This window comes from Oncorhynchus gorbuscha, linkage group LG20 (assembly GCF_021184085.1).
Source record: "Oncorhynchus gorbuscha isolate QuinsamMale2020 ecotype Even-year linkage group LG20, OgorEven_v1.0, whole genome shotgun sequence".
Taxonomy (NCBI): Eukaryota; Metazoa; Chordata; class Actinopteri; order Salmoniformes; family Salmonidae; genus Oncorhynchus; species Oncorhynchus gorbuscha.
Window position 1 is genome coordinate 4,542,604 of NC_060192.1, and position 70,990 is coordinate 4,613,593.

Here is a 70,990-nt window from a genome sequence, read left to right on the forward strand (position 1 = left end):
TCTTGCCTTTTGCATACAATGTATATAGACTCTTAAAAAAAAGAATCTACTGTGTTATTGACTTGTTTATTGTTTACTCCATGTGTAACTCTGTGTTGTTGTCTGTTCACACTGCTATGCTTTATCTTGGCCAGGTCGCAGTTGTAAATGAGAACTTGTTCTCAACAGGCCTACCTGTTCGGAAAAATATTTTTGAATTTCGCACGCTGCCTTTTCAGCGGAATGTTAGCGGAACGCCTGCCCTAGAAAGGTTCAATCTGATTGAAAATCTATGGCAAGACCTGAAAATGGTTGTCTAGCAATGATCAACAACCAATTTGACAGAGCTAGAAGAATTACGAAAAAGGATCGTGGAAATGTTGCACAATCCAGGTGTAGAATGCTCTGAGAGACTTACCCAGAAAGACTCACAGCTGTAATCGTGGCCAAGGTGAATCTAACATTTATTGACCTAGTGGGCTGAATACTTATCTAATCAGGATATACTAGTGTTTTATTTTTCATGAATGTTTTACACATTTTAGAAATGTTCTTCCATATTGACAGAGTATTTCGTGTAGATCTTTGACAACAACAAAAAATCGCAATGAAATACATTTTAATCCCACTTTGAAACACAACAAAATGCGGAAAAAGTCAAAAGGTGTGAAAACTTTCTGAAGGCCCTGTATTTACATTTGAAGTACATTCTGTAATATATGTTGGAATGTATACATTATTTGTATCCTTAAAAACATTTTTAATAGGTTTTGTAAGTAAACAACAAATACAATAGACATATAGCCCCCCCCCCACCACACACACACACACACACACACACAGAATTCCAGTCAAGTCTACTCAGAGTCCCAGCATTGATACAGTAGTTGATGTTCCTCTCTCTGTTTGTGGTTGGAAGGGTCCCGTTTATGACTTGCCAACAACAAATTGCCAATTGACTCATTCATCCCCTCTCCTCTCCCCAGTAAACTACTCCCCAGGTCTTTGCTGTAAATGAGAATGTGTTCTCAGTCAATTTACCTGGTAAAATAAGGGTTAAAAAAAAGAAAAAAAGGAGTCACACACAGATCTAAACCGATTTCACATATGAAACTGGATCTGAGATGAGAAACCTCACTGAGATCCATAACTGTCTCAAACCCTGATCCAGTTTCTGGCCTTATCTTCCGATAGTCAGTCACATAGTTGAGATCTAGATTGAAGTGGCTGACCCAAATTTAGGCCTGATGTTGCGGTCCAAATTCTAATCCAGGTTACGTCAAATTCAGGTGGGGATGCTCATGGTCTTCCCCTTGAAGATCGTGGAATAAATGTGGATTATTTTGTACTTTTGTTCCGGATTAAGATTCAGGTGGAGATGCTCAGAGTCATGAAGTGGAGTTTGGATCCGGTTGATTTGGACATGAGGAGGAAGAGGAATGGGTCCAGGCAGGCATGCAGACAGCACAGACACACTGCCACATTGAAGTAGCCGTAGAAGCTGTCCTCTTCGCCTGCCAACAGACGCACATAATGCAGGAAGTGGAGGGTCCCGGCGGGGCCGAAACATGCCACAAAAATCACAAACACCAGCGAGCTAGCCTTGACATACAGCGTCCAGTCGTGGTGTGAGTGGTTGAGTTCTCGGACTATCCGTGCATAACACACAGCCGTGATCACCAGCGGGACTAGTAGACCCAGAAATGTCAGGCCCAGCTTGTAGTAGAGCAGAGGAGCATGGGAGCTGTAGTCCAGTGGAAGAACATCATGGCAAGTAGTGAGGCCTAGCTGACGGAGGTGGTAGCTCTGCCGGACCAGGAGCTCGGGTATGACAGCAGCCCCAAACACCGCCCAAACAACCACGCTGGCCCAGGCGGTATAGGCCCTCTTGGGGAGGCTCTTGTAGAGAAACGGGCGCACCACGGCCAGGTAGCGTTTGACGCTAATACAGGCTAGCGTGTGTGCCGAGCAGTAGAGGTTGCCGTAGAAACAGGCTGTGACGATGCAGCAGGCAGTCTCGCCGAACACCCAGTGGTTGCCGTGGAGATGGTAGTGGGCCTTGAAGAAGAGGGAGAGGAGGAGGAAGAGGTCGGAGATGGCCAGGCTGCAGTAGAGGATGGCCGACGACACCCTCCTGACTTCGGTGGCCACGGAGGACAAGATGGCGATGTTGGCCGGGATCCCCACGACAATGGCCAGCATGTAAAAACTGGGGATGACCCACCTGCTCAGGGGGCCGGCGAGGTACGCCGCTGTGTCATTGCTTAGCAACCACAGCGCCGGAGGGGTAGGAGCAGAGGCAGTGGGGGGGGCAGAATAATGGGGTGGTTGTTGTGTCTGTGTCTGTTGGCAGGCATTAGGGAGAGAGACAGACTTTAACTGTATGATTTTTCCTTTAAATGTTTTGGGAATTACAGTGATGTTGCACTTGGATTTCTTGGCCCTTTTCCCTGGGGAAGTAGATGAAGGGGGGGAGACATTAGGATTTGGTACCATAGCAACTCACACGGAAACTACAGGCTATTCAAAACAGCGTTTGTTGTTTGTTTTTCACGTCCGTATTCATTTATTTGGTTAACGGCGTTCATTTCCATAGGGATACTTAACATGTGACAGTAAATAATTGAAAGAGAGAAATATGCAGGAAACAAAAACACTGTGCATTTGTTTTTCTAATATCCTAAAGCTTACAGTCAATTTCGTAAAGTTAAGGCATTTTGACAGGTGATGACTTAGTTGAATAACTATGGAAATGGGAAGAGCAGCTAACATGGAATGGCCTCCGCTGTTAGTCAAAGGAGTGGTATTCAAAGTAACATGCGGGAACACATGACAAGCGTGTGAGTCAGGAGAGATAAAGAAACCTCTATCTGTACAAGGTAGATTCATCAAATCGTACACAATGCTTTAGCGATTCACATAACTACTGTGTAAAGATGTGCAAGTTACTGCAACAACAAAAAAGAGAAGGATTTCATAAGTGCTAAACATTCATTCAATCCTGCTAAAAAAAACTTCTTATAAATCAAACTTGATGAAATCCCACAGTTGGAAACAACAACAAAAGGGAACAAGCATCTGTACTAAAACATTCCCTAAATTATTAGATGAGCATTTTAGTTTCCACGTCTTTCAAGAATGATTACTTTTTGATCAAATGTTGTCAATAACATGTGGTTGTCTTTACCTTTGTATTGGAAGGTCACATCCAGCAAAAGAAAAGTAACCAATACAAATAGCAAAAGTTTCCCCATTGCTACTTGTCCGGATAGACAGTCCTTTGAAATAATCAACTCTAGCGATCGACAATATGGGCAGATCGTTCCTGATGTCCGGGCAGGTCACATCTCTGTCAAGAAGTCTCTCTGTACTTATATCAAGATTTTCTCAGTGAGTTAAACCAGAGAGAGGAAGGCGGAGCAATGGGCTGTAAAGAAAAGTATTTGGCTGAGCTATGTCATCCTGGCAGCACACGAAAAACCTGCCACAACCTGTTTGAGCCTAAAGACATTGCATTTCTAACATACAGTACCAGTCAAACGTTTGAATACACCTACTCCTTATATCATTTTTCTTTATTCTTACTATTCTTTTCTACATTGTCGAATAATAGTGAAATAATAGTGAAGAAATCATAACTAGGAAATAACACATGGAATAATGTAGTAACTGAAAAAAGTAGCCACCCTTTGCCTTGATGACAGCTTTGCACACGCTTGACATTCTCTCAACCAGCTTCACCTGGAATGCTTTTCCAACAGTCTTAAAGGAATTTCTACATATACTGAGAACTTGTTCGCTGCTTTTCCTTCACCCTGCGGTCCAACTCATCCCAAACCATCTCAATTGGGTTGAGGTCGGATGATTGTGGAGGCCAGGTCATCTGATGCAGCACTCCATCACTCTCCTTCTTGGCCAAATAGCCCTTACACAGTCTGAAGGTGTGTTTTGGATCATTGTTCTGTTGAAAAACAAATGATAGTCTTAATAAACGCAAACCAGATGGGATGGCGTATCGCTGCAGAATGCTGTGGTAGCCATGCTGGTTAAGTGTGCCTTGAATTCTAAATAAATCACAGACAGTGTCACCAGCAAATCACTCCCACACCATCACACCTCCTCCTCCATGCTTCATGGTGTGAACCACACATGCGGAAATCATTTGTTCACCTACTCTGCGTCTCACAAAGACACAGAGATTGGAAGCAGAAATCTCAAATTTGTACTCATCACACCAAAGTACAGATTTCCACCGGTCTAATGTCCATTGCTAGTGTTTCTTGGCCCAAGCAAGTCTCTTCTTCTTATTGGTGTCCTTTAGTAGTGGTTTCTTTGCAGCAATGGACCATGAATGCCTGATTCACGCAGTCCCCTCTGAACAGTTGTTGTTGAGATCTGTCTTTTACTTGTTTGGGCTGCAATTTCTGAGGCTGGCAACTCTAATGAACAAGGCAAATGGTGGCGACGTTGAAGAATCTCATATATAAAATTGAGATTGATATGTTTGACACTTTTTTGGTTACTTCATGATTCCATATGTGTTATTTCATAGATTTGTCTTCACTATTATTCTACAATGTAGAAAATTGTAAAAAAATAAAGATAAACCCTTGAATGAGTAGGTATGTTCAAACTTTTGACTGGCACTGTACTTTCATTGCAGTAAAGTACTTCAAACATCTTTGGGCTATCAAGTTCATGCTACTGCTGCCAGCCTAATTTTCTGCTGCTGAATAACTAGTCTCGCAAACGCCACCCTTTAGTGGTAACCAGTCAATCATGTGTCCTTTAGAAAACATTATTTTGCCTGGAGTTGTGCCAACCACTCAGTGAAGCTTTATTGATGTGGAATTACACTTTTTTTTTAATAGATCAGATTTTTTTTTTCAATGGTTGTTAACAATCCCGTATCCGGGAGCGTAATCATAATCTCAAACGAATTTGCATGACGCAGCGGACATAAATACTTTTCCTATTCATGAAAATCGCAAATGAAATGAAATAAATATATTCAAACACAAGCATAGCCTTTTGTTAACAACACTGTCATCTCAGATTTTCAAAATATGCGTTACAGCCAACGCTAGACAAGCATTTGTGTAAGTTTATCATGGCATAATGCTATGCTAGGCTCTGCTGGCAGCAGGCAACATTTTCACTAAAATAAGAAAAGCAACCAAATTAAATCATTTACCTTTGAAGAACTTCGGATGCTTTCACTCAGGAGACTCCCAGTTAGACAGCAAATGTTCCTTTTTTCCAAAAATATTATTTTTGTAGGCGAAATAGCTCCCGTTTCTTCATCATGCTTGGCTGAGAAATCGACCGGAAAATGCTGCAACTATAACGCCAAACTTTTTTCAAAATTCGCTCCATAATATCGACAGAAACACGGCAAACGTTGTTTAGGATCCATCCTCAAGGTGTTTTTAACATATATATTCGATAATATATCCGTCGAGGCAATTGGTTTCTCATAAGAAGCGATTGGAAAAATGGCTACCTCAGTATTTTACGCAAGGTTTTCTGCGGGAGACACCATGTGACCACATGCTATATATGGTCCCTATCGGCCATTCTTCAATGGAAATGCCTAAAAAGATGCCACAATGCTGTAGACACCTTGGGGAATACGTGGAAAACGTAAACTCATTCGTAGCTCATTCACAGCCATATAAGGAGTCATTGGCATGAGGCGGTTTTTAAAAAATGCAGCGCTTCTTGGTTGGAATTTTATCTGGGTTTCGCCTGTAACATCAGTTCTGTGGCACTCACAGACAATATATTTGCAGTTTTGGAAACATCAGAGTGGTTTCCTTTCAAAGCCGTCAATTATATGCATAGTCGAGCATCTTTTCGTGACAAAATATCTTGTTTAAAACGGGAACGTTTTTCATCCAAAATGTTTAATAGCCCCCCCTATGCATAACTGGTTTTAAGAGAACTACTCTATTGGCGTACTAATCAAGTTACTTGAGCTATTTAGTCAAACAGGGGGTAACACTCTAGTAAAACTTCCATTTTATGTATGGTCTTATCTTAGTAACACTACTCCTAATACTGAATCATATACAGTGAAATATATGACGAGGTAAAAAGACACACCTTTCTGTCCATGTTTCCTGTTTGTCAGTGAGGCCCTTCAGTGACTTTTTCAGCCAGCACATGTGACTGCAGAGCGAGGAAGGAAATGCCTGTCTGAAGCTGATAAGCCAGTCTGAACAAGAGCCGTTCTGCTCATATTTTTACATGTCTTTACACGTCATCTTCACATATCTTCTGAGGGAACTGTTGCCTACAGAACAAAGTGTTTAGCCAACAAAAAGCCCCCTGCTCTAACTGTAGGAGGCAATTAGACTAAAACTATCATGTTTTTACAGATCACCAAAATAGAAGTCTAGAATAAGCCCGCTGATCTAGAATGTTGTATAAAAAAAATTATTTTGCATTTTTGTTATTTCTCTGTGAGTTTCCATCAGGCCCCAGCAACTCGCAGGTGTGACCCTGTGGCACGTCTTGTTGTTCCTGTGCCTCTGATCCACAGGATGCTAGCTGACAGGAAAGAGATGAGTCTATTCTAATCATGTCTGAATGACCCTACCAGAGAGACCCAAACAACACTGTCCTGTAGACATTTCTGAGATGAAGGATTCTCACATGTTTACAGACAGTGAATAAATACAGTATTTTGGGTGAATACCGTAGGACATGGTGGTGTAATTGATATATGACTGGATTGGGTGAATACTGTAGGACATGGTGGTGTAATTGATATATGACTGAATTGGGTGAATACTGTAGGACATGGTGGTGTAATTGATATATGACTGAATTGGGTGAATACTGTAGGACATGGAGGTGTAATTGATATATGACTGAATTGGGTGAATACTGTAGGACATGGCGGTGTAATTGATATATGACTGGATTGGGTGAATACTGTAGGACATGGTGGTGTAATTGATATATGACTGAATTGGGTGAATACTGTAGGACATGGAGGTGTAATTGATATACTGTCTAATTGGAGGACTACAGTGACCAGGGAGTTTTGCTATTTCCCACTTCGTCAGTTATCTGATGTTGATTTAGGTTTTATTACGTTATTACACAACATGGCACGGATTATGTAGCATTGCTATTCACATCATCAATGCATTGATAGGTTCACTGAGGTTTATAAGTGTCTATTGCATTCATCTTTATATTAATTGGACTGCGTTTTCGTAGAGATATGACTGGGTTTGGCCTGGCTTGATTTTAAGGACACAGCTAAGTTTCTCCGACAGAGGGCAGTGTTGCCCAATTGGCTTTTTATTAAGGCTGGCTACAAACTGATAGCTGTTTCAATGATGCGCCATCCATGTTGGTCACCACTGTGTCTCTTTCAGTGGCAGACATAATTGGTCAATTTGGATGTTTTCCCAGTGCTACCCAATTCCTGGTAGTCTAGCTGGTCATGATGTGCCTGTTATATAAACGTATTTAGATCTGGGCTGCGTCTCAAGACAGGAGAGTTATCCCCCAACTAAAGTATGCTGGGGAGCTAAGCCCTCTGGCATACGTGACAGCTTTAGTGCAGGAACAGGTTCTATCACAGCTGTCCAAGTGTCGGAGCTCTGTAGAGGACAGTGAACAAGGACAGAACCCGAGGGAACTATCTATAGGGAACAGCTTTCTGGAATGGAAGGCAACCCCTGTGCTCTGTGTTGTCTTGGTCAGTTTCCTGCCTTCTCCCTTAGCAAGAATGAGCTGGTGTTGGTGTGGAATCCGTTAGTGGCCTTCTGAGCAATGTGACCCAAACACAGGGTGCTGTTTTAAAGTTCTAGCTGCACCTTCAGTGGAAAGAACAGAATATGACGTAACACACACATGCAAGCGCCACACACAAACTAAAAAACCATGAACTGAATACATAACATTACTGTGATAAATGCAACACATTTTGGGGACAGTTCCACCTCGATGAAAACCCTAAATGTTTCCCTAATAAGTAAAGCATGAGGCGGTCGAATGTGAGAGAGTGTGTATTGCTACTGTAGTGTTAATGTGAGAGAGTGTGTATTGCTACTGTAGTGTTAATGTGAGAGAGTGTGTATTGCTACTGTAGTGTTAAAGTGAGAGTGTGTGTATTGCTACTGTAGTGTTAATGTGAGAGAGTGTATTGCTACTGTAGTGTTAATGTGAGAGAGTGTGTATTGCTACTGTAGTGTTAATGTGAGAGAGTGTGTATTGCTAATGTAGTGTTAAAGTGAGAGTGTGTGTATTGCTACTGTAGTGTTAATGTGAGAGAGTGTGTATTGCTACTGTAGTGTTAATGTGAGAGAGTGTGTATTGCTACTGTAGTGTTAAAGTGAGAGTGTGTGTATTGCTACTGTAGTGTTAATGTGAGTGAGTGTGTATGTGTTCTTGTTTGAACCCGGGGTGTGTGGTTCTGTGTTTTCACTGCCTTCTCACAGTCCCAGGGTAAATGATCCATGCTTTCCCTCTCCCTCCCACACACACTCCTCTTCCATCACCCCATACACTCACACACACACACGTAACCTTTCCCTCAGCCCTCACACAGCACCCCTGAATAGTCCCCCATACAGCCAGGCCTAGCTCAACATGATCTGATAGATGAGGATTACAGGTGCAGGAAACTGCTTCAGCATGTCTCTGTTATTTCAGGTTTTTTAGCAGTTTGTAAAGTGTTAATATTTCAATAATTTCACTTTAAATTGTTCAAGGGTTTCTGTAACATACGTCTTTCGATAAGGGAGCAAGGCGAGACCCAGATGCAGACACAGGAGGCAGATGGTTGGAGTCTTAGATGTTTATTCATCCAGAAAAGGGGGTAGGCAGGAGAATGGTCGTGTACAGGCAAAAAGTCCAAACCAGTTTTGAGTCCAGTAAGTACCGAAGGGCAGGCAGGCAGAATAGTCAGGCAGGCGGGAATGGAGTCCAGAAAACAGGCAAGGGTCAAAACCTGGGAGGACTGGCAAAAGGAGTACAGGAAGAACAAAACACACGCTGGTTGACTTGATAAACATACAAGACGAACTGCCACAGAGAGACAGGAAACACAGGGGTTCATTTCACGGGGGAAAATAAGCGACACCTGGAGGGGGTGGAGACAATAACAAGGACAGGTGAGAGAGATCAGGTTGTGACACTCTCTCTCTCTCTCTCTCTCTCTCTAATTCTGGATAGCCATCTTTGTGAACATCTGCCTTCCTCTATCATTAGAGGAGTGTTCAGGTCAGATTGCTGTAAACCACTCAGGCCCGATGCAGTGCAGACAGTAGCTGTTCAGTACTGTAACTTCAGCAACATTTTAGGATTGGTTGAACTGGCATTTACACCTAATGTCCTGTCTCTAGCTGAAAAATGTCATGTGATCTCCGGGAAATAGGGGAAACCCAAACCCATGAAACAAAGACAAACACACACACGCACGCACACACACACAGAGAAGACAGTCTGTCTGTGCAGAAAGCTCTGTCTGGACACAATAGCATCATAGTTAATCTGCCTCTCTAGACAGGAAGGATATTGACAGATAACACCAGATGGACCCTGGTGCTGCTGTAGGTCAAAGTTTGACTATCCAGCCTCTTCCGTCAAGAACCATGTTTTTCTTACATGTTTAATTTGTAACTGTCTGTCGCCTAGTAACTTTTCCCAGCAGTAGTGGCAGTTATCATGAAAATGTCAGATCTGAGAATCCTTAACCAAACTGGAAGGCAGAACCCACCTACTGTCACTCAACTATAAGCCATCCCTATGAGTTAATTGCAAACCAGATTCCCGGTAGTGTGTCTAGGGTCACAGTTACATTCTGGTACAGTGACTTTATTGCAAATACTGATAAATAAATTAAAAATAGGACAACTATTTTGTGTATGCCACAGACAATGACTATAAGAGGGCAAATATTTTAACATTGTTGTGCATTTCTGGCCAGTTGCCCTCCTACGGCATTTTTGTCATTTCCTTACTACGCTGAGAAATAATCATTTGCTTACATTCTGTTCAATCCGACAGACTGATGTTGAGACTTTCAGTAACTCCACAGCGAAAATAAGATTAGCACGACTTTGTCACACTGAGACAACATTAGACATTCTTATCCGGAGTGCGCACACTGTTATACTGGTCCCCCATGGGAATACGAACCCACAACTCTGGAGTTGCTAGTGCCCTGCTCTACCAACTAAGCCACACGGGAGCCATATGAGACATCTTTTGTATATTACGTACAGAAAGGCCAAGGTTAAGGCTTAGCCTTTACACACCTACTTCAGTAGTGGACTCAATCCTTCACGGTCAGACTGTTACACAACTTTCCAAAGAAAAAAATTAGAAGGAAGGCGAAAGAGAGAGTTGTGGTACTTTGTCATCAAAGGCTTCGTTCCAATGCACTGTACTAGCATACCACTTTAAGGCACCCCCAGTACATCGCTCCATTTTAAGAGCCAGTAGGTCTACTATGGATATTGGAAAATAGCCTCGCCACGCCTCCAAAGCCAAATAGACGTCTGTAAACAACAACAGGGTAACCACTAACCAATGTCTAAGTAAAAGTCACGCAAGCGACTTAGTCACTTATTAACTTTGATATAATCAATGAAGTCATCTGTGGATTAGATGGACTGGATGGAGGGTGGACTCTGACCTGTGGATAAAGCGGAGGTTTATGTTACCCTACAAGGAGAATTTAGTCACATCCAGTGCAGGCTGTGCTGCAGTGCAGTCCGATACAGCATGTCACATAAAAATATATTTGTCACATACAGGGAGACGAGGAAATGCTCTATAGCTCCCTCAACAACGCAGTAACGACAATAACCATAACATTGATAAAAAGAGCAAAACATAGCAAGTAATAAGAGCGGTAGTATGCATAATAATGGACTGTATTATGCAACACTGTATTTACAATATGAAGTGAGAATTGACCTTGGTCACGCAGTTGAATAAATGGTATATCATAGAACAGCAGCATTGACTGTCTGTGTGTACAGCATGGGTGTGAGTTCTGCATGTGTGTGTGAGTTCTTCTGAGTGTGTGTGTGAGTTCTGCGTGTGTGTGTGTGTGTGTGTGTGTGTGTGTGTGTGTGTGTGTGTGTGTGTGTGTGTGTGTGTGTGTGTGTGTGTGTGTGTGTGTGTGTGTGTGTGTGTGTGTGTGTGTGTGTGTGTGTGTGTGTGTGTGTGTGTGTGTGTGTGTGTGTGTGTGTGTGTTTATGAGTGGTTGTGTTTATGAGTGGTTGTGTTTATGAGTGGTTGTGTGTAAGTGTTGGTTGTGTGGGTCGTCAGGACATGATACATTGGCAATTTTGTAGGGCAATATTGCCGAGCAATGCTGCTGGCAACAGAGTGGGGTAATGAGACACTGGAGCAATGATGAGCAATGAGCAACATGGACATGAATAATAGATTTCATATGAATCAAATCAAACTTTATTTGTCACATGCGCCGAGTTACTTACAAGCCCTAAGTAAAAATAAATAAATAAAAGGAACAATTAATTAAACAGCAGCAGTAAAATAACAATAGCAAAGTTATATACAGGGGGTACAGGTACAGAATCAATGTGCGGGGGCACCGGTTAGTCGAGGTAATTGAGGTAATATGTACATGTAGGTAGAGATAAAGTGACTATCCATAGATAATAAACAAAGAGTAGCAGCAGCGTAAAAGAGGGGTCTGGGTAGCCATTTAATTAGATGTTCAGGAGTCTTACTGCTTGGGGGTAGAACCTGTTAAGAAGCATTTTGGACCTAGACTTGGTACCAGTACCGCTTGTCGTGCAGTAGCAGAGAGAACAGTCTATGACTAGGATGGCAGGAGTCTGTGAAAATGTTTAGGGCCTTCTACTGACACCGCCTGGTACACAGGTCCTGGATGGCATGAAGCTTGGCCCCAGTGATGTACTGGGCCGTACGCACTACCCTCTGTAGTGTCTTGTGGTCAGACAGCGAGCAGTTTCCATACCAGGCAGTGATGCAACCAGTCAGGATGCTCTCGATGGTGCGGCTGTATAACCTTTTGAGGATCTGAGGACCCATGCCAAATATTTTCAGTCTCCTGAGGGGGAATAGGCTTTGCGCTGCCCTCTTCATGACTGTCTTAGGGTGTTTGGACCATGATAGTTTGTTGGTGATGTGGACACCAAGGAACTTGAAGCTCTCCACCTGCTCCACTGCAGCCCCATCGATGAAAATGGGGGCATGCTCGGTTCTCCTTTTCCTGTAGTCCACAATCATCTCCATTGTCTCGATCACCGCTGTTGGTGATGAGACCTACCACTGTTGTGTCGTCAGCAAACTTGATGATAGTGTTGGAGTCATGCCTGGCCATGCAGTCATGAGTGAACAGGGAGTACAGGAGGGGACTGAGCACGCACCCCTGAGGGGCCCCCTTGTTGAGGATCAGTGTGGCGGATGTGCTGTTACCTACAGTACTCTTACCACCTGGGGGCGGCCAGTCAGGAAGTCCAGGATCCAGTTGCAGAGGGAGGTGTTTAGTCCCAGGGTCCTTAGCTTATTGATGAGCTTTGAGGGCACTATGGTGTTGAATGCTGAGCTGTAGTCACTGAATAACATGCGCACATAGGCGGTATTGAAGTTGGAGTGGGTCTAGGGTTTCTAGGATAATGGTATTGATGTGAGCCATGACCAGCCTTTCAAAGCATTTCATGGCTACAGACGTGAGTGCTACCGGTCAGGAGTCATTTAAGCAGGTTACCTTCTTAGGCACACTATGGTGGTCTGCTTGAAACATGTTGGTATTACTCAGTCAGGGACAGGTTGAAAATGTCAGTGAAGACATTTGCCAGTTGGTCAGCGCATGCTCGGAGACAGGTCCTGGTAATCTGTCTGGGCCTGCGGCCTTGTGAATGTTGACCTGTTTAAAGGTCTTACTCACATTGGCTATGGAGAGCATGATCACACAGTCTTCCGGAACAGCTGATGCTCTCATGCATGCTTCAATGTTACTTGCCTCGAAGTGAGTATAGATGTATAGATGTAATTTAGCTCATCTGGTAGGCTCATGTCACTGGGCAGCTCGTTGGCTGTGCTCCCCGTTGTAGTCTGTAAAAGTTTGCAAGCCCTGCCACATCTGATGAGCGTCAGAGCCGGTGTAGTACGATTCAATCTTAGTCCTGTATTGATGCTTTTCCTGTTTGATGGTTCGTCGGAGGTCATAGCGGGATTTCTTAGAGTCCTGCACCCTGAAAGCGGCAGCTCTACCCTTTAGCTCAGTGCGGATGTTACCTGTAATGCATGGCTTCTGGTTGGGGTATGTACGTACGGTCACTGTGGGGACGATGTAATCGATGCACTTACTGATGAAGCCAGTGACTGATGCGGTGTACTCCTCAATACTTTCGTAAGAATTCCGGAACATATTCCGATCTGTGCTAGCAAAACAGTCCTCACTAGGAGCGCCGCCTCTGGATGAGTGTTTTCCTGTTTGCTTATGGCCGTATACAGCTCATTGAGTGCGGTCTTAGTGCCAGCATCGATTTGTGGTGGTAAATAGACAATTACGAAAAATACAGATGAAAACTCTCTAAGTAAATAGTTTTATCTACAGCAAGATACTCTACCTCAGTGAGATAGGCGAGCAAAACCTTGAGACTACCTTAGATTTCATGCACCAGCTGTTGTTTACAAATATACATAGACCATCACCCCTTGTCTTACCAGAGGCCGCTGTTCTATCCTGCCGAAAAGCTTAAAAACTGCCAGCTGTATGTTATTCATGTCGTCATTCAGCCACGACTCGGTGAAACATAAGATATTCCCGGTTTTAATGTCCCGTTGGTAGGATATACGTGATTGTAGTTTGTCTCTTTTATTATCGATTGTTTGTACGTTGGCTAATAGGACCCATGGTAATGGTAGACTACCCTCTCTGCGACAGATCCTTACAAGGCACCCGGACCGTCGTCCACGATACCTCCGTCTCTTTCTCCTGTGAATGACGGGGATGAGGGCCTTGTTGGGTGTCTGAAGTAAATCCTTCCCGTCCGTCTCGTTGAAGAAGAAAAAGTCTTCCTCCAGGTGAATCCCTGGTTTCCCAGGTCTAAACTAGTCACTGTCCTGATATTTAGAAGCTCTTTTTGGTCATAAGACACGGTGCCAGAAACATTATGTACAAAATAAGTTACAAATAAAGTGAGAAAACACACAATAGCACAATTGGTCACAGGATCGTGAAACGGCAGCCATTTCCTTCTTTATACAGTAGAGTATACGAAACATTAAGACCACCTTCTCTATGATACAGACTGACCAGGCGAATCCATGTGAAAGATATGATCCCTTATTGATGCCACTTGTTATATCCACTTCAATCAGTGTAGGTGGAGGGGAGGAGACAGGTTAAACAAGGACTTTTAAGCCTTGAGACAGTTGAGACATGGATTGTGTATGTGTGCCATTCAGAGGGTGAATGGGCAAGACAAAATATTCAATTGCCTTTGAACAGGGTACAGTAGTAGGTGGCAGGGCGCACCGGTTTGTGTCAAGAAATGCCACGCTGCTGGATTTTTCACACTCAACAGTTTCCCATGTGTATCAAGAATGGTACACCACCCAAAGGACAACATGGGCCAACATCCCTGTGGAACGCTTTCGACGCCTTGAAAACTCAATTTCCCCATTTATTTAAGAATATCCTATAGCTTTGTGTTGCCTGTTGACTGTCACATCTGTATGGAATTTATCAGCTAACAAACAAGCAACCAACAGGTGTTGCCCCTACCCTGGGGATCCACTCAACCTACTTCCAGGCAAGTCAATGACAACACAGACATTGGAAAACTAGATTTTATGAAGTGTAAATGGTATTCATCAAGCTAGTGCACTAGTAAATCATACAAAAAGCAATATAAAATGCTAAACGAAATGTAGCCTGTTTGTCCCATTGACGTAATATGCATGGGTTGCGGTTAGCATGCTAATCGATAAGAATATGCACCACAGTGGATATTTTTGGCAGCTTAACGTGACAAACTGAACACAGTATGTGTGTATTAACATATCATTATATAATATAGTAGTGGAGAAACATATGAGGCAGGAATGGCCGACATTTTACTCCAACATGGGAGTTGATTTTCTCTCCCTTCAGGTTGCCATGTTTTTCCAAATATTTTGGAACTGCAGCCTGTTCACATGACCAATATCTGTGCTCTGATTGGAGGATTCCTACAAATTGCCCACTAGGTGGAGCTGCCGATCAATATTCCCCAGATAATAAAAAGTTGCTCATTTTCAATAAACGCAACATGTAGTGCTGAATTGTAAGATCCCAGAATTGTTCCATACACACAAAATTTATATCAATTGATGATTTTCTTTATATGAACTGTAACTCAATAAATCATTGAAATTGTTGCATGTTGCGTTACTATTTTTGTTCAGTATAGTTGCCATTGTTTCATGGCCTTTAGGTGTAGATAGTCTCTGAGGCCCTATTCCCACTACGAGAGATGAAGGAGAGTCTGAGGAGCGGAGTGCCGAAAGAGATTTCTACTTTTCACATTAAATCCTTAACTTTCGTTATGGCTGGCAAGGCTAGCTAGCTTGCTAACATGATTGGATTTTTTCTTCAGTATTAACCCTTCTCTGTTCAACACAAACTGAAGAGAGGAAATCAGAAGATTATTGTAAAGATGAAATAGAAATAAATTGGAATTCAATTCAAAATATACATGTTCTTAAATCCTTAGGCCTTCTCTGAAGTGTAGTAAGTGAAGACTAAGGTGTAGGTCTGTGCAGGGAGACAGCTAGGGTTAGCTCTTCAGCAGTCTGATCACATGGGCGGTATTAGCTGTCTCGGATCCTTTTGGAGGAAGCAGAGCATGCAACCCTGGGTGGCCCCTGTGTTGAGGATGGCAGAGGTGTTTCTGCTTACTGTAGCTGAGGAGGAGTTTTACACATTAATCACAGATCAAAAGTGCAGAAAATTCAAATTTTGCTTTAAATTTTACACCATGTTTTTCACTAGTTCAATCATCTAGAAACAGTGTTAATCACGAGTGATTGAATCTGAACACGTCCTGAAGCTGGACAGAACATTCAGGGGACTGTTTCTAAACAACAAGGTCAGTTTACTTTCCCAGGGAAAAGCAGCCTCTGGGAATAGACAGGAAAACAGAGAGGTTTTTAAATGCTTAAGCGAGGTCAACATCAGTACAAATGCATTCCTCTTACAGGATTCACACCAAGCCGATATCAGACCTCAGGATAAGACCCAGATGCAGACAGTTCAAAGTAACAAAAGTGTATTACAAAAACAGGTGGCAGGCAAATGAAAGGTCAAGGACAGGCAGAGGTCAGTAATTCAGAGCAGTCTGAAATGTACAGAACGCCAGGCAGAACGGTCAAAACCAGCAAGACTAGCGTGAAAAACAGGAGTACGGTGAAAACTGCTGGTAGGCTTGACAAGACAAACAGAAAACACTGGTATAAATCCACAGGGGATAATGGGGAAAACGGGCAACACCTGGAGGGGGGTGGAGAGAAGCACAAGACAGGTGAAACAGGACAGGGTGTGAGAGCCGATACATTTTGATTGGTAAAAAGTATAGCCGATTATAAATTCCATTATGAAGTACATTATATAATAATGTGTTGTCCCACAGTGATTTATTCAGTGTTATACAACAGGTGGGTGAATGCTGATTGGTTAAGACTGCATTCCAGTCCGGGTTTATTCCACAAGTTACCACTGGCTAAATCTTTGACGTTAAAAAATACCTATTTACTCTGTTCCATTTGACTGCGCAATCCACTGTTTCATCGGCCCAGCCAGGCAATTTATAAACTTGATATCCACTATAAAAAGCATCTAGACATTATCTCACATTTCTTTTAGACTTACATGTAGTTTTCAACAGTTGAGATTTGTCTAAACCTTGCTCTCTGTATCTCTTACATTTGCAACATTGTTCCAATTTTCAAATTCGATCTCCAGCTGTCCCATCGTAATGAAGAAGTCGGGATGAGACAGACAGGCAGTCAACTTTTCTCAGCCAGTCGAAATCATGAGTCAGCATAATGTTTGGGATATATACAAAGCACTATCAATAGAAAACAGGTCAAACGAAACGAAGTGCAGCTAGTTTGCTGTCTTTCTAGCTTCAGTTGGAAGTGATTGTGTTAGTTGTGTTGTTGGCTAGCTCCTCTGAATAACAGTGTCCTGACGAGAGAGTTGTTACACTCTCAAACACATATATCCCCTGAACGCAGCTCACTCTCCAGATCCTAATCATCTGAATTCTGATCACCTGTTCACACACATCTTATTCATTATCACACCCTATTTAGTTCAGTTCTTTGCACCCCATCACTGTGAGATATTGTTTGTTTTGTGACACACTTATATTCGGAGTGCTGGGTTTCCTGGAATTTACCGATGTGGTCCTTTACAATAAACACCTGATGTGCCCTGCGTTTCAAACCAGCTCTCTGTCTCCCTCTAAGAATAAATTAATCAAAATAATGTTTTTAATTGAAATGTCAATCATTATCTGAGTGTGTTGGTAACCCATTGCATTAAAGTGATTACCACTTTTGATTACCACGGTCCCTCGAAGCCGGTGTTTGGGGCCTAACACCCATGCCAATATATCCTCCAAACACCGGCTTCTCTGGCGCTATCACTTAATTATAAATGTGCTCTGCTGTACCACAGAGACTCAGCTGCAATTGTTGTATCTGCTCTTACAGAAAGAGATTCCTTGCCATTCTTACACATCCTCTCTTGCTCACTCTCCCTCTTGACAAACTGGTCCATTATCAAAATCAGATCTGCACAATATAGATGAAATGCATCTTACAGGGGCACAACTTTCACTGGGGGAAATTGCATTTTTGTCCCCCCCTCCCAGTTTTATCATTGGAATGTGATACAAACAAGGAAACGGTGTGCTTTAAGACCATGCGGATTCCTCCAAGCAGTCAGGTAGACAGTTTGGAGTGTTTATCTGACATAAATAAATAAATAAACATATATATGTTTATATATATGTCGCTCCACAAGAGCCGCGGCCCTTGCGGAGCAAGGGAAAACACTACTTCAAGGTCTCAGAGCAAGTGACGTAACCGATTGAAACACTATTTAGCGCACACCGCTAACTAAGCTAGCCGTTTCACATCCGTTACACTCACCCCCCATTTGACCTTCCTCCTTTTTCCCGCAGCAACCAGTAATCCGGGTCAACAGCATCAATGTAACAGTATAATTTTAAACCGTCCCCTCGCCCATACCCGGGCGCGAACCAGGGACCTTCTGCACACATCAACAACAGCCACCCACGAAGCATCGTTACCCATCGCTCCACAAAAGCTGGTATATATATACAGTACCAGTCAAAATTTTGGACTCACCTACTCATTCAAGGGTTTATCTTTATTGACTATTTTCTACATTGTAGAATAATAGTGAAGACATCAAAACTATTAAATAACACATATGGAATCATGTAAGTGTTAAACAGATCAAAATATACTTTATATTTGAGATTCTTCAAAGTATCAACCATTTGCCTTGACAGCTTTGCACATTCTTGGCATTCTCTCAACCAGCTTCATGAGGTAGTCACCTGGAATGCATTTAAATTCACAGGTGTGCCTTGTTAAAAGTTAATTTGTTGAATGTCTTTCCTTCTTAATGCATTTGAGCCAATCATTTGTGTTGTGAAAAGGTATACAGAAGATAGCCCTATTTGGTAGAATATCAAGTTCCTATTATGGCAAGAACAGCTCAAACTGTCCATCATTACTTTAAGACATGAAGGTCAGTCAATCCGGAAAATTTCAAGAACTTTTCAAGTTTCTTTAAGTGGAGTCGCAAAAACCATCAAGTGCTATGATGAAACTGGCTCTAATGAGGACTACCACAGGAAAGGAAGACCCAGAGGATATGTGCATTAGAGTTACCAGCCTCAGAAATCAGAAATGAACTGCACCTCAGATTGTGCTTCGCAGAGTTCAAGTAACAGACACATCTCAACATCAACTGTTCAGAGGAGACTGCGTGAATCAGGCCTTCGTGGTTAAATCGCTGTAAAGAAACCACTGCTAAAGGACACCAATAATAAGAAGAGACTTGCTTGGGCCAAGAAACAAGAGCAATGGACATTAGAACGGTGGAAATCTGTCCTTTGGTGTGATCAGTCCAAATTTGAGATTTTTGGTTCCAACCAGCATGTCTTTGTGAGATGCAGAGTAGGTGAATAGATGATCACTACATGTGTGGTTCCCACCTTGGAGCATGGAGGAGGCGTGATGGTGTGGGGGTGCTTTTGCTGGTGACACTGTCAGTGATTTATTTAGAATTCAAAGCACACTTAACCAGCGTGGCTACCACAGCATTCTGCAGAAATACGCCATCCCATCTGGTTTGCGCTTAATGGGACTACCATTTGTTTTTCAAAACACACCTCCAGGCTGTGTAAGGGCTATTTGACCAAGAAGAAGAGTGATGGGGTGCTGCATTAGATGACCTGGCATCTACAATCACCCGACCTCAACCTAATAGAGATGGTTTGGGATGATTTGGACCGCAGAGTGAAGGAAAAGCAGCCAACAAGTGCTCCGCATATCTGGGAAATCATTCAAGACTGTTGGAAAAGCATTCCAGGTGACTGCCTCATGAAGCTGGTTGAGAGAATGCAAAGCTGTCATCAAGGCAAAGGGTGGCTACTTTTAAGAATATAAAATATATTTTGATTTGTTTAACACTTTTTCGGTTACTAGATGATTCCACATGTGTTATCTCATAGTTTTGATGTCTTCATTATTATTCTACAATGTAGAAAATAGTAAAAATAAAAAATACCCCACAGTAGGTGTGTCCAAACGTTTGACTGGTACTGTATGTCCCCCGACTTCTAAATCCAAAGTTCAGCCCCTGCAGCTTTATATTATCAAAAACAAGCACATACATACTGAACTAAAACACATCAAACTGACAAAATAGCCATCTTCACATATGACCTCAGTGTTTGAAATGAATGAAATTGTTGAAAAATGTTCTTGTCTGCTCTGGCCAAACTTTATGTTGTGGGTCTAGGAAGAAATAACTGGGACTATCGGTGTCAAAAAAGTAACTGTTGTTTTCCAAAAATCCATAGCTAGGTCTATTTAATAACAATGATCCTAACAAGAAAACAGCATCGATCTCCATTCAGTCAAAAATGTCATTCAACATTAAATATCGACCAACGTGAAATGTTTGACATGCAGCTGCATTATTCTTCCGTTCCGATCATTGACCCCAACTGATGACATCAGAAGACATGAACGCGCGTCCTGCTAAAAAAAAAGCTATAATATGCGTCATGGTGGGACAGGCGACTATGAACTATCTGAAAGCGACAGTTTAGTACAGTTTAGTACAGCAACAGTGAGGAGTCAGACTAAACATACAGATTAAAAAACGTTTCCAGTTCTAGCAGAAGCGCTGTAGGCTTTATTAGTAAACCTGTTAATCTTTATGGGACTTCACTGCAGTTCTGAGAGGATGTTTTATAAAACTGTTCTTATCCTGGCTGCCGTGCACGCGGCTTCGTCCGCGGTTTATAACGGTGAGTAGAATTCCCATTATGTGTGATGAAATGTTTGTTTCCTCATAAAGTGTCTCACTTTAACTTAAAAGTATTTCATACAAAACAACGTGTAGGCGACACTTTGTAGACCCTCTTGATATGTAGCCACACATATTATTTTCCAAATGTTCACTCATTCTTCTAGGCTATAACAGGTCGGCGTGGAAGGTGACTTCATTTTTTAGATGTAGCCAACAAATTCATGCACGTTTTTTGTTATTGTAAATCGTCTCCAAACATTTATAGACAGTCAGGCATACATATTCCTAAATATAAATGACCAAGTCATGGCATATTTTGAATAGGCCTATAGACTATTGTAACCAAAAATAAAGGATTATATTAATTCTCTCACACATTGTGTACTTTACTGATATACATTTCATTCATCGGCTGTGATGGATCAAAACAGCTCGAAATGAATTGCCATGGTCAGGACCCCAAAAGTGTTATTTTCGAACACATTTAAGTAGTTGGCCATTTCATTAACATTGTATCCCCTCATATCAAGACATGCCTCATCCTATTTCAAGGAGATCCTATAAAGAAAGCCAAACAGTCTGTTTGAGGCTCTCCACACCACTGAGCTCTATGACTGTATTACAATGTAGAGCGCAGTGCTCCACACCTATCCTCATGCGTGGCTGACTCACATCTCTATGTTGCTTTTCTGCTCAGGCAGCGCCATCGTTAGGACCTTTGCCAGGCGATTAGTCACGGAACGGCCCCTGGTCACAGACGAGCCTATAGATCTGGACCTGCTGGATTACTACCCAAACGAAGACAGAAATGGGCCCGGAGGCAGACTCAACCATGGATCCGCACCGGGACAGAGAGTTGGGTTTATTAACGGGTCCAGACTGGGACAGGTGGAACTGGGCTCGGTCAGGAATGTTACAGGAGTCTGGTCTTACGCTATCTCTGTTACGGCCAACGACTTCCTCACGGGCCGTCTGTCCACCATCTTCATCCCGACGCTTTACACCGTCGTCTTCCTCATCAGCTTGCCCCTCAACACTTTCGCCATGGTGACCTTTGCCCGACAGATCCGTCCCGTGAAGCCGGCGGTGATCTACATGCTGAACCTGGCGGCCGCTGACCTCCTGCTCGCCCTATTGCTGCCCTTCAAGATCGCCTACCACTACGGTGGCAACGACTGGGGCTTCGGCGACGGGATGTGCCGCCTGGTCACCGCCGCCTTCTACTGCAACATGTACTCCTCCGTCCTCCTTATGACCTGTATCAGCGTGGACCGCCTGCTGGCCGTGGCCTACCCCATCAACTCCCTGGCCTGGAGGAGTCCATGTAAAGCAGCCCTGGCCTGCAGCTCCATGTGGGTCCTGGCTGTGGGTGGCTCGCTGCCCCTGGTCCTCTCACAGCAGACGGTCTACTACGACCCACTTGGCATAACCACCTGCCATGACATCCAGGACCTGAAGCTGTTAGAGGGGCGCTACCTCTTCTTCTTCCCCATTCTCTCCTGCACCCTCTACTTCCTGCCGCTGTTCGTCACGGTGACCTGCTACTCCCGGGTGGTGCAAGTGCTCAACAGGGCTCCACACGGTGTCATGGGTAAATAGAAACCAGACTTGTGCACTTCACAAATGATATGCAGCACAGTGACCACCCACTGTCATCATGCAGTTTTACTAATAGGAGCGGTTTCATAGACCAAGTTTTTGGTCTAAAAAATTGGCTATTTGTATTGATTCTCTTTTCCATGTCTTCTGCACAACAACCTTCCCCATAAGAGGATAACAACATTTTCTATTGGAATTTGATCTAGGTCGTTCAAGGCAGAAGGCACGGGCAGTGGTGATGGTGGTCATCGTGCTGGTGGTGTTTGTGATCTGTTTCACGCCCACCAACGCCATCCTTCTGGCTCACTACCTCCAGATTGGTGGGCGGGTGGCGGGGGAGCCGGACGCCACTCACGTGGCCTACCTGGTGTCTCTGTGTGTGGGGAGCATAAGCTGCTGCCTGGACCCACTGGTCTACTACTTTGGCTCGTCCCGGTGCCAGAGGCAGCTTGCGGCGGCTCTGGGGTGCCGGGCGGCCGCAGAGGGAGGGAAGAATCTGGCCTCAACCTCTGGTTCTTCCAGCACCAGCACCAGCACCAGGATAAGTAAGGTGGATGCCTTCCAGGCCAGCCTCAGCAGCCAGTACAAGAAACTCCTGGTCTGATGGATGGAGACACAGAGAGCTGTTTCTGATTCATATTCTAAAGTGAAGAATATATATTTCATTGACTGAAGTGAAGATGATATATTTAGTATGTACACTGAGTATACCAAACATTTGGGAACACCTTCCTAATATTGAGTTGCAATCCCACCCTCTTGCATTTAGAACAGCCTTAATTCATAGGTGTCGACTCCAATGCCTCCCACAGTTGTGTCAAGTTGGCTGGATGTCCTTTGGGTGGCGGGCCATTCTTGATACACACGGGAAACGGTTGAGCATGAACAAATCCAGCAGCATTGCAGTTCCTAACACAAACCGGTGCGCCTGGCACCTACTACCCTGTTCAAAGGCACGTCAATCGTTTGTCTTGCCCATTCCTCTGAAAGGCACACAGACACCGTCCATCTTTTAGTTGTCTCAAGGCTTTGCCTGTCTGCTCCCCTTCAACTACACTGATTGAAGTGGATTTAACAAGTGACATTAATAAGGGATCATAGCTTTCACCTGGTCAGTCAATGTCATGGAAAGAGCAGGTGTTCTTAATGTTTTGTACACTCGGTGTATTTCCCCCTTTTCAGACAGTGTATATATGGTCTTAAAGATAACCATGGAGAAAGCTAGGTGTTTTTCTTATGGATTTGGCTCGTACATTGAATTCAGTCAGACATTCATCTGTAGCCTGTGACTCCTGGGCCTGGTTTAGCTATACCCAACTATATGAAGAAGATACATTTTTTTTTAAACCGTTTATTTAACTAGGCAAGTCAGTTAAGAACAAATTCTTATTTACAAGGACGGCCCAACCAGTGCAAGAAGCTGCGTGTCCGATTGATATGGATCAAAGCTGTTTCTGACCTGAACCCAACCACCAAGAGGGTACATGAGGCTGAGAGAAAAATGAACATTTCCATGTATAAAAATGTAACGCAATGATAATGTATAACATCTTTAAAATGTGTATCTTAAATATATTTCCCGTTGAAGTTGCTATTCTTGAAGTAGGTTTATGGTCCCCAAAGCAGTGTCTGGGATGTTTGATGGTTTGTGATAAGGGAATTACAAAAGGGGTCTTTGTTCAATCATGAATTGTACCATTTCTTAAAAGAACACTGTGGACAATACAAGGAAATGCTTTTATACGCAGGTTTGGTGAGCTCACGTCCACGCCCGTAGTGTAGAATCTGGTTCTGTTCAAATTTACCATATTATATCGCTACAATAACTTCAGCTCAGACTCGTTATTGCAGTACATTTCTAATTGTGCGAATATGTAGTGTGTTTGCAGAAATGGAAAAGCTTTGAGGCAAACTCCAATACACAGCCTAGGAGGGCTAAGGTAGCGTAAAGTAGTGCTGTGAGGCCCCCTATTGGTCTAAATCATACTTACGTCAAGTCAATTTTATTTCACATTACATCCAGCGGGTGGTGCTGCGTAGCTACTTATACTGCACAAAAATATAAAGTAACATGTAGTTTTGGTCCCAAGTTTCATGATCTGAAATAAGATCCCAGAAATATTACATATGCACAAAAAGCTTATTTCCTTAAAATGTTGTTTACATCCCTATTAGTGAGCATTTCTCCTTTGCCAAGATAATCCATCTGCCAGGCGCGGCATATCAAGAAGCTGATTAAACAGCATGATCATTACACAGGTGCACCTTGTGCTGGGGACAATAAAAGGCCACTCTATAATGTGCCATTTTGTCACAGATGTCAGATGTTTTGAGGGAGCGTGCAATTGGCGTGCTGACTGCAGGAATGTCCACCAGAGCTATTGCCAGAGAATTTAATGTTCATTTCTCTACCATATGCCGCCTCCAACTTCATCTCACAACCACAGATGTGTAATCACACCAGCCCAGGAGCTCCACATCCGGCTTCTTCACCTGAGGGATCGTCTGAGACCAGCCACCCACAACTGATGAAACTGAGGAGTATTTATGTCTGTAATAAAGCCCTTTTGGGGGGGAAAACTCATTCTGATTGGCTGGGCCTGGCTCCCCAGTGGGTGGGCCTATGCCCTCCCAGGCCTACCCACGGTTGCACCCCTGCCCGTTCATGTGAAATCCATAGATTAGGACCTAATTAATTTATTTCAATTGACTGATTTCCTTATATGAACCTTAACTCAGTAACATTTTTTAAATTGTTGCATGATGCATATATTTGTTCAGTATATAGTTCAAACAAGTACTCAGCTTGCTAATAGAACGTATTTGGTTTGAATAAATTAAACATTGCTGAATTTGAGTGGTCTTAGGTGCCATAAAGACATTACAAAAAAAACAATGGTAAATATTTATAATAAAGCATCCTTTCAGTTTAAAAATGTCTATTAGGAGGAAGGATTTCAAATAATGGACGCATTGCGATTTGCTGAAATATTGAGCAATACATTTTAACGCACACACACACACACACATATACACACTCAAACATGTCGATAATTTCAGGTAGTTGACCAAATGAGTTCTACAATAAACAATACTTTTTTTTCTATTATGACCTTAAGACAAAAGGTCAGATAACATTGCTACTTCCCGTTCTCTCCTCTGTCCCCCATCACCACCAATCCTATCCATTCCATTCCTCCTTTCCACCTGAAGGAAGACAAACAGAGCAGGAGAAAAGCACCTGAGAGCCCTCAAGAAACCAGCCTTCTGCATTAAAGGACACGTTTGATTGGCCAAACAGAGATGCTACTAACTAAGTAAAAAAAAAGACCAAACCTTTGGAACTTCCACTGAGGACACTGAACCTTATGCAACACACACCCCTCTCTCTCATTCATCTCATAAACCTTTGTTATGTGTTGCAACTGGGAACATAAAGAAGGAGAAGAAAATGGCGGAGGATAATCTATGTCTTATTCTTTAACCTTGAGGAAATATTCTTGATGCACTTTTCTTTTCCACTGGGAGGTTAACCCGCTATTTACTAGCCTACCTACTAATCTACTACCATGCTGTGCTGAGATGTCATTTTCCTTAGGCCGATGCAGGTGGTATTGAAGTTGCCCCTTCGCACAGCTCTAGGATCAGCTTATACCAAGGTTCCCCAACTAGTGGCCAGCTGGACACATTTGGCCCACAGGTGGTTTTATAATATAATATAATATATGCCATTTAGCAGACGCTTTTATCCAAAGCGACTTACAGTCATGTGTGCATACATTCTACGTATGGGTGGTCCCGGGAATCGAACCCACTACCCTGGCGTTACAAGCGCCATGCTCTACCAACTGAGTTTTCTGAGCAAAAAATAAATATTCATTGTCGGACATATTTGTTTATACAAACACCAGAAAATCAGCTCCCAAGTTATTTTAATTTGGGAAATCTGTTACCAAGTATTTCCACGCACAATTGATAGACCGTGGTCTTATACAAACGTCAGCAAGGTTTGAAATGATGTTTGGGCTTGGTTAATTTGCAGTCTACAAATTAGTTGTAATTATTTTCCAGCCCCAGACCATCCGCTCAACTTGAAGCCTTTGTGTAAAAACACCAAAACTGACCTTAGATCAGTGTCTGAGGGCGAGATCCTACTGGAGCCAGTCAGCCTGAGGAGACAGGTTTTTTCTCTTCCCACCTGTTATGTGAGGGCGGGATGTGGTACTTCCTCTTTCGTTCACTTTAACGTCGTGCGGACAGAAGGAATCCACAAACAAACGCGCCGTCGGCATTCAACACTCTTCAGACATCGCAGATAGATTGCTGCTGGATCCTTTTGTGGAAGTTAACATGAGTTTTAAGCCACATTGTTTGAAACTGATATTTTTATTGGCCTGTGCCGGGCACTGTATGTCTCAGGAAACTGGTAAGAGAGCTTTCCCCTCGTCTAGTTATTGGTGTGGTTTTTGTTCGTTGTGATATTCTTTAATGTGTTTATGGTAGAAATATTGAGTCAGATCCCCTCTCTGATTCCTAAATGAATACGTTTGTGAAATACTTATTGTCTTAAGGTTTGTAAGAACGACACCGATTGCAGGTGATTGCATTCGTTTTGGAACCGGTGTCCCCACCTGCCAGCACCCCCTCCCTCCTTAGATGTCCTTAATTTTGTGGCTAGAATCAAATACTTTCTGTAGAACAAACTTCATGTCAGGGCAGGCTACCGAAATAAAAAATGAATCTAGGTGTGTAATATTAAACATGAAGGGAGTAACGTAAACTCGTACATCGTCTTGGTCCGTACCATTGCCCTTATTTTAGCGCCCCAAAAACGTAATACTTCCAGATGAACCGTAATGTAAATACCATTGTAAAGCACAATTTCTCCCTTTTCCAACAGAATCAATTATATGACCTGAACGCTGCTCTTTTCTGCATAATTCAATCAGGCAATGAGCCCGTCGGATCTTTAAAAAAAATGGCGGGTGGGGAAGCAAAACTAATGCGTGATGGTGAGAAGGAGAGATGTCGCGTGGGACAATTGCTTTTTTTCACTTGATCTGTCCAACTTAACACCTTATTGCCTTAAATGTAAATAAAACACTATAAAGAGTTTATATAATGTGTCATTACATACCTATTTGAAGGTTTGTGTTGAATTTGAATCAGGTTTTTAGGACTGTGCTAAAGTGATCTTTGAAGTAAACAGCGGCTTTGAGAATGATGATCGCAATGATGGTGAAAAAAATGACTAGGTATCTCCCCTTACCCCGTCACTATCCATTTCTTGTTTTTACAGGATGATAGAAGTGCTACAGCTGGTGGAGAGAGATTGTAAGACAGAAATAGTTGCTTTGTGCGTACTGTACGTTACGACATGACACGTCAAGATGTAACGGAGGGTCCGTTTTTTTTCAACTTTTCTCCAATACTATAGATCCATTAACATGTCGATCAACGCTTGAATAGAAACCTAGTTCACACCCCCGATTTTGACGTCACAGTAAGATTCTGTTTCCCTATGCAAAAGTGAACATTTTCTCTGCCTTCCCAATGAAAACTAATTAGAAAATTCAAACATTTTATTGAATGGAGAAGAGATGTTGTATCACAGAACAATGAGATATATTTCACTGGATGTATAACTGTGACTTCTGATTGGCGTTTCCACTCACTACCAAATATGGTGATGAATGGGGTGGCCAATAGTGTGAGAAGATGGAGTAAGATGGATTCTTTTTTTTTTGTTCTGACAACCGCCTTGGAATCCTACTGTTCAATTTGAGAAGGGCGCTCCTCCCTCCCCGCTTTCGCCCGATGACATGACTGGCCTTTGTCCAGTGTAACATGAGTCCCTCATCAATTAGTATGGTCACATGGTGCTTTCAAGACAACTGGGAACTTGGGGGGAAAAAACGTGGTCAAACATGACGGCAGTGATCTTCAAGTCGGAGCTCTAGAAAGATGCCCAAATTTCCCAGTTTCGCGGTTATTTTGAACGGGGCAGTTGCATGCGTCAATCAATGGTTGCGTGCCACGTCATCGGCTGACATTATAGCAATCTGTATGTGGTTAGCTGATATGTAGAATACTTATCCAGGCGTTGTAAGATCTGGCAATGGGTGAGCAACACTCGGGGCAGAGGAACGCGCCCAAAATGTCATCTCACATACTAATGACAGACTTTTGACGGTCAAGATTTAAGAGAAAATGACCACCTGGAGTCTTATTAGTTGACTTCATATAATTTGTCTTTATGTTGGCTCTAGAATTTCAAGTAATAGTTGAAGCATGAACCTGACAGATAATTAAATCACATGTCTATATTGTATTCAAATGGCATACTTTTTAACCCCATTGTCAGAATTCCTTAATAGCCCTGTTCCCACTCGCCTTGTTCCTCTTCTCTTTCTCAGAGCAGATCGATGCTGATGTTATCAACCGAGGCTTCACGGGGACCGAGTCACCGGAAGGAGTGTGGGTCTCCCAGACGGCCCACATGGTCCTGGACAGTCGTCTGACCACGGTGTTCCTCCCCATCGTCTACATCGTGGTGTTTGCTGTGGGGCTCCCCACCAACGCCATGGCCATCTGGGTCTTCCTGTTCAGGACCAAGAAGAAGCACCCTGCCGCCATCTACATGGCCAACCTGGCTCTGTCCGACCTGCTCTTTGTCATCTGGACTCCCCTGAAGATCGCCTACCACTTCAACGGTAACGACTGGATCTATGGTGAGGGGTTGTGTAAAGTCCTGGTGGGCTTCTTCTACGGGAACATGTACTGCTCCATCCTCTTCATCACCTGTCTGAGTGTCCAGCGCTACTGGGCCATCGTCAAACCACTCTCCCAGAATAGGAGAAATAACGAGGTAGCCATCGGCGTCTCTGTCGCAGTCTGGGTGGGGGTCTGGCTGATGACCACCCCTCTCTACCTCTATGACCAGACGGTCACAGTGACCAACCTCAACATCATCACATGCCACGACGTCACCCGACCCAGCCAGAATAGCATGGCCGCAGGCTACTTCCTGACCATGGGAATCCTGGGATTTGTAGTTCCCACCGTGGTGTGCGTGGTGGCCTACATTCTGATGCTCAAGTCCCTGAGGAACTCCATGACAGATGCCAGCATCACTAAGAATCGGCGCAAGGCGGTGGTGCTAATCATCACGGTGTTGGTCATGTTCCTGGTCTGTTTCACCCCCAGTAACATCATGCTGCTGGTGCACTACTCCCTCCTGCTGGCCGGAGGCGTGAACAACGGCTACGGCTTCTACATCTCTACCCTGTGTCTGGCCGCCCTCAACAGCTGCCTGGATCCATTCATCTACTACTTCATCTCAGAGGAGTTCAGGCAGCATGTGAAAAACACCCTGAGATGCCGCAGCGAGAGGACGGTGGAGAGGATGAGGGTCTCGTTCAACGCTCTGAAGTACTCCAAAAAGAGTAGCACCTACACTTCAGACTCTGGGAAAACGCAGAGCAGCTCCTGTTAAGGGGAGGGTGGGGGGTTTGTCATGTGGAGATAGTTGGCTGTACTGATGTTTTTCAAAGAACTGGATGGGTGAAAGGGAATACCGGGTTGATGTCGATTTACCATGTTTCTTTCACCTGACATCTGTTGTCATCAGTATCAATGGAGACGAAGCCTGAGACTACTTCATATATTATGTGCTTATTACATTGCCTTCTCTCATCATACATTTTTTTTTGGTTTTGTGCAGATTTTGTTGGTTTTATGTAGAGGACAAAATTGCTAAGTGTGAAGTGGCATTGTTATTATTCTGTGTTTCTGATCCATTCCCCACATTTAAATAGTCTGATGTCCATTACGTTTGTTCCAGCACAGCAGCTCTCTAAAACTGTAAACGTAGTTCTCAGTGCCATATAGCACTGACCCTTCACTTCTGGTAATGTGCACTGTACTTTATTAAATGAGCCATACTTGACCTAAATCATGCATCGATGATCTTTGTAGCACCTATGCGTCCTTGTAAATGCACATCTGATTGACTCAGGTGACATGTATAAATTGTTTTATTTATTGTTCTTATATAAAAAAAAATATAGTGTATACATTTTTCTTTTTCTGCATGTTGCGATGAAGCATGTCATGTCTTTATTTTTTTATTAAAAAATTAAATTCTACGGCCTTGGTTTTCAGTCAGCCGAGTGGCGTTCAGCATTGGTTCCTTCTGGGGTGAGATTACTTGCATGAACAAATAGAAAGGAGAAGAACTGATCATTATCTGGAATGGGGGGGGTGGGCTGCGCTGCGCTGCGATTTCCATTTTCTTGGAAGGGAGCAGTTTGGGGGTGGGAACTATGTTGCCTGTGCTGCACAGCTCTATTGGTCTGTTTAATAAAGGACTTAAAGGTCCAGTGCTTTTTTGTTGTTGTGATTTTTCATGATTTGCTGCAGAACCCTCATACCCCTACATCCTGCGGCTATGATGCACGGTATAGTTTTGTCCGTGACTTTAGCCTACACCCTGAGATATGTTGCAGAAATGGCACTCTTCAACTTGGTTGACTCAAATCCTATTTAATCAGAATAAAGAAAGGGTGGAATGGGTTTACTTCAATGTGGAAAAATTACACATCTAAAAAGAATTGCCTCAAGTGACATAGTCTAGGCATACATGAAATGGTGAATACTTTGTTTATGCAGCAATGCCCAGGAGAACCAATACCAGATCGGCATAGTTCTGATTTATATAGAAATGGGTAACCTGGGATGGTTGTAACCCTTCACCGTTTCTCAGCGATCGTTTATGGTAGTGTATTCAGAACTCGTTACAAACAACCTACATCTGTCCTTTACAAATTGGTGTGGTCATAGATGTAAATACAACTGCAAATGCATGGTGTCTTAAATACAAGGAGTGACGTGATACAACTAAACCAGACCAATGGGGTGAATTGTAACAGAATTTAAAAGTGCAAATGTGTCTTAAATTGTAAACCAGACCAGTAACATAATTTAAAAGTGCAAATGCATGGTGTCTTAAATACAATGGTGATCTTAAATACAGAATTTAAAAGTGCAAATGCATGGTGTCTTAAATACAATGAGTGACGTGATACAACTAAACCAGACCAATGGGGTGAATTGTAACATAATTTAAAAGTGCAAATGCATGGTGACATGGAGTGACGTGATACAACTAAACCAGACCAATGGGGTGAATTGTATTGCAAAATGTCTTAAATTTGAGGCCAATGGGGTGAAGTAACATAATTTAAAAGTGCAAATGCATGGTGTCTTAAATACAATGAGTGAGTGATTAAACCAGACCAATGGGGTTTGTTTGCAAATGCATGGTGAAATAATGACATGATACAACTAAACCAGACCATAGTTCACATATGACATGCAACTAAATGGCTTTTCTCAGTTTACTTTTGTTTGGCAAACAGCTAAAGTTCTCAACCAAACAGCAAGACTAAACTAAACACCTGAACCTGTGTGTTTGCGTGCGTGGCTGTGTGTGACAATGCTGGACATGTTCACTAAATCAAAGAGTCACAGTTGTGACAGTGGTATGTATGGCTGTCCTGGGGTACAGGCTTGGTGGGCCCATAATTTGATTTCCCAGCAACACCCAGACCTCCTTGGACTCGTGCACACAATGCAGAAGTGTTCTTCATTGGAAGAATCTGAATTTTCTGGTTCAATCTGCTTTGTTTTGGCTTTTTTCTTAGGCAGGACAGTTTTTTTATGTGTTTCAGTGTGGTTTGTCTTGACTTGCTTCTTTCCCGGAGTTTTTTTAGGCAATTACAACTTGTGCCTTCTGAGCGCTTGGCCTTTTATGCTCTTCCTCCAGTGCCTGCTTGACGGTTGTGTCCATCAAAAATCACAGTTTTTCTCCTCTTCCTACCACTTGTTGCAATTTTCTTGGTCCCTGCTTTTGAGAAGGGGTGTAAGATCAACTGGGTTGAAATCAAAAGAGTCATCTTTGCAGAATCTGTACAGCGTCACGTAACATATGCGCTACAATTTTGCAACTGACCTGATTGCCCCCCCCCCGCTCTGCTTTTGACGCTTTGTCCAAAGTGTGGAGAGGTCTGTCTTTCTTTTCCATTATCCAGGAATGCTGAAAGTAAAATAAAACGTACCAAAAACATTCAGTTTTCTCACAAGTTGTTACAACTAACCCTGACCCTTGCAGCCATTAGATAGCTTAAATGTTTTTAATCTAAATGTTATCTTTAGCTAATTTGAATCAAATATATCTACCCAGACTGGTTATAATCCTGATATAAGTTTGGTTAACAGAACTAAAAAGCAGTTTATATGCCATCACGAAAACACATTTACCTCGAAATCAGATTTCTGTCAATATAATCTGCAGTTTATCACAGAGACTTACTTTTTCACATGAGGCTTCAATACTAAACTGAGCACGTGAACAGTATGATTCTACCTCGCTCCCGATTGGAGTAATTGCAAGTGTTACAACCATCCCCGGTCTCCCCTATACATCCCTATTAGATTTACATTGAATAAACTGCGATTAGTCTGCGATCCTTAGATATGACCAAACAGGTAAGAGTCGTGTAAAGTATCGCTCTACTCAGCTACGTGATTACCTTCCCTGTTTAGACTCGAGATGTTGTCAACGCCAAAGGAAACTACTTGTATGCTTAGTGAAGGACTATAGATTTGTAAGCAGCATACAAATATGGTGTTTCATACATTGTAATCTTTCCTATTGGTTTACTGATTCCTAATAAAAGCACTATGCTCGAGGTAGGTGGAAACTCACAGACACTCGAAACCATGTGACGTGCGTGCAGAGAGAGGGCGCACAGTGTTTGATTCCGTCAGTCTCTAGTGGTTATTAGGGTGTGTCCTGTTTAGGGCAGAGAGAGAGAGAGTTAGCGAAAGAAAGGTATATTGGACATCGGAGTGAAGTTAACAACCAGTTCCATCGCGGTAGGACTAGATACACAGACCATTCATTCTGTACAAAGTTAACGGAGAATGGCCTCCTCTCGGATACTTTTCTGTTTATTGTTGCTCGGTTGCGCGTGTGCAACAAATCCGTCTCAAGGTAAGATTTACCTTTTGTAAAGTATCTATCTCGTGTCTTTTTTCAGTAGACCTGTAAAAACCTTGTGTTTTAACTTGGCGTACTCGTCGGTTCCAACCTGTGGTTAACCTCCTTTTTTCAGAGTATCATCAGTTCTTTATTCAAATGTTTTCTCGTGTGCCCGGAATCTGTATAGTTTGTTTTTACCGGTTTAGTATGGGTCGCCTAGAGATGGAACGACCCTATCTATATATTTGAGATCTTAAGAAGACTGCGAAAATCGACTTATTGCCTTATCATGTTTGACATTTAAGTACTTGTTTTTTTGTTGTTGACAATATAGAATCTCTGTCATTCAAATCATTGCGTAACTTAATGATTTGTGTATGTTGTTTAGCCATGCTTTTTTTTTTTCTTCTTACAGTAACGTATTGTATGTTGGGGCTCACCCGTTCACCAAAACCGTTCAACATTATAGGTCTTTGTCAGTGATGTTTCTCTCCTGTGCTTCATCAAAAGGTAAAGGACGAGGGTTCATCGGGGTGGTTGACCCTCAGGATGCCGACCGTGTTACAGTGTCCAAGGCGACCGCAGACACGCTACGGAGCAGTCTGACCACGGTGTTCCTCCCCATCGTCTACATCGTGGTGTTTGTTGTGGGGCTCCCCACCAACGCCATGGCCATCTGGGTCTTCCTGTTCAGGACCAAGAAGAAGCACCCTTCCGCCATCTACATGGCCAACCTGGCTCTGTCCGACCTGCTCTTTGTCATCTGGACTCCCCTGAAGATCGCCTACCACCTCAACGGCAACGACTGGATCTATGGTGAGGGGTTGTGTAAAGTCCTGGTGGGCTTCTTCTACGGGAACATGTACTGCTCCATCCTCTTCATCACCTGTCTGAGTGTCCAGCGCTACTGGGGTGTGGCCCATCCTCTATCTCAGCAGAGGAAGAACAACAAAGTGGCGGTCGCTGTCTCCGTCTCTATCTGGGCCTTCATCTGGCTCACCACCACCCCTCTGTACCTGTACAACCACACGGCCAAGCTCAAGGACCCCAACATCACCACCTGCCATGACGTCAACATCATCCATGATCTGGAGGACCCCTTCCCTGACGTAGCGCTCCCCTACTTCTACTTCGTCCTCATGGCCGGCATCGTGTTCCTGGTCCCCTCGCTGGTAATCATCACGGCCTACATCCTCCTCCTGAGCGCTCTCGGGAACGCCATGACAGACGGGAGCGCCGGGAAGAACCGCCGGAAAGCCGTGGTGCTGATCGTGACCGTGCTGGTCACCTTCCTGGTGTGTTTCATCCCCAGTAACATCATGCTGGTCGTCCACTACTCCCTCCTCAAAGACGGGGTGGTCAACAACGGCTACGGCTTCTACATCACCACTCTGTGTCTGGCCAGCCTCAACTGCTGCCTGGATCCCTTCATCTACTACTTTGTGTCGGAGGACTTCAGGGACCATGTGAAGAACACACTGCTGTGTAGGAGCAGCAGGACGGTGGAGAGGATGAGGGTCTCCTTCAGCTCCATGAAGTACTCCAGGAAGAGCAAGGCCTACATGTCTGAGTCTGGGAACACACAGAGCAGTACCTGCTAGTAATGGATGACTTTGGACAGACACTGGCAGAGGGTCGTTGAAAAGACGATTCCTCTCTTGTATGAATGTGGACTGTGATGCACTGGAACTGACTACGCGCCTTGTAAAAATGTAGAGACCTAAAAAGGGTCTCTCCTGTAACTGTTGTGAAATAGAATAATTTACAAGAAAGGGATCATGATTGTGTGTTATTGTGTGGGACAGACTGTGCGTTCTCACAGGACCAGGACATGGAGTCCAGAAGAGGAGAAAATGGGTCTCGGCACAGTAAGCGAACCACCCAAAAGAGGAACTCTATTACTTATCTGTCTAACAGTGTGTCCGGAAGAGTTTTAGTAAGTTTTAAGTTAGGACTTTGGCCAACGCTGAGTCACCTTACACAGACTACTAGTGAAAATGGCTGAATATATGCATATATATCCTGGACTTGTTACTCCTTTTGTGATTTTCATATGAATGACGTTAGAGGGCAAATGTGAAAGATGTAAATATCTAGTTAGATATTGTCTTAATGTGACGATCAAGAGGTCAAACAACGATTCATATCGGACATGTTATTGCCTAGCACATGGGAAACAACATGTCTGATGAAATCCCCAGTTAGAGACTTTTACATTGTGCTAAAGTTAAATGTCATGCAGTTAGGTGTAAAGTATTGAGTACTATGGTGATAAATTACCCATATTTTAGAGGGGCAGTGGTGGGGCCAAACTGTCTTTAAGTCTATAATCTACATGTGTTCTATGCCTTTCATACCGTGTATTTGCCTCAGTGAGATCATATAGGCTGTAGGCCAGACATATTAACACTGTGCATTTTTACTTTTTGCCATTTGTTTTAAGCCATTCAAAGTTGTTTTTAAGTTTGTTTGTTTTGTTTCTTAAATAAACGTTTGACCTACAATAAACTCACGGTGTTAGCTAGTTTCTATAGTTCTTGTTCTTTTAATGTGTAACTTTGCCTCTGTTGCGTAATCCTTACCACATTCCATTGCCCTGGTGCTCATGAAAGTAGGTAGACTGACTCACTCCTCTCACATGGTGGAAAATGACGTTACAACGAGTCATTGTCTGTGATTCTGGTCTTCATTCACAGGTTGGAATTTGTGAAATGTGTCCTGGTGACTTTGTCTGACTATTTTGAGGACAGGTGTTTCTGTGGACCAGTTAACAGCACCCCCCCCCAATGAAGGTCAATGCAACAGCACAACTGTGAAACTACAGGGATTTTTCAGGTTCTCATCTATTACAAAGTCTTTCTGTCTCAGTCATTCGGAGGTTGTCTAGGCTGGGGAGGGTTTCAGAGCGAGATGGGACATGCTTCCATGGTGTCAGAGATTTTCCCCACAGATAACTGGTCTCGAGGAGCCTCTTGAGGGCAGGCAGGAACAACCTCTGATTACTGGTTCGCTGCGATACACTCCTCACTTCCCCTTAATAGGTAGATATATTTTCTGAGTGTTGGAGAGAGGAGTATTTTGATGGAGGATATTTCAATTATAGAGTAAACTTTGCAACGTTGCGCTGTGGAAACAGGTCTTGCATTGTAGAGTTTGCGTAAACTAAATGTAGTCTACTGGAAAATATAAGGAGCGAGGGAGATGACCATGTTCAGCCCACCCAGTTCACTCCCTAGCTCTGTGTTTATACAGACACCCTAATCTGTCCTGGTATAACTAGACACTACAATATACACTCTTCATAGCTTAAATTCTTTAGGGATCTGTGTGTCAGAATGCTGCGTGATATTGCGGACTACGAGGTGCAGAAGGTACAGAAGGGATGTTTCTGCAGGGATGACCGGAGACAGCCAATTGGCACTTGCCCCACGAGCATGCTTGGTGGGTGAACACCAGCCCAGCCGTAATCCTAAAGGGCCGCTAGTGTGGCGATCAACCAACTCCCTCACATCTGACTCCAGTGACCAATCCGGAGCCGGAGAGTCTTGTCCACCCTCCCACCCTGCATCCCCGAAGGAAATGCAGGAGAGGACTACGTAGGAAGACGGCAACACCTGAACTCCCCGCAACATACGCAGAGCAAGAATCGGTAATTAACTTGTCCACTGCCACATGTGCATCTGCCCTAGGTAAGGGACTATCATTTGTCTGAACATCACAGGCCAATGACTTTGATACAGTTGTAGACGTTTAAAAGTTTTCCCACCGTTTTTGAGATTGACCCAGTTTTTTTTGTAATGGGGTTTCTCCCTATGCACCTGCCAATGTTAATCCATTGCACTATAAACTATAGACCCACTTTATGAGGAAAAGCAGATTTTTACCAAAAAGAACAAGGTATTCTACAATATGTCCAAAGCAGAGAAAGAATCTCTTGTGGAACTCATAAATGACTCCAGTATCGTTATCAAACCTGCCAACGAAGGAGGTGCGGTGGGGATACAAAATGCAGCAGACCATGAAAAGGTCATTCTGAGACAACTCCGTGATGAGGAATTTGACTAAAGACTCTCTAAGGACCCTACGAATCAATTCAAGTCTCTGATCCATGGTAAATTGTCTGTATTATTTTTGAATGGAGTGGAAACGACAAAGACAGAATATGAAAGTTGACTGCCCAACCACACCTGTCATATACGCTCTCTCCAAAATTCACAACAGCATGACACCACCTATACCAGGCAGGCCCATTGTGAGTAGTAACGGATCTCTGACAGACAATATCTCTACCTTTTGTAGACCATCTTGTGAAACCCTGGGGCCAACTCCCTCCCCACGTATACTAGAGACTTGATTTGATTCATCTTTTGAAATCTGTGGACCGTATAGCTGAAAATTCTATTCTGTGTACTTTTGATGTTACCGGTCTATATACTAACATCGCTCACCAGGGCGTCCTAGAGGCCCTCGTGTTCTACCTCATTGAACGTCCCTTAACGCTCTACCCAGCATCAACTGCATTGTGGACTTGGCTGAACTGGTACTAACCTCCAACTAGTTTCTCTTCAGAGGAGACTTCTTCCTCCAGACGAAAGGGACAGCGATGGGGAGCACTATGGCTCCTAATTATGCTAGCCTATATCTAGGAATTTTTGAAAAACAGGCCGTGCTGAATCTAAACCTTAACCCTTTTCTCTCCGATATTCTCCTAATTCTGAGATCTTTGGATGCCATTTTCGTGATCTATACAGGGACCCAGGGAGAACTTTTGGAATTCCATGCCTATCTAAATACTAGGAATGAACACCTTCGTTTCACCATTAACTATGACCTATCACAAAACAGTTGTCTTGATGTGATGGTTATGGAGGATAAAACCTCCCTCTCTTACAGATCTCTATCGGAAACCTACGGACAGGAATACCTTCCTTAGAGGTGACAGCTTTCATCCACGTCCACTTATTAAAAGTCAATTCAGTCGCATCAGAAGAATATGCAGCTCTGATGCTTCTTACCAAGTGCAACATAGCTTCAACGTGTAAATCATCTAGGAAGATGTCGGCATCGAGTAATTGTCTCTGGTCTCACAACTCAATCGCTGGTTGAAAACTGTTTTCTGCCCATCCCAAAAGATAGAATTTGTAGATAATTGGCTCTCCTTCTGGGATTCACCCACAAACAGGACCAAGCCTGGTCTGCTGAGGAGTGACGGACTCCATCCTAGCTGGAGGGGTTCTCTCATCTTATCTACTAACATAGACAGAGCTCTAACTCCTCTAGCTCCACAATGAAATAGGGTGCAGGCCAGACAGCAGGCAGACTTTCAAGCTACTGTCTACAGGCCTCCTGGGCCATATACAGCGTTCCTCATTGAGTTCCCTGAATTCCTATCGGACCTTGTAGTCATAGCAGATAATATTCTAATTTTTGGTGACTTTAATATTCACATGGAAAATTCCACAGACCCACTCCAAAAGGCTTTCGGAGCCATCATCGACTCAGTGGGTTTTGTCCAACATGTCTCTGGACCTACTCACTGTCACAGTCATACTCTGGACCTAGTTTTGTCCCATGGAATAAATGTTGTGGATCTTAATGTTTTTCCTCATACCACCATTTTATTACGTTTGCAATTGCAACAAATAATCTGCTCAGACACCAACCAAGGAGCATCAAAAGTCGTGCTATAAATTCACAGACAACACAAAGATTCCTTGATGCCCTTCCAGACTCTCTCTGCCTACCCAAGGATGTCAGAGGACAAAAATCAGTTAACCACCTAACTGAGGAACTCAATTTAACCTTGCGCAATACCCTATAAACGAAAAACGTTTCTCATAAGAAACTAGCTCCCTGGTATACAGAAAATACCCGAGCTCTGAAAATTCCAGAAAATTGGAACGGAAATGGCGCCACACCAAACTGGAAGTCTTCCGACTAGCTTGGAAAGACAGTACTGTGCAGTATCGAAGAGCCCTCACTGCTGCTCAATCATCCTATTTTTCCAACTTAATTGAGGAAAATAAGAACAATCCAAAATGTATTTTTGATACTGTCACAAAGCTACTAAAAAGCAGCAGTAATAAATTCATGATCTTCGTTGAGGAAAATATAATTATTATTAGAAAGCAAATTACGGACTCCTCTTTAAATCTGCGTATTCCTTCAACGCTCAGTTGTCCTGAGTCTGCACAACTCTGCCAGGACCTAGGATCAAGAGAGACACTCAAGTGTTTTAGTACTATATCTCTTGACACAATGATGAAAATAATCACGGCCTCTCAAACTTCAAGCTGCATACTGGACCTTATTTCAACTAAACTACTGAAAGAGCTGCTTCCTGTGCTTGGCCCTCCTATGTTGAACATAATAAATGTCTCTATCCACAGGATGTGTACCAAACTCACTCAAATTGGCAGTAATAAAGCCTCTCTTGAAAAAGCCAAACCTTCACCCAGAAAACATAAACTATCAGCCTATATCAAATATTCCATACCTCTCAAAAATGTTCCTTCCTGAAGACAAACAATGTATACAAAATGCTTCAGTCTGGTTTTAGACCCCATCATAGCACTGAGACTGAACTTGTGAAGGTGGTAAATGACCTTTTAATGGCATCACACCGAGGCTCTGCATCTGTCCTCGTGCTCCTAGACCTTAGTGCTGCTTTTGATACCATCGATCACCACATTTCTTTGGAGAGATTGGAAACCCAAATTGGTCTACACGGACAAGTTCTGGCCTGGTTTAGATCTTATCTGTCGGAAAGATATCAGTTTGTCTCTGTGAATGGCTTGTCCTCTGACAAATCAACTGTAAACGTTGGTGTTCCTCAAGGTTCCGTTTTAGGACCACTATTGTTTTCACCATATATTTTACCACTTGGGGATGTCATTCGAAAACGTAATGTTAACTTTCACTGCTATGCGGATGACACACTGCTGTACATTTCAATGAAACATGGTGAAGTCCCAGAATTGCCCTCGCCAGAAGCCTGTGTTTCAGACATAAGGAAGTGGATGGCTGCAAACTTTCTACTTTTTGTTTTACCCCTTTTTCTCCCCAATTTCGCGGTATCGGAATTGTTAGTAGCTACTATCTTGTCTCATTGCTACAACTCCCGTACGGGCTCGGGAGAGACGAAGGTTGAAAGTCATGCATCCTCTGATACACAACCCAACCAAGCCGCACTGCTTCTTAACACAGCGCGCATCCAACCTGGAAGCCAGCCGCACCAATGTGTCAGAAACACTGTGCACCTGGCAACCTTGGTTAGTGCGCATTGCGCCCGGCCCACCACAGGAGTCACTGGTGCATGATGAGACAAGGATATCCTTACCGGCCAAACCCTCCCTGATGACGCTAGGCCAATTGTGCGTCGCCCCACGGACAGAGCCTGGGCGCGAACCCAGAGTCTCTGGTGGCACAGCAGTACAGTGCCCTTAACCACTGTGCCACCCGGGATGCCCTAAACTTCCTACTTTTAAACTCGGACAAAACAGAGATGCTTGTTCTAGGTCCCAAGAAACAAAGAGATCTTCTGTTGAATCTGACAATTAATCGTAAATGTACAGTCGTCTCAAATAAAACTGTGAAGGACCTCGGCGTTACTCTGGACCCTGATCTCTTTTTTGACAAACATATCAAGACTTTTTTCCATCTACGTAACATTGCAAAAATCATTAACTTTCTGTCCAAAAATGATGCAGAAAATGTATCCATGCTTTTGTTACTTCTGGGTTAGACTACTGCAATGCTCTACTACTTCCGGCTACCCGGATACAGAACTAACTAGAATCCTGACTAGAACCAAACAATTTGATCATATTACTTCAGTGCTAGCCTCCCTACACTGACTTCCTGTCAAGGCAAGGGCTGATTTCAAGGTTTTACTGCTAACCTACAAAGCATTACATGGGCTTGCTCCTACCTATCACTCTGATTTGGTCCTGCCGTACATACCTACACGTACGCAGGCCTCCTAATTGTCCCTAGAATTTCTAAGCAAACAGCTGGAGGCAGGGGTTTCTCCTATAGAGCTCCATTTTCATGGAATGGTCTGCCTACCCATGTGAGAGACACAAACTCGGTCTCAACCTTTAAGTCTTTACTGAAGACTCATCTCTTCAGTGGGTCATATGATTGAGTGTAGTCTGGCCCAGGAGTGTGAAGGTGAACGGAAAGGCTCTGGAGCAACTAACCGCCCTTGCTGTCTCTGCCTGGCCGGTGGTTCCCCTCTTTCCACTGGGATTCTCTGCCTCTAACCCTATTACAGGGTCTGAGTCACTGGCTTACTGGTGCTCTTTCATGTCGTCCCTAGGAGGGGTGCGTCACTTGAGTGGGTTGAGTCACTAATGTGATCTTCCTGTCTGGGTTGGCGCCCCCCCCCCTTGGGTTGTGCCGTGGCGGAGATATTTGTGGGCTATACTCGGCCTTGTCTCAGGATGGTAAGTTGATGGTTGAAGATATCCCTCTAGTGGTGTGGGGGCTGTGCATTGGCAAAGTGGGTGGGGTTATATCCTTCCTGTTTGGCCCTGTCCGGGGGTATCATCGGATGGGGCCACAGTGTCTCCTGACCCCTCCTGTCTCAGCCTCAAGTATTTATGCTGCAGTAGTTTGTGTCGGGGGGCTAGGATCAGTTTGCTAAATCTGGAGTACTACTCTTGTCTTATCCGGTGTCCTGTGTGAATTTAAGTATGCTCTCTCTAATTATCTCTTTCTCTATTTCTTTCTCTCTCTTGGAGGACCTGAGCCCTAGGACCATGCCTCAGGACTACCTGGCATGATGACTCCTTGCTGTCCCCAGTCCACCTGGCCGTGCTGCTTCTCCAGTTTCAACTGTTCTGCCTGCAGATATGGAATCCTGGCCTGTTCACCAGATGTGCTACCTGTCCCAGACCTATTATTTGACCATGCTGGTAATTTATGAACATTTGAACATCTTGGCCACGTTCTGTTATAATCTCCACCTGGCACAGCCAGAAGAGGACTGGCCACCCCTCATAGCCTGGTTCCTCTCTAGGTGTCTTCCTAGATTTTGGCCTTTCTAGGGAGTTTTTCTTCGCCAACGTGCTTCAACACCTGCATTGCTTGCTGTTTGGGGTTTTAGGCTGGGTTTCTGTACAGCATTTTGAGATATCAGCTGATATACGAAGGGCTAGAAAAGAAATATGATTTGATTTGATCTTACCAGAAACAGACCACAGACCTTACACAAAGGTTTAAGGAAAGGGGGCACAAAGACAATTGGGTAAAACATGCCAATCATCGTTTTGAAGGACTAACACAGTTGGAAGGCTTTCAACCAAAAGTTAAAGAAAAAGCAGAACATGTCCCCTGTTGGGGAAGGCATTTAAGGAAGCACTGGTACAATATTGATACTGACCTACAATTGAAACTCGTCTTTTTTTGTATTTTCACCCCTTTTCTCTCCCCAATTGGTAGTTAGTCTTGTCTCATCGCTGCAACTCCCGTACGGACCCGGGAGAGGCGAAGTGTCATGCAGGTGAAAGAGGACCCAAAAGCGACTTGGCGAAAACAGAGTCTTTAATCCAGTAAAGTAAATACAATCAAAAAACACAACTTTCACTCGAAATGACGAGGACAAACTGGAGACTCGATCTTGAACAGCAGGTGAACAGCAGGTTGCCTCGGGAAGGCACTTGAACCAAACAGACTCAGACACCTGCTCACCACGCAGCATCTGAGGAAAACACGACACGACAGGGCGATACACAAACACAGCACGGTGAATTCTAGACAAGGAACCGACAGGGCAGAAACGAATAACAAGGAGAGAAATAGGGACTCCAATCAGGGAAAAGGATCGGGAACAGGTGTGGGAAGACTAAATGATTGATTAGGGGAATAGGAACAGCTGGGAGCAGGAACGGAACGACAGAGAGAAGAGAGAGCGGGAGAGTGAGAGAGGGAGGGGGAGAGAGAGGGATAGAAAGAGGGAAAGAACCTAACAAGACCAGCAGAGGGAAACGAACAGAAGGAGAAGAACAGGGACAAGGCATGATAATCAATGACAAAACATGACAGTACCCCCCACTCACCGAGCGCCTCCTGGCGCACTCGAGAGGAATCCTGGCGGCAACGGAGGAAATCATCAATGAGTGAACGGTCCAGCACGTCCCGAGACGGAACCCAACTCCTCTCCTCAGGACCGTAACCCTCCCAATCCACTAAGTATTGGTGACCCCGTCCCCGAGAACGCATGTCCATGATCTTATGTACCTTGTAAATAGGTGCGCTCTCGACAAGGACGGGAGGGGGGAGGGAAGACGAACGGGAGTGCGAAGAAAGGGCTTGACACAGGAGACATGGAAGACAGGATGGACGCGACGAAGATGTCGCGGAAGAAGCAGTCGCACAGCGACAGGATTGACGACCTGGGAGACACGGAACGGACCAATGAACCGCGGAGTCAACTTACGAGAAGCTGTTAAGAGGAAGGTTGCGAGTGGAAAGCCACACTCTCTGGCCGCAACAATACCTTGGACTCTTAATCCTGCGTTTATTGGCGGCTCTCACAGTCTGTGCCCTGTAACGGCAAAGTGCAGACCTCACCCTCCTCCAGGTGCGCTCACAACGTTGGACAAACGCTTGAGCGGAGGGAACGCTGGACTCGGCAAGCTGGGATGAGAACAGAGGAGGCTGGTAACCCAGACTACTCTGAAACGGAGATGTAGCAGACGAAGGAAGCGAATTGTGAGCGTATTCTGCCCAGGGGAGCTGTTCTGCCCAAGACGCAGGGTTTCTGAAAGAAAGGCTCGTAGTATGCGACCAATCGTCTGATTGGCCCTCTCTGCTTGACCGTTAGACTGGGGATGAAACCCGGAAGAGAGACTGACGGACGCACCAATCAAACGACAGAACTCCCTCCAAAACTGTGACGTGAATTGTGGGCCTCTGTCTGAAACGGCGTCTAACGGGAGGCCATGAATTCTGAATACATTCTCGATAATGATTTGTGCCGTCTCCTTAGCGGAAGGAAGTTTAGCGAGGGGAATGAAATGTGCCGCCTTAGAGAACCTATCGACAACCGTAAGAATCACATCTTCCCCGCAGACAAAGGCAGACCGGTAATGAAGTCTAGGGCGATGTGAGACCATGGTCGAGAAGGAATCGGTCTGAGACGACCGGCAGGAGGAGAGTTACCCGACTTAGTCTGCGCGCAGTCCGAACAAGCAGCCACGAAACGGCGCGTGTCACGCTCCTGAGTCGGCCACCAAAAGCGCTGGCGAATAGACGCAAGAGTGCCTCGAACACCGGGATGACCAGCTAACTTGGCAGAGTGAGCCCACTGAAGAACAGCCAGACGAGTGGAAACAGGAACGAAAAGGAGGTTACTAGGACAAGCGCGGGCGACGCAGTGTGCGTGAGTGCTTGCTTAACCTGTCTTTCAATTCCCCAGACTGTTAACCCGACAACACGCCCATAAGGAAGAATCCCCTCGGGATCAGTAGAAGCCACAGAAGAACTAAACAGACGGGATAAGGCATCAGGCTTGGTGTTCTTGCTTAAGAAATCACAAACTCGAAACGAGCGAAAAACAACGCCCAACGAGCTTGACGGGCATTAAGTCGTTTGGCAGAACGGATGTACTCAAGGTTCTTATGGTCTGTCCAAACGACAGTCGCCCCTCCAACCACTGTCGCCATTCGCCTACTGTTACCCACATCATAGTTGCGCTCAGATGGGACAGGCGATGAGAAAAATAAGCGCAAGGATGAACCTTATCGTCAGACTGGAAGCGCTGGGATAGAATGGCTCCCACGCCTACCTCTGAAGCGTCAACCTCGACAATGAATTGTCTAGTGACGTCAGGAGTAACGAGGATAGGAGCGGACGTAAAACGTTCTTTTAGAAGATCAAAAGCTCCTGGGCGGAACCGGACCACTTAAAACACGTCTTGACAGAAGTAAGAGCTGTGAGAGGGGCAGCAACTTGACCGAAATTACGAATGAAACGCCGATAGAAATTAGCGAAACCTAAAAAGCGCTGCAACTCGACACGTGACCTTGGAACGGGCCAATCACTGACAGCTTGGACCTTAGCGGAATCCATCTGAATGCCTCCGAGAAAAGTAACGGAGGAGACATGAAAAGAGCACTTCTCAGCCTTTACGTAGAGACAATTCTCTAAAAGGCGCTGTAGAACACGTCGAACGTGCTGAACATGAATCTCGAGTGACGGAGAAAAAATCAGGATATCAAGATAGACAAAAACAAAGATGTTCAGCATGTCTCTCAGAACATCATTAACTAATGCCTGAAAAACAGCTGGCGCATTGGCGAGACCAAACGGCAGAACCCGGTACTCAAAATGCCCTAACGGAGTGTTAAACGCCGTTTTCCACTCGTCCCCCTCTCTGATGCGCACGAGATGGTAAGCGTTACGAAGGTCCAACTTAGTAAAGCACCTGGCTCCCTTTCGAAGGGATGACATAAGGGGAAGCGGATAACGATTCTTAACCGTTATGTCATTCAGCCCTCGATAATCCACGCAGGGCGCAGAGTACCGTCCTTCTTCTTAACAAAAAGAACCCCGCCCGGCGGAGAGGAAGAAGGCACTATGGTACCGGCGTCAAGAGACACAGACAAATAATCCTCGAGAGCCTCGGGAGCCGACAGAGAGTATAGTCTACCCCGAGGAGGAGTGGTCCCCGGAAGGAGATCAATACTACAATCATACGACCGGTGAGGAGGAAGGGAGTTGGCTCGGGACCGACTGAAGACCGTGCGCAGATCATGATATTCCTCCGGCACTCCTGTCAAATCGCCAGGTTCCTCCTGAGAAGTAGGGACAGAAGAAACGGGAGGGATGGCAGACATTAAACACTTCACATGACAAGAAACGTTCCAGGATAGGATAGAATTACTAGACCAATTAATAGAAGGATTATGACATACTAGCCAGGGATGACCCAAAACAACAGGTGTAAACGGTGAACGAAAAATCAAAAAAAGAAATAGTCTCACTGTGGTTACCAGATACTGTGAGGGTTAAAGGTAGTGTCTCAAATCTGATACTGGGAAGATGACTACCATCTAAGGCGAACATGGGCGTAGGCTTCTCTAACTCTCTGAAAGGAATGTCATGTTTCCGAACCCATGCTTGATCCATGAAACAACCCTCAGCCCCAGAGTCTATCAAGGCACTACATGTAGCACCGAACCGGTCCAGCGTAGATGGACCGACAAAGTAGTACAGGATTTTGATGGAGAGAAAGTTGTGCTCACCTGTAGCCCTCCGCTTACAGATGAGCTCTGGCTTTTACTGGACATGAATTAACAAAATGTCCAGCAACTCCGCAATAGAGGCACAGGCGGTTGGTGATCCTCCGTTCCCTCTCCTTAGTCGAGATGCGAATCCCTCCCAGCTGCATGGGCTCAGTCTCTGAGCCAGAGGAGGGAGATGGTTGCGATGCGGAGCAGGGAAACACCGTTGATGCGAGCTCTCTTCCACGAGCCCGGTGACGAAGATCTACCCGTGTTCTATGCGGATGGCGAGAGCAATCAAAGAGTCCACATCTGAAACACTGCGTGGAGTCCCTCCAGAAAACGAGCGAGCTGGGTTCCACTCACTAGAGGCAGCAAGAGTGCGAAACTCAATAGAATAATTTATGGACCGTTCACCTTGGCATAGGGAAGCCAGGGCCCTAGAAGCCTCCCTACCAAAAACTGAACGGTCAAAAACCCGAATCATCTCCTCTTTAAAGTTCTGGTACTTGTTAGAGCAATCAGCCCTTGCCTCCCAGATAGCTGTGCCCCATTCTCGAGCCCGGCCAGTAAGGAGTGAAATGACGTAAGCAACCCGAGCTCTCTCTCTAGAGTATGTGTTGGGTTGGAGAGAGAACACAATCTCACACTGCGTGAGAAAGGAGCGGCACTCAGTGGGCTGCCCGGAGTAGCAAGGTGGGTTATTAACCCTAGGTTCTGGAGGCTCGGCAGGCCAGGAAGTAACAGGTGGCACGAGACGAAGACTCTGGAACTGTCCAGAGAGGTCGGAAACCTGAGCGGCCAGGTTCTCCACGGCATGGCGAGCAGCAGACAATTCCTGCTCGTGTCTGCCGAGCATGGCTCCTTGGATCTCGACGGCAGTGTAACGAGCGTCTGAAGTCGCTGGGTCCATTCCTTGGTCGGTTCCTTCTGTCATGCAGGTGAAAGAGGACCCAAAAGCGACTTGGCAAAAACAGAGTCTTTAATCCAGTAAAGTAAATACAATCAAAAAACACAACTTTCACTCGAAATGACGAGGACAAACTGGAGACTCGATCTTGAACAGCAGGTGAACAGCAGGTTGCCTCGGGAAGGCACTTGAACCAAACAGACTCAGACACCTGCTCACCACGCAGCATCTGAGGAAAACACGACACGACAGGGCGATACACAAACACAGCACGGTGAATTCTAGACAAGGAACCGACAGGGCAGAAACGAATAACAAGGAGAGAAATAGGGACTCCAATCAGGGAAAAGGATCGGGAACAGGTGTGGGAAGACTAAATGATTGATTAGGGGAATAGGAACAGCTGGGAGCAGGAACGGAACGACAGAGAGAAGAGAGAGCGGGAGAGTGAGAGAGGGAGGGGGAGAGAGAGGGATAGAAAGAGGGAAAGAACCTAACAAGACCAGCAGAGGGAAACGAACAGAAGGAGAAGAACAGGGACAAGGCATGATAATCAATGACAAAACATGACACGAAGGTCGTGCGTCCTCCGAAACACAACCCAACCAAGCCGCTCTGCTTCTTGACACAATGCCCATCCAACCCGGAAGCCACCTGCACCAATGTGTCGGAGGAAACTCCGTACATCTGGCGACCGTGTCAGCGTGAACTGTGCCCAGCCCACCACAGGAGTCGCTGATGCGCGATGAGACAAGGATAACCCTGCCTGGCCAAACTCTCCCCTAACCCGGACGACACTGGGCCAATTGTGCACAGCCTGTACTTGAACCCAGAATCTCGAGTGGCACAGCTAGATATTGCTCCACTCGGGAGGCAATGAAACCCATCTTTAAATATCCCCCACGTATGGTCTTTTAACAGAACCCCAAACATGAGAGACATTGTGGTCAAATCTGATTATCCACCAGAGAAAAGGGTAACTTTCTTAGACAAAGTTTGGGAGGTTAATTACAAATGTGGCTCAATGCAGCTTCACATACAAATGTAACTCATTTACCCACCACCACACAGGATGTAAGATCTGATTACCTGCATTTCCACCAATGTTATTTAAATGTTAATATCCTTGTCTGTCTCACACAGGGAAAACCCGTAGAAGCCTTAAGACACGGACCAGTGAGCACCGTGACACTATACGGACAGGTGAGACAAAACCCTGTTGCTGTTCCTTTTGTACAGGCTGGACATCCTATTAGCTCTCTGAGATACATTGGAATAGAAATGGTCAAGATGTCACACAGGGGAGGGGTTCGTTGAGAGGAAACTTCTTCAAATGGAATCTTTCTGGTTCCACAGGCTCAACACACTGTCTCCTCTTGGCCTTAATGAGGAGTTTGACTTGAAACCGTTTTTTATCGTTTCAAAATGTCCAATTTTTTTATTTTTTTAAAATACTCATTTGAATATTGTACGTGTGTATATGTTACTGTAAATATTGATCACATTCCTTGTGTATGATCATATATTTAGACACGTTGAATGTTAATATTGTGAACCTATGTTATACATTTTTTTTAACTTCCTGTTTCAGGAAATGATGTCACTGAGTAATGCCTCTGTATATTAGGGCCTTCCACCCCCACCTGGGATATGGATGCCTGATGCAGACCTAAGGGTCGAAATGTTGTTATAAATAAATATCATCTGGGAGTATGAGCAGCATTTTCCTTCCTGGTTTTCTTAGAATGCTGCCCTACCTTAGCTATCCACTGTCTTGCATAATACTATTCTGTATCTTACATTTATGACCATTGAAAAGTGATATTTCCTGCTGATATTTCAATTATAAAGTTAAAATGTTACAACAATGGAGAGTGATAGAAGATAAGGAGGATTGTTTGGTGACGAGACTGGATCCTGTCTTTTATCTGTAGATAATGATTAGACAAGGTGAACCCATTCATGTCCTGTAGTCCAATACAATGACCCAAGTGTTACCATTGTGCTATAGACTCCCCACAGTGGAGGTGTCATAATACCCATAAAACCTAGCGGTCAAACAGGGAAGTGGTTTCAATTTTTTGTTTTACCCCATTCATTTTTTTCCACCGGGGATTTTAGAACCACTTCAAATAAGGGCTGTGTTTCCTGTAAGCTTACCCTGGCATGACGTTTTGATATCCATGTAAATCTTTTTGTTCAGTGCGTGTTCAATATACCAGGAACAGTGTTCTTTGGGTTGTTAATCGGATTCGTTCCGACATTTCTTGATTAGTTTTTTTTTTAAGTATTTGTACGTTTTTGAGGGGTATTATTTGTGTGCTGTTTGACATTAAACTGCGTTGTTATGAGCTAGTGACATAAGCGTTTCGCTGCGCCAACCAATGAATACATCAGAAATGAAATCAATGTTTATATTGATTTCATTTCTGATGTATTCACTGTTTGGTTAAGAGAAAGGCTGTACACAACAAGCTTTGTTGTAAGAGCAGAGCCTGAGCAGAGCATTGTGTTTTCAGGGAGGATAGATTACTCCAGGTTCTTTCAGAGATTATATATTGCTGTGGAGTGTCACCTTCCCCCAGCCTATTGCCACTATTCTCTGTAAGTAAAACATCTGCTTCACACAACTAGGCTACCACAGACAGCAGCACTTCCTGACTCAATTTCCTTCACACAAACAGGCAGGGCCCCTTTTAAAAAGCCTGTCATTATATGCACATAGTATAGTCACAGAGGCCCCTACGAAACCTGATTGAAGAGAGTAGTGAGGGTGGCTAGTACAGAGGTAACATAGGAGTACGGTACACACACGCGCACTATTACTCTAAATGAGACCTCCTTTCCTTTGAAACACAAGGTGGGTTTTATGTAGATCTGTGTCTGCCGATGACTGAGGTTGTCCATTGTAGCGCATGAATATGGCAGTAGACTAACTCAGGTAAAAGTCTCAGGGAGCATTGCGTGTACACAACTCTCTACAAAAGGTAGCATGTCAATGAGACATGCTAGGTATGACGGGAATGGGAGAGGATGTAAGTACAGTGGTAGAAAAAATACCCAATTGTCCTACTTGAGTAATAGGAAAGATTCCTTAATAGAAGAAAAGTCACACGGTGAAATAGTGCTTGAGAAACAGTTGAGGTATTTGGTTTCAAATACACTTGAGTATCACAATTAAATGTAATTGCTAAAATATACTTAAGTATCAAAAGTAAGTGTAAGTCATTTCAAATTCCTTACGTTAAGCAACCCAGACAGCACATTTATGGCTAGCCAGGGGCAGACTCCAACAGCATTTGTGTTTAGTGAGGCAGGTCAGAGGCAGTAGAGATGACCAGGATACGTGTGTGAATTGTACAATTTTGCTGTCCTGCTAAGCATTGAAAATGTAACAAGTACTTTCGGGTGTCAGAGAAAATGTATGGAGTAAAAAGTACTTTATTTTCTTTAGGAATGTAGTGAAGTAAAAGTAAAGTACAGATACCCCCCAAAAACAACTTATGTAGTACTTTGAAGTATTTTAACTTAAGTACTTTACACCACTCGGTTATATAATTAGTACAACCAGCAGATTCTGAAGATCTGTAAAACACCATGAGAAAAGAGAGTACAGCCAGTTCTGTTGTAGCAGCATTTGGACCACTGTTGTGATATAATTACTCTAAGGACGTTGATTTGTTCAATCAGGTTTGTTATGGTAGGGCTGCAGGAAAATCACGCCTCTTCAGTAGATCTCCAGGGAGACGGTTGGGTGTTATTCTGTGTATCAGTCAAATGATCCATGTGCTGAAACCCTTCGTGTTTACATGTCAGACCACTGGATTTGCATCACCAGAGGGGGAGGATTGTTTTACAAGTCACACAGTATCCTCCCAATGATCATTAAATGATTCATTTCCATTTATTGGCAGGTTATGGAACAGTTTGGGACAAGAAGATAGGGATATTTTATGACAGGTGGTTTAACAGAAGGGAGGGGGAAGGTAGGGGACGAGATAGAAAGAGCGAAAAAAAAGAGAGGGGGGGGCAGTAAAATGGCGACTGACAGGTTTTTGCGTCATCCAGATCACGCTGATATCATAAACTTTGTGGAAGAGCGCAGGAAGGGGCCGTCCTGTCCTGAAGGTGACCAGGGGAGATACTACCACATAGTTCTATCAGTAACACTTATGACTCACCTATGTGGTTTCGCTTAACCCGGTCGCACACCCGAGTCTCTGTTTCAGCCAGTCCCTCAAGGGCCGCATTTCTAAAATAGGCACCTCGTGTTGCAACGCTTGAGTTCCGCTCCCCGACACACCAAACCTGTTTGCCAAGTACCGTCCCTCTACGAATAACAACATGGAAAGGCACGGTGTGTCCTGACAAGTCGTGACATGTTTAAACCACGAGTACTATTCGACCTCTCTCGACCTCTCTGCCTGTGGTTGATTCATGGTGATTTAATGTCATGTCCAGTGTGTGTGTTGAATTATTCAACCGTATCTCTCACATTACATTACATATAAATATTTGTTGAATATTGAACTTTATTACTGACACTCCAAAAGGGCAGATGTTCCAATGAGGGGAAGTAACTGTGGTCTGCTTCAGGTTACAGGAATAAACCGGTTAGAAAATGAATTATTGTCTGATCATTTCCTATTTATGGAAGTCCAGGTGTGTCTGTGTCTAATTCATACTGTACTTCTCATTTCTTAACCAGGGTATGACGTCTCAAGTAGTACTTTATGCTTCGCGGGACCTCTGGCGGACTGTTTGTGAAACTGCATGCGGACACTTAGCCCAAGATGTACTGAATATCTCCCCAGTTTTATCATTGGAATGTGATACAAAACGGGGCCAGGGTGTGCTTTAAGACCATGCGGACGCCTCCGAGCGGTCGGGGAGATGGTTTGGAGTGTTGGATCTGACTGGATAAAAATATATAAAAACATTTATAAAAAGAGTTATGTGTCCCCCCCTCCACTAAAACCAAAGTTGCGCCCCTGGTTTTTACACAGTTGCAGCCAACAGTATTTTTCAGTCACAACACTTTACTGGAGTTCTTCTTCTGTTACACACAGGTGTTCGGAGACTGAGATTGCTAATTAAAACAGGTTGGCTTCTCTCTCTTCTGTAAACAAGCTGTAACATACGGCCTTGTTGGAATCATGTTTTTTTTTTAAAGTTTATAGTAATTGTACCTTTTTGTTTTTAGAAAATAATTTCTCGACAATATGAAAGTTAAGTTCGAAGGGTTTCAAAACTGTGACACAAGCGAGGATTAGTAACGTGTCGATAGAGCACACATCGGCTGTGCCGTCGTCAATTAATGGGATGAAAATCCAAGAGGGGGCCCTTTCGGGTGAACGATGGTTAGTGCACACAGAACGGATGATAATTGGAAACGTAGGCACATTTACAGCACTATAAGGATTCCATCTCACTGCGGATGATGACTTTTAAATGACAATCAACATTCACATTTCTTTAATATTTCCAAAATTGTAGACCCTTTCCCAACAATAGTTTGACAATCTGATTAAAACACGGCTGACATTTCACTCTGCTCTCGAACTCTTCACCGACCCTCTGCTCCAATCATCATCAACAGTACAAATATCCTGCAGTTTCCCATATTAATAACCTATTAGAACACAAGCACACTCTCTAGGAATACCAAGTATAATTGATGCTCGGCCAATGACATGCTTGAAAAGAGAAATAGTTGTGTTTGGTTTTTGTTTGTGTTTAGGCCCCAGGCTGAAGATCATGGATCACAGTGAAGGTGTTTTGTCGTGGGAGGGGCAGTGTAGAGGTCTCTGCCAAAGAGATTATAGACAGTGTCTGAAAGAGAGGATGATAAATTAGTATTGGCCCCACGCATCGCTCTGGCGGCCCACTGGACACCGCTAAAAGACTGCCATTCAGCTTTCTGGTTTGTGTGTGTGTGTGTGTGTGTGTGTGTGTGTGTGTGTGTGTGTGTGTGTGTGTGTGTGTGTGTGTGTGTGTGTGTGTGTGTGTGTGTGTGTGTGTGTGTGTGTGTGTGTGTGTGTGTGTGTGTGTGTGTGTGTGTGTGCATTTCCCTTGTGTTACCCTGCTTGAATTGCTGTGCTGCTCTCCTTCAACTGTGTTATTTTCAACAAAACACACATTTTCCAGAAATACTACATGAGTTATTAAAATACCTATAAAACATTTGTGCAGTCTTATGTTTACATGTCTCTCATCTACCAACAGACAGTTATGCTATATCAGGTTATCCAGTCGTAGGATTTACCCCCAAAGAAATGATTCAAAAAGAGTTCAAAACAGAGAAACATAGGAAAATGTCAATAGCAAAAAACTTAGCAAAAATATAAAACTCCAGTCAGCATGGATTTTTAGCGGTATTAGTAAAACACATTTCAAATGCAGGGAAGTCTGACCTGAGAATGCCATGGAAACCAATGAAAAAAACCCACAGAGCAATCCCAAACAAATCAATATCGTACAAAACCAGAGATCTGACAGAGAGCTACAGAGCGCAGTTAGTGTAAAGTCATTACATTTCATGAACACAAAGAAAGATGGAAAAGGTGAAGAGCGAGAGAGAGAGAGAGAGAGAGAGAGAGAGAGAGAGAGAGAGAGAGAGAGAGAGAGAGAGAGCGAGAGAGAGAGCGCGAGAGAGAGAGCGAGAGAGAGAGAGCGAGAGAGAGCGAGAGAGAGAGAGAGAGAGAGAGAGAGAGAGAGAGAGAGAGAGAGAGAGAGAGAGAGAGAGAGAGAGAGAGAGAGAGAGAGAGAGAGAGAGAGAGAGAGAGGTGGACAGAGAGAAAGACAGAAGAGATTGGATGAAATACACACAAAAAGCGGCCAAGGGAGAGGGAGAGGGAGGAGAGAGAAAAAAAAGCAACACTCAAGCTCCTTTATCCTTCCTCCCTTTCAGACCTTCCTCAACGTATTTATTTTTGGAGGGGGTGGGCACCATGTTAGTCCCCCCCAACCAGTCCCAGTGGGAGAAGAACGGGGCAAAGTTTGTCCCGGGCATCCGGTGGTGAGCGTCGTGTTTGGGGGGTCCGCCCCACAGGCCGAAGGGCACCAGGCGGTGCAGAGACCAGGGGAAGTCGTAGCCACAGTGGTCCTCAGTGGACACACAGATGGTGAACACCATGAAGCCCCAAGCGGTCAGGCAGTGGCACTGCAGCAGGAGGGGGTCCACAGTGGTCCAGAAGCCCGAGCTGATCAGCTCCCAGGCGGACACGTACTGGGTAACAAGGCTGAAGGGCTGAAGGTACTGGTGGTGCATAGCGTGGAAGGTGCGGTACAGCCATGGGACTCTGTGGTGTAGAAGATGCCAAAGGTAGAACTGGAAGTCAAAGACCACCATGCACCCCAGGATGCCAAGGAGGAAGCTCATTAGAGTGGGTGCGTCACGGGGGAGTGGGATAGGAGGCCTCCACAGCCACTGGCCCACAGCAGCAGGGAAGATATAGACCAGGTGGTTGTAGGCTGTGAGATACAGGGTGGTCCAGATGTTGTCCCAGGTGACGGGTCTGTCTGGGTGGAGCTTGTAGCTGTTGAGGGCTGGCCAGCTGGGGGCCAGGAGGTCTAGCAGGGTGTAGAGGGTCACCAGGAGAAGGTAGGTGGAGACAGAGATGACCACAGGGAACAGAGGGCTCCGCAGCTCAGCCTGGTGGTGCTGCAGGAGGTAGTTCCACGCCGGCTGGAGGACGGACTGCTCCGGGAGCCCCAGACCCAGGGTCAGATTAGCCACAGTCAGGTGAGACATCCAGGGGAGAGACACACCGCTGAACAAACCGCCTGCACTCACTGTGTCCCAACTAAAGTCTAATAGTCTCAGAGGATTCATTTATTATCTGGGTTGGTTGCAACAGACTCCACAAGAATGGCAAAGAAACTTCCAGCTGTAATGTAATGTTTGTTTTTCTGCAAAAGGCAAATAATCTGGTGCCGTAGTGCCAAATTAGGTTGGCGGTCGATCTTAGCCTCTTATGTAGATCGAGGCGCCACCTCCTCCCCTCCCCTCCCCTCCCCTCCCCCTTCCCCTCCCACATTTCTGACCCAGATCTGAGAGAGCTGCCTCCCGCTGATCCGAAGTGACAAAGACAAAGTCAAGTGTGTTTTCTTTACTCGCATTGAGGAGAAACAATACACTGTGGTCAAAGCCAAACTATGGTGCTCATGTATTAATGCAGAAACTGGTGAACTGTCAAATTTGATCATTTTGGTTAAATCAGTTGATTATTAATGAAAAACAACTTTTAAAAAATACATGTTTTTCTCTTTTTCTTCTTTTCTTTCTCTCTCCCTCTCCTCTTCCTCTCCCTCTCCTCCCCTCTCCCTCTCCCTCTCCTCCCCACCCCTCTCCTCTCCCTCTCCTCTCCTCGTCCTCTCCCTCTCCTCCCCTCTCCCTCTCCCTCTCCTCCCCTCTCCTCTCCCTCTCCTCTTCCTCTCCCTCTCCCTCTCCTCCCCTCTCCCTCTCCTCTCTTCCTCTCTCCCTCTCCTCTTCCTCTCCCTCTCCTCCCCTCTCCCTCTCCTCTCTTCCTCTCTCCCTCTCCCTCTCCTCCCCTCCCTCCCCTCCTCTTCCTCTCCCTCTCCCTCTCCTCCCCTCTCCCTCTCCTCTCTTCCTCTCTCCCTCTCCTCTTCCTCTCCCTCTCCTCCCCTCTCCCTCTCCTCTCTTCCTCTCTCCCTCTCCTCTCTTCCACTCTCCCTCTCCTCCCTTTCTCTTATGGACTTGTTGTTGGAGGTCAACAGTAATAAATCATAGAAAGCTGTCAAAAGTGACTTTTGAGTTCAAAGGCTCCACATTATTCATGTTGAATTACACTTGTGTTGTTGTGTTGGTTCGTCTTGCATCATGCTGGTTGGAATAAGGTCTGATGGTTAGAAGTGAAAAGAGGCAAGTGGAGCGGACCACAGAGATGGTTTCTATGGTGGAGCTCAAGTAAACGACTCTCTAACTCAAAGGAGGCTTTATATTATTATGTTATCTAAACGAACCAAATAAGGCAATGAATTCTGATCCAGTGTTTTGCGATCCTCATGGAACATTAAAGCATCATGGAACACATGTTGACTGCACAGGCTCCCTGAGACCGCTAGAGGGCAGTCAAGTATCATTGGAAGAAAGGCGGTTCTGCTCTGGAACAGAGATGGTAGTTTCTGAAGTTTTACACGTACTTTATTGGAATGTTGATTCTAAAACTTTTCGTTTTGCATAAACATAAACATAAACTCCCTTCTGAGGGCTGCAACGGAAAATCTCCCTAATACATAGGTCTTCATGAACACCTGAAACTGCATCTGAAGTTGAGGTTGAGGTGCGGAGAATATTGTTAGGAAATCAAATTCAATGTGAAGTGATGTTACTCTAAACTGTTGCCTTGCCGTTAGCTGTTCGAAAGACATCTTAGGGACAAAAATCGAACAACAAAACCGTATAATCTAATTCTCCTTCATTTAAATTGTGGCAGCGACTCATTCGTCTCGATCCAATGCGAGAGTAATTTGGTTAGGTTTACATATATCCTTTAATTATGACATCTTAGAGAATTGATGTATACACTGTCTAGGTGGATGAGTACATCAGGAAGTGCATAGAGGATGTTGTTCCCACTGTGACGATTAGAACTTCTCCAAAAATCCGTGGATAGATGGAAGTATTTGCACAAAACTGAAAGTGCAAATGGATGACGCAATCGTCATCGCACTGCACACTGCCCTATCCCATCTGGACAAGAGGAATACCTATGTAAGAGTGCTACTCATCGAACTTCAGCTTAGCCTTCACATCCAAGCTCATCCTTAGCTTGGAGCCCTGGATCTGAACCCCGGCCCTGTGCAACTGGGTCCTGAACTTCCTGACGGGCCGACCCCAGCTGGTGAAGGTAGGAAACAACACCTCCGCTACGCTGATCCTCAACATGGGGGCCCCACAAGGGTGTGTGCTTAGCCCGTTTTGGTGCTGTTGGCGGTAGGTGCACTTGAATAAGAAGCCCTGCGCTACGGTTAGGCAAAGCGTTCCCGTTTTGAACCTCTTCAGCAGACCGGGAGATCTGAGGCTAAATCGAGTGCACCTACTACGCTGGCCAATCGGATAGCTCAAATAACCGTGCCTACAGCTTCCACAACCCCAGCAAAGTTTGATATTAACCTACGTGAGATTTCATAACTTTTAAAACCTTGACCAGAGATTGTCAAAGAATACAGCAAAGAGCTGCTGTTTTTATGAGTGAGTTCATGTCTAAAAAATGTATTCATCACTGTCATCAATGCTTTTTTTCAACACTATTACAAAACATCAAATGTGCTTCTCCCTACTTCCAACTGACTCGGGGAAAAAAGAGATCCAAATCGGAATCACAGGAGGCTGAAGAAATTTGGCTTGGCCCCTAAGATTTTGTTCAAATAAGAATTTGTTCTTAATTAAATGACTTGCCTAGTTAGAAAAAATAAATAACAAAATACTCTCACAAACTTCTACAGAGCGCATCCTGTCGGGCTGTATCACCTCCTGGTACGCAGGGCGGTGCAGGCAGCCCAGCGCATCACTGGGAGCACACTGGGGATCTACAGCAGCCGGTGTCACAGGGAGGCCAAGAAGACCATCAAGGACCTCAGCCACCCGACTCTTGGCCTGTTCACCCCGCTACCTTCTAGAAGGTGGAGACAGTACAGGTGCATCAAAGCTGGGACAGAGAGACTGTTAAATAGTCACCACCAGCCAGCCTCCACCCAGTACCCTGCCCTGAACTTAGTCATTGTTACTAGCCGGTACTCTACCCTGAACCTTAGAGACTGCTGCCCTATATACATAGTCATTAAACACTGGTCACTTTGGTCATGTTTACATACTGTCTTACCCACTTTATATGTACACTGAGTGTACAAAACTCTTTCCATGACATAGACTGGCCAGGGGACTCCAGGTGAAAGCTATGATCCCTTATTGATGTCATTTGTTGAATTAACTTCAATCAGTGTAGATGAAGTTGAGGAGACAGGTTAAAGAAGGATGTTAAAGCCTTGAGACAATTCAGACATAGATTATATACAGTATGTGTGCCATTCAGAGGGTGAATGGTCCAGACAAGATATTTAATTGCCTTTGAAAAAAGGTTGGTATGGTAGTAGGTGCCTGGCTCACCGGTTTGATTGTGTCAAGAACTGCACCGCTGCAGGGTTTCCTGTGTGTATCAAGAACGGTCCACTTCCCAAAGGACATCCAGCCAACTTGACACAACTGTGGGAAGCATTGGAGTCAACACGGGCCAGTATCCCTGTGGAACGAGTTGGACACCTTGCAGAGTCCCATGCCCCGACGAATTGAGGCTGTTCTGAAGGCAAAAGGGGTTGCGACTCAATATTATGAAGGTGTTCCTAATGTTTTGTACACTCAGTGTAAATACTGTAGTCTAGTCAATGCTCATCCTATGTAACTAATGCTGTACACACCTTTTTCTATTCATATACTGTCTATACTATCTATATACACCATCATATATAGAGTATTTACAGTGGTGTAAAGAACTTAAGTAAAAAATACTTTAAAGTACTACTTATCAACATCATGCCAAGCCGACTTGAAGGTGCTGCTTACAGTAGAACAGCTTTCGACAACTACTCCGGGAGCAACGGAGACGAATACTACTCCGGGAGCAACGGAGACAAATACTACTCCGGGAGCAATGGAGACGAATACTACTCCGGGAGCAACGGAGACAAATACTACTCCGGGAGCAACGGAGACAAATACTACTCCGGGAGCAACGGAGACGAATACTACTCCGGGAGCAACGGAGACAAATACTACTCCGGGAGCAACGGAGACAAATACTACTCCGGGAGCAACGGAGACGAATACTACTCCGGGAGCAACGGAGACAAATACTACTCCGGGAGCAACGGAGACTAATACTACTTCGGGAGCAACGGAGACAAATACTACTCCGGGAGCAACGGAGACAAATACTACTCCGGGAGCAACGGAGACAAATACTACTCCGGGAGCAACGGAGACGAATACTACTCCGGGAGCAACGGAGACGAATACTACTCCGGGAGCAACGGAGATGACAACTACTCCGGGAGCAACGGAGACGAATACTACTCCGGGAGCAACGGAGACAAATACTACTCCGGGAGCAACGGAGACAAATACTACTCCGGGAGCAACGGAGACGAATACTACTCCGGGAGCAACAGAGACAAATACTACTCCGGGAGCAACGGAGACGAATACTACTCCGGGAGCAACGGAGACGAATACTACTCTGGGAGCAACAGAGACGACAACTACTCCGGGAGCAACGGAGACGAATACTACTCCGGGAGCAACGGAGACAAATACTACTCCGGGAGCAACGGAGACAAATACTACTCCGGGAGCAACGGAGACAAATACTACTCAGGGAGCAACGGAGATGTCAACTACTCCGGGAGCAACGGAGACAAATACTACTCCGGGAGCAACGGAGACGAATACTACTCCGGGAGCAACGGAGACGAATACTACTCTGGGAGCAACGGAGACGACAACTACTCCGGGAGCAACGGAGACGAATACTACTCCGGGAGCAACGGAGACGAATACTACTCCGGGAGCAACGGAGACAAATACTACTCCGGGAGCAACGGAGACAAATACTACTCAGGGAGCAACGGAGATGACAACTACTCCGGGAGCAACGGAGACAAATACTACTCCGGGAGCAACGGAGACAAATACTACTCCGGGAGCAACGGAGACAAATACTACTCCGGGAGCAACGGAGACAAATACTACTCCGGGAGCAACGGAGACAAATACTACTCTGGGAGCAACGGAGATGACAACTACTCCGGGAGCAACGGAGACAAATACTACTCCGGGAGCAACGGAGACGAATACTACTCCGGGAGCAACGGAGACGAATACTACTCTGGGAGCAACGGAGACGACAACTACTCCGGGAGCAACGGAGACGAATACTACTCCGGGAGCAATGGAGACAAATACTACTCCGGGAGCAACGGAGACAAATACTACTCCGGGAGCAACGGAGACAAATACTACTCAGGGAGCAACGGAGATGACAACTACTCCGGGAGCAACGGAGACAAATACTACTCCGGGAGCAACGGAGACAAATACTACTCCGGGAGCAACGGAGACCAATACTACTCCGGGAGCAACGGAGACGAATACTACTCCGGGAGCAACGGAGACAAATACTACTCTGGGAGCAACGGAGATGACAACTACTCCGGGAGCAACGGAGACTAATACTACTCCGGGAGCAACGGAGACGAATACTACTCCGGGAGCAACGGAGACGAATACTACTCCGGGAGCAACGGAGACAAATACTACTCCGGGAGCAACGGAGACGAATACTACTCCGGGAGCAACGGAGACAAATACTACTCCGGGAGCAACGGAGACAAATACTACTCCGGGAGCAACGGAGACGAATACTACTCCGGGAGCAACGGAGACGAATACTACTCAGGGAGCAACGGAGACAAATACTACTCCGGGAGCAACGGAGACGAATACTACTCCGGGAGCAACGGAGACAAATACCACTCCGGGAGCAACGGAGATGACAACTACTCCGGGAGCAACGGAGACAAATACTACTCCGGGAGCAACGGAGACAAATACTACTCCGGGAGCAACGGAGACCAATACTACTCCGGGAGCAACGGAGACGAATACTACTCCGGGAGCAACGGAGACAAATACTACTCTGGGAGCAACGGAGATGACAACTACTCCGGGAGCAACAGAGACAAACACAAGCTCAACAAGGGAGAGCTGGAACAACTATTGAACAGTGAACTCCCCGTCTTCCACACGGTGAAGAAGATGTCTAAAATCCATCATTTATCATTTTCAACGTAGTTTTACAGTATTTGGATATTCTCTTCACTTGGCTAGGTACAACAGTTGAAAGGCCCACATTTCGGAGGGCCTGTTCATGAACGGGCCTCTGGGGAAAACATGTTTGACCTCTTAAGACACTTATTCCGCTGTTGTTTATGGGGAAACTGTAAAACGCGAATAGGGAAAAGAAAAACGAGTGTATAAGTTCTATTCGTGTTAAGCTGTGTTTACTTGGCACCGCGTAGTAAAACCTGTCACAAGGTATTGCCCTCTCCTCCTCGAACGGTGACATGTTTTTGAATAGATGTAGCACATTAGCTGTGCGCTGAACCTCAAGCAATGCCTCGTCTTGAGTTAGAAACATCCTTGTGACAGTTGGAGTAGTGGAACCCACGTGTTTAGATGAAATCGTAGCAGCACATCACGTCTGGCTGTCGCCGACAACATGTTCAGTATTGGAAATGCTTTGGTTTAGTGGAGCGTGACCTTTTCAACTTGTTTTCTTTCCTTCCGTTGATTTCGTGATGATCAACAGTGAGGATTATGCGGACTCGTGGATATGTTCCGGAGGCTTCTTAATCCTACTTGATTACCCATTGAGACTTGAAAGATGAACAAGACAACTAAGTGCGTATTGAATTTTGAATTTGCAAATGTCCAGTGTTTAAAAAAAAAACACACTCGCTCAACTCGCTGTTGTACAAATTCATGTTGTCTGTTATGTTAATTTTGTTCTAATTATAGACCTAGGCCTACAACACACAATTTACATGATTCTCAAAGATGTGAAGAGTGGCAATTTCGCTCTTCTGTTCTTCAATATACCTCAGTGGCTACAATTTGATCACTCTTTTGTCGCCGAGAATTTTCCTGCACTGCAGGAAATGCAAACTTGTAGTGTATTCAAGGTTTAAAAAGGTTTCTAAAGTTAGTCATTTCCACGTTAAAATGTCAGACTTGAGTTGCCCTCATGAAAAATGTATCAACCCCTACAAAATGTATCCATGAAGGATAGGAATCTTTTCCTGTTGTAGAAAACTGTATTAAGATCCTAGTCTTACATCTACAGAATGCAACGAGAACCCGGTTGATGAAGAGGATGGTACAGTTATCCACTTGTCCAAAAAGGAAAGCAAGAAAGAAACACTAATGCAAAGGGCAATTATTTGATATTCTCCTTCTACATTATGCTGGATTAGTTTCCTTGCTGTGAAGTTTTGAGATCTGGTTCAATTGAGTTTAACTCCATTATTTTGTTACTCTCCACTGCCCTCTGTGAGACGGGTTGAAGAGACAAATCTCTTTTCCTCTCCCCCTCTAATTCCCTCGGGTTTTCTCCACCCTCACTCTGATGGAAGGAAGCCTCGGGTGTCTATGCATCATCAGCAGTGGTCCACATCACCTCCAAATCTAGACTTAGACTACTCCCTTCTGATGTCACTAATATCCATCCACTGACATACCTATGACAGGTATAGAGACGGTGTCCTGGTACCAGTCTTGCACACATTTAGGACGCGTCACAAAATTATTCCTAGTCCCTATAAACTACCTGTCAAAAGTATTCCTAGTCCCTATAAACTACCTGTCAAAAGTATTCCTAGTCCCTATAAACTACCTGTCAAAAGTATTCCTAGTCCCTATAAAGTACTTGTCAAAAGTAATCCTAGTCCCTATAAAATACTTGTCAAAAGTAATCCTAGTCCCTATAAACTACTTATCAAAAGTATTCCTAGTCCCTATAAACTACTTATCAAAAGTAATCCTAGTCCCTATAAACTACCTGTCAAAAGTATTCCTAGTCCCTATGTTACGGATACAGTTATCCTGTGTGTGTGTATCCTGTGTGTGTTTCTTTTCTCTCCTTCTCCACTCACAGGTGAAAACCATCACTCCCCAATCAGTCAACAATCAATCATCAATCAGAAGACACACCTCCTCCTATTTCCTGACCTATCACAGTTCCTTCCCCATGGTTTAAAAACCCCATCATTTGTTTGTTCATGAGCTCAGCTCAGCTCAATCTCTCTGTAAATGCCATGTCTGTAGGTCTCTGTGTTTCACTCTCGCGTTGTATCTTAACCTCTCTTTTGTTTAAAGCACCTCCATCGAATTTTGTCATCACCTGTGAGTATTGTTTTTGGTTATGGTTTTTGTTTGTTGCTGGTGGGAAAAGGGGGAAACCAAGACAAGTCGCCCATGGGCATACACTACCCATAGGTGAACTTTGTTAAAAACACTAGTTAGAACTGGGCGGACCACCCACTGTATTTTTGGTTAGTTAGCTGTTGTTAAAGTAGGCTAGTCTAGCTTAGGGGTGTTTTTGAATACTTATTGTTTCTTTCCTTGGGTCCAGCTCAGCCCCTTTTCCTGCTCCCCCCATTACCGTGTGTTTATAAATAAACCTAGAGTTTGACGGTAGATTTCTGTTGTCGTGGTTATTTCGTGCACACTTTTACTTTGTCACAATAATAATTTGCATGAGTTATGTTACGGGTCTCATTACCATCCCCCCCTAGACTGTCGGTCCAAAAGGGATTCGTAACACCCTATAAACTACTTGTCAAAAGTAATCCTAGTCCCTATAAACTACTTGTCAAAAGTAATCCTAGTCCCTATAAACTACTTGTCAAAAGTAATCCTGTTCCCTATAAACTACTTGTCAAAAGTAATCCTAGTTCCTATAAATTACTTGTCAAAAGTAATCCTATTCCCGATAAACTCCTTGTCACAAGTAATGCACTATGTAGTGAATATGTGGCCATGTGGGATGCAGACTCATACTGAAGCTTCATTTCCTAGGGTCAACATTGAGCTAATTAGTGATTAAAACATTTAAAATTCATAACCTATTACTGAGTAATTCTGTCATTCGTCAATCACACTGTATGCTGAGGCGATAGATACGGCTTACTGTTGAATTAGATACAACGTTGTTACCTTGGGTCAAATAGTAACTTTTCAAGTATATGTCAATGAAGATTTGCACATATCCAGTCAAACTATCAAATCAGGATATGGCCCCCTGAGCTGTGTGTTTGTGTGTGTGTTTGTGTGTGTTACATACCTCCATTAGCTCTGTATCACCACAGCCTGAAGTCACCACAGGGCTCTGTATCCCAGACTGGCTTGGCTTGACTGAAAGAAGCCATCCAACGGTCACCACACACACACACACACACACACACACACACCTCTGATAGGTCTCAGCTCATGTGTCATTGATTATTGCCACTGACACACTAGCTTCCAGTGGACATTGGCTGTGTGGTGAGGTGCTGTGCTGTGCCCAGTCAGTGCCTTAGGTGGTCTAATATCCTGGATGGGGCTTCAGCACCATGAATCCAATGACTCAGAGCCTGAGGCGTCTCTCCTCAGATCTCCATCTCAGATCTCAGGCTGGGAGATTGACACAGGGCCTAATTGCAGTCTGTTGTCCCGAGGGGACTTATTTATTGGCCAGGCAGCTGAATCCAGACCGGTCAAGAGGCGACATCAGACCTCTCAGGATTCAGGACAGTCCATTTCCTGGTAGTGCTGTGTGGATGAGTAGAGTAAGTCAGAGACCTGTGCGTGTCCTGACGTCGACTGGAATAAGCCCAGAGGAACAGAACACCGGAGTTACAGTCTGGAAGATTTGCAGCTGTTCAATGGTTGTTTCATTTATAGACCCAAAAACGATGTTGATCTCATTGATTTTCAACCCTCGCGTAATAGCTGTGCCTATGAATATGAGCGCGGTTCCATTCTCCCAGCTCCATCCCTTAAAGGATCAAATGTACTTAATCAGGGTTTGAAACTATTGATTGGTGGATAGATCTTTGACAGATTGATGAATTGTTCTTTCTTTTCATTTCCATTTCTCAGAAAGACCCCATGCTACTGGAGAAGATCATGAATGTTCTGGACTCCAACAAAGACAAGGTGGTGGACTTCAATGAGTATGTGCTTCTGGTGGCGACCCTGACCGTAGCCTGACTGTAGCCTGACCGTAGCCTGACTGTAGCCTGACTGTAGCCTGACTGTAGCCTGACCGTAGCCTGACTGTAGCCTGACCGTAGCCTGACTGTAGCCTGACCGTAGCCTGACTGTAGCCTGACCGTAGCCTGACCGTAGCCTGACTGTAGCCTGACCGTAGCCTGCAACGACTTCTTCCAGGAGCAGCAGAAGAAGAAAGCCAACTAACGGGTTGAGTCCTAAATGGCTTCCTATTGCTTATATATATGCACTATTATTTGCCAAACCCTCATAGTGACCGGTCTTGTAATGGTTCTGGCTAAAAGAAGTGCATTGCATAGGGAATAAGGAGACATTTCAGACCTGTGGATCAAAGTAGAATTAGAAACCAACCACACCCCTCATGCTGAAGATGGCTTGACATTACGGTTTCAGTGCTACTAAAAGCCTTACACCTAATATGTTGTTTTTCGCATCAAGAATGTCAACAGCAGAAGTGCACTAGACTAAAGTCAAAAGCATCCATTGACATACTCTTGCTAGAGATAGGATCCTTCTGTGCCTCCGACGCGTCAACAACCAGATTATTTCAAACCGATGTTAACATGTTGTCAAACTGAAACTGACTGTTTCTGTTCTCAACAACACTTCGTGCCAGAGAATTAACATAAAAGACATGACCAAAACGGACCGGCACCCAAACAGTCATTTCCCTCTGATTGGTTAGTTGATTGATTGATTCTGTCATTCATCTGCCGGTTGGTTCATAGATGTTTGTAATGTAACCATGAATTTGTCAGAAATGTCCATCAGAAATGGACTTGAGAATGTTCATGTCATTGTAGAATTAACTTGTGTCACATCAAATCAAATGAAATGTATTTATCTAGCCCTTCGTACATCAGCTGATATCTCAAGGTGTTGTACAGAAACACAGCCTAAAACCCCAAAACAGCAAGCAATGCAGGTGTAGAAGCACGGTGGCTAGGAAAAACTCCCTAGAAAGGCCAAAACCTAGGAAGAAACCTAGAGAGGAACCAGGCTATGAGGGGTGGCCAGTCCTCTTCTGGCTGTGCCGGGTGGAGGTTATAACAGAACATGGCCAAGATGTTCAAATGTTCATAAATGACCAGCATGGTCAAATAATAATAATCACAGTAGTTGTTGAGGGTGCAGCAAGTCAGCACCTCAGGAGTAAATGTCAGTTGGCTTTCCATAGCCGATCATTAAGAGTATCTCTACCACTCCTGCTGTCTCTAGAGAGTTGAAAACAGCATAAACTGTGCGTCAGGTAATGAGACATTTAAATCAAATGTTACAGTTGCATGCGCACACACAAAGGTCATTTCTCATTTCGGTGTGATTGGTTGTAATTGAGCAAGATAATGAGTCTGTCTGGAGGGAAATGATGCGATGATTATCTTTTTGTGTGACATTTCACAATAGCTGTAATCATAGAGGGCCTCTCATCGATTTAGAAACCGTACTTATTTTCCCAAGAATTATAGATTCTCCCTTTGTTGGAGAACTTGTACTTGGCGTGACCCTCTTATCTTTTGCTATCCCTCTCCCTTGGAGTGATGTCATTTTTTACAGCTCAAGTTGGCTGTTGTGTCATTTTGTTCCAGTGGAAGCATACCTCACGAATCCGTAGCTTGTAAAGTCTCTTCACTTTGTGTGCTGTAAGTGACATGATAAGAACAGTCATTTTTATATCATTTATAGCATTGTGTTTCAGATGGCCTCGTTTGTAACACACACACACACACAGACGTGTGCACAAAGCACACGCATGCACGCACCTTCCCTATCACAGCCCCATCTGAAGTCCGATCCCTCTCCTTGTCCCCCTGAGATACTGAGACGTAGCTGAAGCCATGTCTGAGTTGGAAACACGAAGAAACACAGAGAGAGACAGAGTCTATTCCCATACACGTCATGTCCAATTGGGTTATGGAACTGTGAACGCCATTATCCATGCTCCGCGTCACACACACACACACCGGCCTGGAAAAACACTGAGAAAACCACACGACACAGAGCCTACTGGAGGAAATATATGGAATACTTACTCTGCCGTCCCCAAGCAACAACATGTTTAATAGACGCACGCACAGCTATGTACTGAACTTGAACGAAGTGTTGTCATGTGTAACACAACTGAAGAACTGGAGGAAAGACCACACCTACGTCTCTTACCCTTTCACCAATCAAACCATTTACAACACCTCCCCTCCTGCTAATCAAACCATTTACAACACCTCCCCTCCTGCTTATCAAACCATTTACAACACCTCCCCTCCTGCTTATCAAACCATTTACAACACCTCCCCTCCTGCTTATCAAACCATTTACAACACCTCCCCTCCTGCTAATCAAACCATTTACAACCCCTCCCCTCCTGCTTATCAAACCATTTGCAACACCCCCTCCTGCTAATCAAACCATTTACAACAATCAAACCATTTGCAACACCTCCTCCTGCAACAAACCTACAACACCCTCCTGCTAATCAAACCATTTACAACACCTCCCCTCCTGCTTATCAAACATTTACAACACCTCCCTCCTGCTAATCAAACCATTTACAACACCTCCCCTCCTGCTACAACACCCCTCCTGCTAATCAAACCATTTACAACACCTCCCCTCCTGCTAATCAAACCATTTACAACGCCTCCCCCTGCTTATCAAACCATTTACAACACCTCCCTCCTGCTAATCACACCATTTACAACACCTCCCCTCCTGCTTATCAAACCATTTACAACACCTCCCCTCCTTTTTATCAAACCATTTGCAACACCTCCCCTCCTGCTAATCAAACCATTTACAACACCTCCCCTCCTGCTTATCAAACCATTTCAAACCTTTTTATCAAACCATTTGCAACACCCCCCTCCTGCTAATCAAACCATTTACAACACCTCCCTCCTGCTAATCAAACCATTTACAACACCCCCTCCTGCTTATCAAACCATTTGCTTATCAAACCATTTGCAACACCTCCCCTCCTGCTAATCAAACCATTTACAACACCTCCCCTCCTGCTTATCAAACCATTTTCTACTCCCCCCTTCGCCAATCATTGGCTGTGTATCTACTCACCCAATCCAGTCCCTGTTATTGTAATGTTTTCTGTCAAAACACCTGATCCCATTGTGTCTCGCTCACAAACCTTTACTACGCCGTTCGCCTCTTTACCTCGCTGTTGAAATCAGTTGGTTCTTGGTGTTTCATGCTTCAGAGCTGGGCTCTCCAACCCTGTTCCTGAAGCTACCCTCTTGCAGGTTTTCAATCCCTGTAACTAACCTGATTCAGTTTACCAACCAGCTAATTCTTAGAATCAGGTGTGCTAGATTAGGGTTGGTGCGAAAACTTACAGGGCGGTAGCTCTCCGGGACCTGGGTTGGAGAGCCCTGATTTAGTTTTATGTTCAGTCCGTTGCTGCCTTCGGGTTGTTGTCCTCTCCACCTTGCCATAGTCCACATATGGGCAGGTCACACATAGGCAGGCAGCCCACTTCTGATTTCTGCCAAGTTAGCGGGAAAAGACCTGATCTGATTGGTCAAAAAAACTATAATCAGAATTGGGCTGCCTGTGTAAACACAGTGGGTCCTTCTGTAGCTCAGTTGGTAGAGCATGGCGCTTGTAACGCCAGGGTAGTGGGTTCGATTCCCGGGACCACCCATACGTAGAATGTATGCACACATGACTGTAAGTCGCTTTGGATAAAAGCGTCTGCTAAATGGCATATATTATTATTAAATATCTTGCTAATGATAACCTTTTATTGGCCACCATACTATTTAGACTCTCACAATCTAGGAATGCCTATCGCCATGTAATGGCATGGAGATCCATCCTGCCATTATTCATTTCTCTCTTATCTTGCTCCCTTCTCACTTTTCTTCCACTAAAATACAGTACTCTGATTGGTCGCCAAAAGCTGCCACTCCTCCCTGGGGCTACAACCACATCCACCTCCACCCATGTTGCCCGCCTCCTGATAATACCATGCTCCCAATAATGGTCTGGGCCCTTTAGTTCCAGTGAAGGGGAATCTTAACGCTACAGCATACAATGACATTCTAGACGATGCTGTGCTTCAAACGTTGTGGCAATAGTTTGGGGAAAGCCCTTTCCTGTTTCAGCATGACAACACCCCCATGCACAAAGCGAGGTCCATACAGAAATGGTTTGTCGAGATCTGCGTGGAAGAACTTGACTGGCCTGTACAGAGCCCTGACCTCAACCCCATCGAACACCTTTGGTATAAATTGGAACGTGGACAGCGAGCCAGGCCTAATCGCCCAACATCAGTGCCGACCTCACTAATGCTCTTGTGGTTGAATGGAAGCAAGTCCCTGCAGCAATGTTCCAACATCTAGTGAAAAGCCTTTCCAGAAGAGTGGAGGCTGTTATATCAGCAAAGAGGGGACCAACTCCATATTAATGCCCATGACTTTGGAATGAGATGTTTGAGGGGCAAGTGTTCACAGTACCTTTGTACTTCTCAGGCTCTCCGGGTTGGTCGCCTAAGGCTGCCACTCCTCCCTGGGGCTCAACCACATCCACCTCCACCCATGTTGCCCACCAACTGATAGTACCATGCTCCCAAGGTCCCTTGCGGCCTCCACTGCCGTATTCCACCACCATAAACTAGGCCCAAACCAGCTCCAGACCTGGATTCTCACACAGCTTCCACAGACTACGACCTGGAATCAACGAAGCCTTCCGCTTTCACATCCCTGCGGCTACAGCTCCCCCTGATGGCCCAGCAGGTTCCAGCAGGACTGCTCCCCCTGCCAGCAGGCCACACTCTCTCCCTCTCCCCGCGCTCTCTTTTTACCTAAACACAGGTATCCCTCTCCACTATCTTCCCCCTTTCTCTTACGCACCCGAACAAAGATGACAAACCAGCATCTGACACAGCCTCAACAGCTCCCTCTGCTGGCCCAGCGATGCCCATTCCTACTGCATCTTCCAGCGCTGCTCCCCTGCAGGCCTGGAGGTTGCAGCCATCTTGCCCTCATGCCACAGACCACAATCCCATCCCTCCCCACCCCAAGCGCAACATGCAACATCCCCCTTCCCTATCCTGACCATCTCCAGGCTTGCCTGCACTCCACTGGCAGATCATATAGGATTCCTTGCCTATGCAAGCTATCCGGCATCTTCCCCATCAAGTCTAGTTCCTCAAGGTTTCTTCTTTCTAGGGAGTTTTCCTTGCCCATGCAAGCTATCCGGCATCTTCCCCATCAAGTCTAGTTCCTCAAGGTTTCTTCCTTCTAGGGAGTTTTCCTTTCTTATGCTAGCTTTCAGTGTCAACGGAATTGCTTCTTAACTTCAATCTGATTCCCACTTAACTTCAACGTCAATCTGATCCTGTCCGCAATCAACCATAAGACCCTCTACACATCAAGTTATGGCTGCCTCTGCTACTTCAAGATCATGACTAGAAGCTATCATACAACCACTATAGACTTCCTTTTCCACATGTGAACAATGCTATACAAGAACCATTCTTCCTAAGTAATCTTCAAACTACAACATCCAAGTTCAAGATTGCCCCATCTTCACCACCAAATGCAGTAAGAGGACTTCATTACCTCCTTCCGCGTCACCTCAGTTCCCATCTCAACTAAGATGTTTCCCATCCACCTCATCTGTCCCCTGGTCCCTGGACTCTCAGGCCATTAGAGCTATGATCATTCCAACCACCAAACCCTCTGACATGTTCATGCGGTTTTGTTCACAGACGTCTTGAGGAGTCCTGAACCTTCCTTTTTGGGGATGAACTCTGCACCAAGAAGCAGAGACCACC

At 44.7% G+C, this 70,990-nt stretch overlaps 6 protein-coding genes and 1 long non-coding RNA gene across 8 annotated transcripts; 4 read left to right on the forward strand and 3 right to left on the reverse strand.

The window, feature by feature from the left end:
* Positions 1-426: 426 nt before the first annotated feature.
* LOC124007189 (proteinase-activated receptor 3) lies at positions 427-3,361 on the reverse strand. The gene is made up of 2 exons (XM_046317578.1): positions 3,167-3,361; positions 427-2,429 (listed from the first exon to the last, which is right to left on the reverse strand). Exons 1-2 carry the CDS (start codon positions 3,231-3,233, stop codon positions 1,348-1,350), a joined length of 1,149 nt encoding a protein of 382 aa, XP_046173534.1. The 5' UTR covers positions 3,234-3,361; the 3' UTR covers positions 427-1,347.
* A 5,421-nt stretch (positions 3,362-8,782) lies between these two features.
* LOC124007506 lies at positions 8,783-10,436 on the reverse strand. Its single transcript, XR_006833944.1, has 2 exons — positions 10,260-10,436; positions 8,783-8,959 (listed from the first exon to the last, which is right to left on the reverse strand). It is a non-coding gene; the product is annotated as an uncharacterized LOC124007506 (long non-coding RNA).
* Positions 10,437-20,306: 9,870 nt separating this feature from the next.
* On the forward strand, positions 20,307-24,470 carry LOC124007367 (proteinase-activated receptor 1-like). The gene is made up of 3 exons (XM_046317869.1): positions 20,307-20,570; positions 21,270-22,163; positions 22,378-24,470. The coding sequence occupies exons 1-3, from the start codon at positions 20,480-20,482 to the stop codon at positions 22,773-22,775; spliced, it is 1,383 nt and encodes a 460-aa protein (XP_046173825.1). The 5' UTR covers positions 20,307-20,479; the 3' UTR covers positions 22,776-24,470.
* A 1,846-nt stretch (positions 24,471-26,316) lies between these two features.
* Positions 26,317-30,318, forward strand: LOC124007145 (proteinase-activated receptor 2-like). 2 transcript variants are annotated; one of them, XM_046317479.1, is made up of 2 exons: positions 26,317-26,597; positions 28,593-30,318. In XM_046317479.1, exon 2 carries the CDS (start codon positions 28,671-28,673, stop codon positions 29,664-29,666), a length of 996 nt encoding a protein of 331 aa, XP_046173435.1. In that variant the 5' UTR covers positions 26,317-26,597; positions 28,593-28,670; the 3' UTR covers positions 29,667-30,318. The 2 variants fall into 2 exon arrangements, with proteins under 2 accessions (XP_046173435.1, XP_046173434.1); XM_046317478.1 differs by having other exon boundaries at positions 26,323-26,597; positions 28,588-30,318.
* A 2,593-nt stretch (positions 30,319-32,911) lies between these two features.
* Positions 32,912-35,723, forward strand: LOC124007004 (proteinase-activated receptor 2-like). The gene is made up of 2 exons (XM_046317237.1): positions 32,912-33,227; positions 33,726-35,723. The coding sequence occupies exons 1-2, from the start codon at positions 33,158-33,160 to the stop codon at positions 34,814-34,816; spliced, it is 1,161 nt and encodes a 386-aa protein (XP_046173193.1). The 5' UTR covers positions 32,912-33,157; the 3' UTR covers positions 34,817-35,723.
* An 18,389-nt stretch (positions 35,724-54,112) lies between these two features.
* On the reverse strand, positions 54,113-55,289 carry ch25hl2 (cholesterol 25-hydroxylase like 2). Its single transcript, XM_046316649.1, has one exon. The coding sequence runs from the start codon at positions 55,186-55,188 to the stop codon at positions 54,235-54,237; it is 954 nt and encodes a 317-aa protein (XP_046172605.1). The 5' UTR covers positions 55,189-55,289; the 3' UTR covers positions 54,113-54,234.
* A 3,619-nt stretch (positions 55,290-58,908) lies between these two features.
* On the forward strand, positions 58,909-65,391 carry LOC124006615 (protein S100-A1-like). Its single transcript, XM_046316668.1, has 4 exons — positions 58,909-58,984; positions 61,118-61,171; positions 65,060-65,175; positions 65,323-65,391. Exons 1-4 carry the CDS (start codon positions 58,909-58,911, stop codon positions 65,389-65,391), a joined length of 315 nt encoding a protein of 104 aa, XP_046172624.1.
* The last annotated feature ends 5,599 nt before the right edge of the window (positions 65,392-70,990 follow it).

Coding starts and splice junctions, on each gene's coding strand:
- LOC124007189 (XM_046317578.1), bottom strand. CDS start 3,233: ATGGGGAAACTTTTGCTATTTGTATTGGTTACTTTTCTTTTGCTGGAT. Junction 2,430..3,166: donor TGTGACCTTCCAATACAAAG/GTAAAGACAACC, acceptor CTACTTCCCCAG/GGAAAAGGGCCAAGAAATCC.
- LOC124007367 (XM_046317869.1), top strand. CDS start 20,480: ATGGGACTTCACTGCAGTTCTGAGAGGATGTTTTATAAAACTGTTCTT. Junction 20,571..21,269: donor TTCGTCCGCGGTTTATAACG/GTGAGTAGAATT, acceptor TTTTCTGCTCAG/GCAGCGCCATCGTTAGGACC. Junction 22,164..22,377: donor GGCTCCACACGGTGTCATGG/GTAAATAGAAAC, acceptor AATTTGATCTAG/GTCGTTCAAGGCAGAAGGCA.
- LOC124007145 (XM_046317478.1), top strand. CDS start 26,522: ATGAGTTTTAAGCCACATTGTTTGAAACTGATATTTTTATTGGCCTGT. Junction 26,598..28,587: donor CTGTATGTCTCAGGAAACTG/GTAAGAGAGCTT, acceptor TCTCTTTCTCAG/AGCAGATCGATGCTGATGTT.
- LOC124007004 (XM_046317237.1), top strand. CDS start 33,158: ATGGCCTCCTCTCGGATACTTTTCTGTTTATTGTTGCTCGGTTGCGCG. Junction 33,228..33,725: donor TGCAACAAATCCGTCTCAAG/GTAAGATTTACC, acceptor CTTCATCAAAAG/GTAAAGGACGAGGGTTCATC.
- ch25hl2 (XM_046316649.1), bottom strand. CDS start 55,188: ATGAATCCTCTGAGACTATTAGACTTTAGTTGGGACACAGTGAGTGCA.
- LOC124006615 (XM_046316668.1), top strand. CDS start 58,909: ATGCCAAGCCGACTTGAAGGTGCTGCTTACAGTAGAACAGCTTTCGAC. Junction 58,985..61,117: donor CGGGAGCAACGGAGACGAAT/ACTACTCCGGGA, acceptor ACAGAGACAAAC/ACAAGCTCAACAAGGGAGAG. Junction 61,172..65,059: donor GAACAGTGAACTCCCCGTCT/TCCACACGGTGA, acceptor TCTTTCTTTTCA/TTTCCATTTCTCAGAAAGAC.